Source organism: Nicotiana sylvestris, chromosome 2 (genome assembly GCF_000393655.2).
Source record: "Nicotiana sylvestris chromosome 2, ASM39365v2, whole genome shotgun sequence".
Taxonomy (NCBI): Eukaryota; Viridiplantae; Streptophyta; class Magnoliopsida; order Solanales; family Solanaceae; genus Nicotiana; species Nicotiana sylvestris.
In genome coordinates this window covers 124,780,857-124,852,945 of record NC_091058.1, presented here as the reverse complement: position 1 = coordinate 124,852,945, position 72,089 = coordinate 124,780,857, and the positions used below count along the sequence as shown (strand labels likewise).

Below are 72,089 nucleotides of genomic sequence, written 5' to 3'. Positions count from 1 at the left end.
TCCGGTACATGACTGAGTTATTCTAGGTGAAAAACCTGAGGTTGATTGTTCTAAACCTGGCTTACCCAAACGGACAGTTTGAGCCGAAGTGGGGGCAACGTACTGGGAGCACGAAAGTCTACCCGGCCTAGTTACTTGTCCCAACCCCGTCTTATTTGGTATGACTTTAACAGAAAGGTGGGCCACGCGCACGTGTACACCGTAAATTCAGAAGACTCAGAAAGAAGGGGGTTTCGTAGCAGTTGTATATATTCACAATTCAAATAATATTAAAGAGGTAAAAGAAAAAAAACATTTAGCATGTTAATCATATAAACAGTTGAAAATCATATAGTAAATAAAGCCAATTATCGCAGTTATTTTAAGCTCGAATTCTTTAAACCCTGAACCAGTGGTTCTGGGTTACAGTACACTTATTCCCCAGCAGAGTCGCCAGAGCTGTCGCACCTCCTTTTTACCGCGCCCGCGGGGCGCGTGGGGAGTTTTCTCCAATTGAAGGACAGTCGAAACGGGATTTATTTAATTATTTCAGAGTCGCCACCTGGGAATTTTAAGGCGTCCCAAGTCACCGGTTTTAATCCCTGAATCGAGGAGAATATGACTCTGTTTATTATTCTGCGAACCAGAAATCCTGAGTAAGGAATTCTGTTAATCCGGAAGAAGGTGTTAGGCATTTCCGAATTCCGTGGTTCTAGCACGGTCGCTCAACTGTTTTTATTATTGGCTTAGGTATCTTGATTTTTTACTAAATACGTTTTTATTGCATGATTTTACTACCACTTTTACTTATTGTTTACAATTATATAAACAAATTACGCGTACGTATATTCGTATTATATACCTTTCATAATTACGGGGATCATGTCACGCATACGTGTACACAATATAATTGATCATATCCTTTATTACAAATTCATATGTTCGTGATTTAAAATAGAATTAAGAACGTCACCACCCTTATATTTAAACAGTGAACTGCACATCCCGGGTTATATGAAATTATTTTAACATTTTTGGAGGAATCCTTTTTATTAAATATTCGCTCGAAATTGCGCGTACGCATAATCCGAATTTGTTTTAAAAAATATAGTCAGGGTACGCGAACGCATCCCTAATTGCGCAAAATTTTTGTAATAATATTATGGATTTTCCACAAAATTGTTTATTATATCTACACATTTATATGAAATTCTTGAGAAATTCATATTTAAGGGATGCCTTTAAATTCTTTTAAAAGAATTCACAATTTATTAAATGTTACCCGTCGATTATAATTTCCGAGTATAAATTATATTCATCCCAACTATTCAAATTCAAAGAAAAGAATAAAAATTTGATTTTTAGCAAATACAACATATATATATGCCAAAGAATAAATTGTATATGAAACTAACAAAAATGATTTATGAAGGGAAGACGTATTTTTGAACAATTTTTCATTATTTATTTAGTGCAAATTCTATTTCTAATTACCATTGATATAAAGTATTGCAATTTGTGCATGTACATCTCAACTTATTCTCATATACTTGTTTTTAATCTAATAGGCGAAATTATTTTAATTAATTATGCTTATGATTGAGTTGGGATAGATATATATATATAATCAAACCAATTTGATTCTCAATCTATATGAATTATTGCTAAACATTAACTTTCACATTGTATAAGTTCCTAGGCCCTTTATTATTAAGTGTGAGAACAAGTCTACCTGTCGACTTAATAAAATGATATTGCATACAATATTACTCACCATATTTGACATCGTGAACATAGCAGATTGTACTAACATGTCTTTCAACTGTTGATTATAAACACAACCAATGTTGTGCCAAAAGATAGCAAATTGCAACCAACATCATCTAGCTTTAAACAACAACTAACTAACTAACAAAATAAACTAATAGCGTATTTTTCCTTGATATTTCCATATTATGCTATACCTAGCTAACAACACCAAAAAAATTTAAATAATGGCCAACATTCATGCCCTATTCCCTACCTTGACAATTCAATCATATACTTTAATGAAATTATAGAATAGATAATATTATTACAACACTTATATGAATTTCAAAAGAGAATGATCAACTGAATATTAACATGTCAAGCATACTACTATATTAAACGACATGAAACAAAACTGAAATTTATAATAACAAACTTAGAAAAATGGAAAAATAGAATTGCAATTCAAGCTTCATCGATTTGTCATGCTGAATCTCTTTCCAACATAGAATTTAAAAGATAAGTACCTGGAAATGAAGGTAGAAAAAGTAAATTTCAGCAGTTGCAGCAGTAACAAAATGCTGGTAGAATATCAGTACTTCCAAAGATTTGAGCAATAATACAGAACCCGAGAAACCCAGATTCACAAGAGCAAAGCTTCTTAAAGAATTTCAGATTTTAAAACCAAATAATATCAATACACAGATCCGGACAGATTCCAAAAAGAAAAACAAGGTTTCGGATTTTTCTTTTCTTTTCTATTCTCTGTTTCAGCTTCACTGTGTGTGTGTTCCTTTTTTGTTTCTTTTTCTTTTCAAATTTCTGTTTCTTATTCTATTTCTATCTCTTTCTTTCTTTCGGTTTTTCTCAAATGTATCTCTCTGAAAACTGATCTTTCTTCTCCTCTAAAATCTGTTTTATTCTCTTAAAATCAGATCTTTTCTCTTAATTTCCTTCTGATTTTTCCTTTCTTCAGTTTTAAAATGTGTCCTCCAGATCAGATTTTTTTCTTTCTCTCTTTCCTTTCTGTCTGAAAGCTCTCCCTAAAATCTCTCAATCTCTCCTTATTTTTTCTTCTTTTTCATTTCTGTCCAGCTCCCTATATTTATACAGGGCTGCCCCTTTCTTTTAAGTGCTGCCTGGACCCCTTTCCCTTTTTTTAAAAAATAAGAAAGTTCCATTACAATCTGCTTTTGAATACTTTAAATCCTATTAAGTGCTCTTATCCTGATTTTCAGCAACCCCATTACCCTTTGTTCCCCATTATTATCTTAAACTATAGCCACTAACATTCCACTTTCAGCTCACTATTATTATCAGATTGCCTTCACTGTTTTACCCCAGAAATGCCCCAGATTTCCTACTGTAATTACTGTTATTACTACCTTAAATTCAACATCTAACACTACAGATTTTAAAACCTGTTTAAGCAGCTATAACCAATCCTAGGATTAACCTCCTAATATAATTGTATTTAACCAACTTTTGTAAACTTGAATTCAAAACTAACATCACAACACTATTATACTGAATTCAGCCTAATAATTCAACTGCATTTCAAAATTGGATTAAAATCAAACAAACACAGGAGCATTGTCAATATACTGACAATGCCCTGTTCAGAAAACAATATATACACAACATTTATTTGAATTTACTGATTTGCAAACAAACATGATTTAATTGACGAGTATTAATCAGTTGACTAGTTACAACATTTGTCAATAATCAGTCTAAAAAAATAGAAACAGACTGTTTCAATCAGCATTTTCAGAAACAGGATTTATAACACAACTAATCGACGAACTTAATCGAGTCGATTACACATATTATAAACAATCATAAACAAACAGAAACAATTATACTTCTGATCAAATAGACGAGTATGAGACAGTATAACAGAATTTACTAGAAAATTATGAAAAATTAAACAGACTAATGAAACAAACATAAAATACTTGTAGAATACACATAAGAAACAGAAAAATTACCTCTGAACCTTCAAATTCAACCGGACTGAAATTCAACTTGGGTTCGGGCTTTTTTGAAATCAAACAGACCTTAGTCGAAGTATTTTCAACTGAAAATACTTTGACTAAGGTCGATTAAACCTCAATCTTCTATTTAATTTGGGCAGAATCCAAAAATTGGTGTTTCTAGGGTTCTTGAAGGTTCGATTTCGGACTTAACCATTTCTGGTCAGATTCGAGGGGAACCAACAATGACACAAGGGTGAGGGAAACCTAGGGGTGATTTGGTGTTAATTTAGAACAAATCTGGGTAAGTTCTTGTTTGGTTCGAACCTTCAAAAGAAGATTCGAAGAGTTCTGAGGGGATTCGAACCAAACAAACAATAGATCCATACCTAGGGTGGTTAGGGGAAGCTATGGTGTCGATTTGGGGCTGTTTGGTTTAGATCTGAGTTTGGCTCGAATCTTCAAATGAAGATTCGAGAACCTTCAGGAATATTCGAGCCAAGAGGCTAACATATTAGGATAGAGGGTGTTCAGGGGGTTCTGGGGTGTTAAGGTGGTGACCGGCGGCGTTGATGCCGCCGGGTTTCAGGCAGTGGGGAATAAGGGCGGCTAGGGTTAGGGGATTGGTTTGGGAAGACTATGAACAGGAGAGGAGGGGGGTGTTTAGTTAGGGGGGCCGGGGTAGGGGTTTGGCCTTATATAGGGACGGGGTGGGTTGATTCTGACCGTTAGATCTAGCAGAATGGAAGGCCAGGATTTATCCACTTAACCAAACGGTGTCGTTTGGCTTAAGTTTGGGGGGACGGGTTAAACCGGGTATTGGATCAGGTAAGGATTATGGGTTAGGGTGATGAGATCTCATCCGTTGGTTGGATTTGATCCAACGGTCCATGATAAACTACGACCAAACGCTGTCGTTTTGACTCTTTTGGACTGGACCGGACCTGGGCTGTTTGGATTGGGCTGTGGGGGGGGGGGTAACTTGATTTGGGCCTGCATTTTAATCCAGGTCTGAGTTTCCTTTTACAACTTATATATATTTTCTAATTTTATTTTTAATTATGAAAAATCCTAATAAAAATTATAAAACAATTTTTAACCTTACACAAAATATTAATTACTTTATAACAATTGTTTAACACACAGACCAAACATTAATCACACAGTGAAATATTAAAACTAGAACAGACACATATTTTTGTGATTTTATTTTTTGAATCAATTATTAAATGCATAATTAAATCCTAGATATGCATGCAACATATATTTTTATTTTTATTTTCATTTTGTTATGACAAAGTAAACATTTACGGATATAAGACAAATATTTAACAAACACCATGCAAATTCAAAAATTGCACAGTAAAAGAAATTTATTTTATTTTTGATTTATTTTGGAATAGTTTTCGTAAGGCAAAAATCACGTGCTCACAAAAGCTACCCAAGACTGGTGTCACAATTCCATAGACTGTTTAGGAATACTACAAATAAAAGTCTGAAAGATTTATTACAACATTGTCTGTGAAATATGTAAAAGAAACAGACTAAAAGGATAGGAGAAGACGCCTGCAGGACTACCTCGGAATCTCCGACTGGACTGAAGGCAGCCACCCAAAGCTACGGTATGTATGCTACTGCTCCGGGATCTGCACACAGTGCAAAGTGTAGTATCATCACAACCGACCCTATGTGTTGGTAAGTACCTAGCCTAACCTCGGCGAAGTAGTGACGAGGCTAGGACCAGACTACCAAATAAACTTATGCAGTTAAATCATATACAACCAAAAATAGAAGCAGGAACGTACAGTTAAGGATGCGAGGGGGGAAACATTCTGCGGGGAAACATCAATTTAGAAATCAAACAAGTGCACGGCATCACCCTTCGTCCTTTTACTCTCGTCCTCACCATAAGAATCAATATAAAAAGCACGACATCACCCTTCGTGCTTTTACTCTCATCCTCACCATAAAGTCAATATAATCGACACAGAATTGTACATCGTGCGACACGATATCACCCTTCGTGCTTTACAATCTTCCTCACAAAATCATACACGACATCACCCTTCGTGCTTTAACACTCTTCCTCACCCAAAAAACAAGCACAAACAATTAAGGGAAGGAAATAAGTAAAATTACAATAAAATCCTGACAATGGAACAATAGTTCAACAACCAAATCCCGGCAAGGGAACAATATCAAAGACATAAACATCCCGGCAAGGGAGACAATATAAAAATCCTCTTCTCTTTTTTACATTTACTTCACAACTTGAGCGAATACTCGATAAGGTCCAATTGCCAATTTTACTTCCATAATTCGTTTTACAACTTGAGCCAACACTCCTCAATATTCAATTACCAACACTACTTCCACAAGCTTTGCTCAACGATAGAAATCATCACTAAAGGCATGAACAATACAAATGAAGTCATAATAATCATAATATAAGACTCACGGTCATGCTTGACACCAACGTATAGATACTCGTCACCATGCCTATATGTCGAACTCAACAAATAACACATAGCAAAGAGGACATAACTCCTAATCCCTCAAGCTAAGGTTGGACCAAACACTTACCTCGATGCCACGAACACAATTCAAGTCTCAACTATCGCTTTACCTCTCGATTCCAACACTAATTCGCTCGCATCTAGCCACAAGTTACTTAACTATATTAATAAATGCTAAATGAATCAATTCCAATGCATGAAAATAGGTTTTCTAAAATTTTTCTTAAAAAGTCAAAAATTGCCCCGGATCCACATGGTCAAAACGTGAGGTTCGAACCAAAACCCGATTGCCCATTCCCCTACGAACCCAAATATATAATTTGTTTTGAAATTGGACCTCAAATCGAGGTCCAAATCCCCAAAAATTAACAAACCTAGGTTCTACCCAAAACACCCAATTTCCCCCATAAAAACCTTTGATTTTGAGTTGAAATCATGAGAAAAGATGTTAAAAATTGATGAAACCAAGTTAGAAATGACTTACAATTGATTTGTAAGAGTACTTATCTTTGAAAAATCGCCCAAGAGTGTTTTGGTTTTGATAGGGTTTTTAAAATGAATAATTTTCGGCTAAGTTATGAATTTGCAGGTCGCAAATGTCGCAATTGCGACCAGGGTTCGCAATTGCGAACCTCGCATTTGCGACAAAAGTATACATTTGTGAACTCGCAATTGCGATGAGGGAGTCGCATTTGCGACAAAAGGAATTGCTGAGCCACTTCGCATTTGCGAAGGAAGGATTGCATTTGCGATCAGCCCTGCCCAGACCTTCTCTTGCATTTGCGATGGGTTGGTCGCATTTTCTAGCCATGCTTTGCAAATGCGTAGCCTGCAACATCCTAAGTTAAATTCCACCCCGTGGCCTATCCAAAACTGACCCGAGCCCTCGGGGCTCCAAACCAAACATGCATATCAACCTAAAAACATCATACGTACGTGTTCGTGCAAACAAATCATGAAAATAACATGTAAAACGATGGATTAAACCTCAAACCTTATCATTTTTATCAAGAACACCTAAAGTTCATAACTCTTCAACTGGAAGTCCAAAGCACGTCAAATAGACTTCATTTTTCACCAAATTTCACAGTTATCCTTTAAATACTATAAAACGTTGTACGGGGCTCCAGAACTAAAATACGGGTCCGATACAAATGGTTTCAATCATTAATTCTTTTCTTTATTTCATAGATAATTCAGTAAAATAATTTCTTTCAAAAATTGATTTCTAAGGCTTGGGACCTCGTAATTCATTTCCTGGCATACGCCCAAGTCCCATATTTTACTATAGACTTCCCGGGATCGCCGAAACACGGATCCGGGTCCGTTTGCTCAAAATGTTGACCAAAGTCAACAATAATCAAATTTTTAACTCTAGAAATTTCTATTTCTTATATTTTCACATAAAGGGCTTTCCAGATATAGGTCCAGACAATGCACGCAAATCGAGGTGAGGCAAAAGGAAGTTTTAAGGCCTCAGAACATAGGATTTGTTTCTAAAACGAGTGATGACTTGAAAGGTCATCACATCCTCCACCTCTAAAACAACTGTTCATCGTCGAACAGACATAAGAAGGTTGTACCTGAGTTAAGTAAAAGATGGGGATAACGGCTCCGCATATCGAACTTGGACTTCCAGGTCGATGCCTCTGCAGGCTGACCTCTCCACTGAATACGAACAGAAGGAAAACTCCTCGATTTCAACTGACGAACCTGCTAGTCTAGAATAACTACCAGCACCTCCTAATAGGTCAAGCCCTTGTCCAACTAGACAATGCTAAAATCCAACATGTGGAATGGATCGTCGTGATACTTCCAAAGCATGGACACATGAAACACTGGATACACAGCTGATAAGCTCGGCGGCAACGCAAGTCTATAAGCCACCTCTCCCACTCGATCAAGAATTTCAAACGGGCCAATGAACCTAGGGCTAAGCTTGCCCTTCTTCCTGAATCTCATCATGCCCTTAATAGGCGATACCCGAAACAATACCCGTTCACCGACCATGAAAGCCAAATCACGAACCTTACGATCGACATAACTCTTTTGCTTGGACTGAGCTGTACGAAGCCTATCCTGAATAATCCTGACCTTATCCAAGGCATCCTGCACTAGATCTATACCCAACAACCAAGCCTCTCCCGGCTCGAACTATCCAACTAGCGATCGACACCGCCTACCATATAAAGCCTAATAAGGAGCCATATGAATACTCGACTAGTAGTTGTTGTTGTAGGCAAACTCTTCTAGAGGCAAAAACTGATCCCACGAGCCTCCAAAGTCAATGACAAAAGCTCAGAGCATATCCTCCAAAATCTGAATAGTCCGCTCAGACTACCCGTCTGTCTGAGGATGAAACACTATGCTCAACTCAACCCGTGTGCCCAACTCTCGCTGATTTGCTCTCTAGAAATGTGAGGTAAATTGCATACCTCAGTCCGAAAGGATAGACACAGGAAAACCATGAAGACAAACAATCTCCCGGATATAGATCTCAGTTAACCTCTCGGAAAAATAGGAGACTGCCATAGGAATGAAATGTGCTGACTTGGTCAGCCTATTAACAATAACCCACACTACATCGAACTTCTTTTGAGCCCATGAGAGTCCAATAACGAAGTCCATAGTGATACGCCCCCACTTCCACTCAGGGATCTCAATCTTCTGGAACAAACCACCAGGTCTCTAATGCTTGTACTTAACCTGCTGACAATTCAAACACCGAGCCACATATGCAACAATGTCCTTCTTCATTCTCCTCCACCAATAATGCTATCGCAAATCATGATACATCTTAGAGGTGCCCGGATGAATACAGTACCGGGAACTATGGGCCTCCTCTAAAATCAACTCCCGGAGCCCATACACAATAGGCACACAAACTCGACCCTGTAGCCTTAAAACTCCATCATCTCCTAATATAACCTGCTTGGCACCTCTATGTTGCACCGTGTCTCTAAGGACACACAAATGGGGATCATCATACTGCCGATCTCGGATACGCTCCAATAATGAAGAACGAGTGACTGTGCTAGCTAACACACGGTCGGGCTCAGAAACATCCAACCTCACAAACTGGTTGGCCAAAGCCTGAACATCCAAAGCAAACGGTCTCTCACCTACCGGAATATAAACAAGACTGCCCATGCTGGCTGACTTCCTACTCAAAGCATCGACTACCACATTGGCCTTTCCCAGATGATAAATGATGGTGATATCATTGTCTTTCAACAATTCATACTACCTTGTCTGCCTCAAATTTAGCTCCTTCTGCTTGAACAAATACTGCAGGCTCTTATGATCTGTGAATACCTCACATGACACGCTGTATAGATAATGCCTCCAAATCTTCAACGCGTGGACAATGGTTGCTAACTCCAAATCATGAACAAGATAGTTATTCTCATAAATCTTCAACTGCCGTGAAGCATAGGCAATGACCTTTCCATTTTGCATCAACACCGCACCAAGTCCAATACGAGATGCATCACAATAAACTGTATAAGTCCCTGAACCTGTGGGCAAAACCAACACCAGCGCCATAGTCAAAGTTGTCTTGAGCTTCTGAAAGCTTGCCTCACACTCGTCCGACCACCTGAACTGGGCACCCTTCTAGGTCAACTTGATCATCGGGGCTGCAATAGATAAAAACCCCTCCACAAAGCGACGATAATAGCTTGCCAAGCCCAATATACTCCGGATATCTGTAGCTAATGCTGGTCTAGGCCAGTTCTTGACTACCTCTATTTTCTTCGGATCTACCTAAATACCCTCTACTGATACAACATGACCCAAGAATGCAACTGAACTCAACCAGAACTCAAACTTCGAAAACTTAGCATACAACTAACTATCTCTCAAAGTCTAGAGGACCACTCTCAGATGTTGCTCATGCTCCTCCGACTACAGGAATAGATCAAAATATCCTCAATGAAGACTATCATGAACCAATCCAAGTAAGGCTTAAACACTCGGTTTATCAAATCCATGAAAGCTGCTGGGGCATTTGTCAACCCAAATGACATAACCAAGAACTCATAATGCCCGTACCGAGTGCAAAAAGCTATCTTAGGGACATCGGATGCCCTAATCCTCAACTGATGGTAGCCAAATCTCAAGTCAATCTTCGAAAATCCCTTGGCACCCTGAAGCTGATCAAACAAATCATCAATCCTCGGTAATGGATACTTATTCTTGATTGTAACCTTGTTTAACTGCCGATAATCTATACACATTCTCATCGATCCGTCCTTCTTCTTGACAAACAATGCAGAAATCAATATCCATGTCGGGTGGCATACACGGTAGGTCTAAAAGAAATACCTCAGGAAACTCACGAATAGCAGGCACAGAATCAATAGAAGGAACCTTGACATAAGAATCACGAACATATGCCAAATAAGCCAAACACCTGTTCTCGACCATACGTCGTGCCTTCATTATGCGATAACACTACGGGTAGAATGACTAGGAGTTCCTCTCCACTCTAAACGAGGTACACCAGACAAGGTTAAAGTCACAGTCTTGGCATGACAGTCCAAGATAGAGTGGTAAGGTGATAACTAGTCCATCCCTAATATGAAATCGAAATCAACTATGCCCAGAAGTAACAAATCTACACGAGTCTCAAGACCCACAATCACAACTATACATGAACGATGGACATGATCTAGCATAATAGAATCACCCACCGGTATAGACACATATACAGGAGCACTCAAAGAATCACTAGGCATGACCAGATACAGTTCAAAATAAGATGAAACATAGGAGTATGTAGACCTTGGATCAAATAGAATTGAAGCATCTCTACTACAAACCAGAACAGTACATGTGATAACTGCATCAGAAGCCTCATCCTCAGGCCTGGCTGGAAGGGCATAACATCGTGGCTGGGCCCCCACCACCCTAGACTACATCTCACGGATGGCCTACTACTGGCTGGCCTCCACCTCTAGCGGCCTGACCTCCACCTCTAATACCTCTATATCCACCTCTAGCACCTCTACCTCCACCTCTAGCTGGCTGAGCGGGCTATGGAACACTCGGTGTCTGAATCATGACACGAGAACCCTGATGCTGAGAGCTGCTCGATGCTTGAGGGCAAAATCTAGCTATGTGACCCATATCACCACAAGTATAACAAGCCCTCGACTGCTGAACCTGCTGACCCTGATGACCTAAATGACCATCCCGAAAACTCTGGAACGGCGGTGCACTAATAGGAGCTTGTTGTGCACTGCAGGACTGCTATCAGAATACTGCATATGAGAAACATGGTAACTTGAAGCGCTATGAGAAACCTAAAGTGCTGATTGAAAAGGCGTAGGAGGATGGCCTCTAACACACTAATCCCTACCTCCAGACGAGGTACCACTGAATCTGCCTGAACGACGAGGCCTCTTATTAGATCCCTGACCACTTCCCTGTGATAGAACCATCTCAACTATCCTAGCCACATTGGCCGCCTCCTGAAAAGAAATCTCACTCCCCTTCTCCTTGGCCATCTGAAGTCGAATAGGCTGGATTAGTCCCTCAATTAACCTCCTCACCCTCTCTCTCTCGGTGGGAAATATGATAAGAGCATGACGGGCCAAGTCGATTAATCTGGACTTATACTGAGTAACAAACATAGAACCCTGTAGGAGACGCTCAAACTTCCTCCGATAGATCTCTTTCTGAGTGATAGGGAGAATCTTCTCAAGAAATAGCTGAGTAAACTACTCCCAAGTCAAAGCCGGTGATCCAGCTGGTCTAGCCAAACAATAATCTCTCCACCAAGTCTTGGCGTATCCAGACAAGCAAAAAGTAGCAAAGTCGACCCCAGTGGTCTCCATTATCCCCATGTTCCTAAGAACCTCATTATAGCTGTCTAAATAATCCTGGGGATTCTTAGAAGATGCACCGCTGAAAGTAGTAGTGAAGAGCATGGTGAACCTATCCAATCTCCATAAGGCATCGGCAGACATAGTTGCTCCATCATCGGTCTGAGCTACAACACCCGGCTGAACAACTCCAACTGGTTGAGCTGCTGGAGTCTGAAACTAGGGAGCCATCTGCTTCGGAGTGCGAGTAGCAGGAGTCTGGGCTCCTCCTTTAACTTGAGAGATGGCTGGTGCTATAGGAAGCAAACCTGCCCGGGCGACACTCTCTATAAGGCCCATTAGGCAGACCAAAGCATCCTGGAGTACTAGGGTAGCAATGAACCCCTCTAGGACCTAAGTTGGGCCCACCGGAACTGCTTGGGTCGGAACCTCGTCATCAAACTCAACCTGATGCTCCACCGCTAGTGCTTCTTCTCTGGGCTGAGCTTTGCCCCTACCTCGGCCCCTAGTATGGCCTCATCCTCGCCCTTTACCCCTCGTCAGACTGATCTTGTCTGTGAATTGTGAGACCTATGTAACCTAGAGCTCTGATACCAACTTGTCACGACCCGGATTTTCCACCCTCGGGAGTCATGATGACACCTACTAGTGAAAGCTAGGCAAGCCAACCATTTCAATTATTTACCTTTTTTCCATTTTAGTCCTTTTACAATTAATAACCAACAATTGATAAACAACGCAAATCTAATAAGCGGAAGACTGAAATGTAATAATTTAAGAAAGATGCCAATACCAATCCATACAAAAACTACCCAAGACTGGTGTCATAATTCCACAGACTGTCTAAGAATACTACAAATAAAATTCTGAAAGATTTATTACAACACTATCTCTGAAATATGTAAAAGAAATAGACTAAAAGGATGGGAGAAGACGCCAAGGCCTGCGGACGCCTACAGGACTAACTTGGAATCTCCGACTAGATTGAAGGCAGCCACCCAAAGCTATGGTTCGTATGTTGCTGCTCCTGGATCTGCACAGAGTGAAGAGTGTAGTATCAGCACAACTGACCCCATGTGCTGGTAAGTGCCTAGCCTAACCTCGGTGAAGTAGTGACGAGGCTAGGACCAGACTACCAAATAAACCTGTGCAGTTAAATCATATGCAGTGAAAAATAGAAGCAGGAATGTCAGTTAAGGATGGGAGGGGGAAACATGCTACAGGGAAACATCAATTAAGAATATAAAGACATCAAGTAAATACGAGGCACACCATATCTCAATTATCAACAAGAAAAAAAAATCAAACAAGTGCACGGTATCACCCTTCGTGTTTTACTCTCGTCCTCACCATAAGAATCAAACTGCACGGCATTACCCTTCGTGCTTTTACTCTCATCTTCACCATAAAGTCAATATAATCTGCACGGAATTGTACACCGTGAAGCACATCATCATTCTTCGTGCTTTACACTCTTGCTCACAAAATTATACATGGCATCACCCTTCGTGCTTTAACACTCTCTCACCAAAACAATGCACGACATCACCCTTCATGCTTTAACACTCTTCCTCACCCAAACAACAAGCACAAACAATAAGGGCAAGGAAATAAGTAAAATTACAATAAAATCCCGGTAAGGGAACAATAGTTCAACAACCAAATCCTAGCAAGGGAACAATATCAAAGACATAAGCATTCCGGCAAGGAAGGAAACATAATAATCCTCTTCTCTTTTTCACATTTACTTCACAACTTGAGCCAATGCTCGATAAGGTTAATTTGCCAATTTTACTTCCACAATTCGTTTTACAACTTGAGCCAACGCTCCTCAATATTCAATTACCAACACTATTTCCACAAGCTTTTCTCAACAATATAAATCATCACTAAAGGCATGAACAATAAAAACGAAGTCATAATAATCATAATATAACACTCACGGGCATGCTTGACACCAACATATAGATACTCGTCACCATGCCTATACGTCGTACTCAACAAATAACATATAGCAAATAGGACACAACTCCTAATCCCTCAAGCTAAGGTTAGACCAAACACTTACTTCGATGCCACGAACACAATTTAAGTCTCAACTATCGCTTTACCTCTTAATTCCACCCCCAATTCGCTCGTATCTAGCCACAAGTTACTTAACTATATCAATAAATGCTAAATGAATCAATTCCAATGCATGAAAATAGGTTTTCTAAAGTTTTTCCCAAAAAGTCAAAAATTGCCCCCAGGCCCACATGGTCAAAACCTGAGGTTCGAACCAAAACCCGATTACCCATTCCCCCACGAACCCAAAGATATAATTTTTTTTAAATCGGACCTCAAATCGAGGTCTAAATCCCCAAATTTGAAAAACCTAGGTTCTACCCAAAATACCCAATTTCCCCCATGAAAACCTTTAATTTTGAGTTGAAATCATGGAAAAAGATGTTAAAGATTGATGAAACCAAGTTATAAATGACTTACAATCGATTTGGAAGAGTACTTGTCTTTGAAAAATCGCCCAAGAGTGTTTTGGTTTTGAAAGGGTTTGAAAAATGAAAGCTTTTCAGCTAAGTTATGAATTTGCAGATCGCAGATGTCACATTTGCGACCAGGGTTCGCAATTGCGAACCCTTTAGAAGTCTGCTATTCCCGCATTTGCAATAAAGGTTCCCATTTGCGAACTCGCAATTGCGATGAGGGAGTCGCATTTGCGATAAAGGGAATTACTGGACCACTTCGCATTTGCGAAGGAAGGATCACATTTGGGATGAGCCCTGCCCAGGCCTTCTCTCGCTTTTGTGATGGGTTGGTCGCATTGGGGAAGCCTGCAGGCCTGCAACATACCAGTTAAAAATCTGCAATATCCTAAGTTAAATTCCACCTCGTGGCCTATCCAAGACTCATCCGAGCCCTCGGGACTCCAAACCAAACATGCACACCAACCTAAAAACATCATACGGACTTGCTCGTCCAATCAAATCATGAAAATAACATGTAAAACTATGAATTAAACCTCAAAACTCATCATTTTTATCAAGAACACTTAAAGTTCATAACTCTTCAACCGGAAGTCCAAATCACGTCAAATAGACTTCATTTTCACCAAATTCATAGTTATCCTTTAAATACTATAACAAGTTTGTACCGGGACCTGGAACCAAAATACGGGCCCGATACCAATGGTTTCAATCATTAATTCTTTTCCTTATTTCATAGATTATTCAGCAAAACAATTTCTTTCAAAAATTGATTTCTAAGGCTTGGGACATCAAAATTAATTTCCGGACATATGACCAAGTTCCATATTTTACAGCGGACCTACTCGGATCGTCGGAATACGGATCCGGGTCCGTTTGCCCAAAATGTTTACCAAAGTCAACCATAATCAAATTTTTAACTCTAGAAATTTCTATTTCTCATATTTTCACATAAAAGACATTCCGGATATAGGTCCGGACCATGCACACAAATTTAGGTGAGGTAAAAAGGAGATTTTAAGGCCTCGGAACACAGGATTTGCGTGATGACCTTTTGGGTCATCACAGCCTGCAACAAGAAAGAAATGAAAGTGAATACCATGTTTGTTTTCCTTTTTCTTGTTGTAAATTAAATTTTGGTTTCTTTACATTCCTCTTTGGTATTTTGTTGTTATCCGATACTCCCAGTAGCATGCCTTCCCCTTCCCATCTTTAACTGTAAATATCTGCTTTTATTTTTTGTTGTATATGATTTAACTGCACAAATTTCTTTGGTAGTCTAGTCCTAGCCTCATCACTACTTCGCCGAGGTTAGGCTAGGCACTTACCAGCACATGGCGTCGATTGTGCTGATACTACACTTTGAACTGTGTGCAGATCCCAGTACTAGAGCATACGGATCTTAGCTTTGGGTTGTTGGCTTCAGTCCATTCGGAGATCCGAGGTAGTCCTGCAGGCGTCCGCAGGCCCTGGTATCTCCTTCCATCCTTTCATCCTGTTTTATTTATGTATTTCTGAGACATCATTGTATCTATTTTTCAGACCCTTATTTGTAGTATTCCTAGACCGTCTGTGAAATTGTGACACCAGTTCTAGGTATTCTATGTTTAAGGAATTGTATTGGTAATATTTAAATAGTTATATTTATTCTTCCGCTTATTAAATTCTGCTATTTATATAGGGTTGGTTAATAATTTTTAAAGGATTAAAATGGGAAAAGGTAAACAATTCAAATGGTTGGCTTGCCTAGCTTTCACTAGTAGGCACCATCACGACTCCCGAGGATGCAAAATCCGGGTTGTGACACTAAGATTGCATTGTCTGCTTGATGTGTGTGCACTGCTAAAGAAAATTATTGTTACACTTATGATGAATTTTCATTACAATGGCTACTATTTATGTAAAGAACTATAATTACATGATGTTTATTCACTAGATACTACGAATAAGCAAAAATAAAAATCAAACTACTCAATCATCTTTAACCACAGATCCATCACCAAGTAAGTGGTCTATTTTCCCATCAGAGTGCTCAAAGAAGTGTCACGACCCCAAACACCCCAGTCGTGATGGCGCTTATCGCAGTACTAGGCCAGCTGAAACAACAAGAACAATATAAAGGTCTTTTGTAAATTCATTATTCTAATCAGATATAATCTCAAATCTTTCATTTTAATCTATGTCAAATATGTGAAAAAAGGCAAATACGTAAGTACATCAACCCAGCCCGATCCTGGTGTCAGTAGTCATGAGCCACTAAATATAACTCAACACTGTCTGCTTAATACAAGATAAGTCTGAAATATAAAATACTATGGATAGGAAGGAAAAAGGCAGGGCTGCGAATGTCGTGCAACTACCTTTCAATCTTCGGATAGTACTCTGAAGGCAATGAATAGCTCTCACTCAGAGGCTCTGGCACCTAGATTTGCACAAAAGGTGCAGGGAGTAACGTGAGTACGCCAACTCAGTAAGTAACCAAAGTAGATAAAGGCTGAGTGCAGTGACGAGCATTTAAAATCGTATACATACTTTATCAAAAATTTCAACAGAAATATCAAAGTCAAAATCTGTAGTGTAGTAACCAAATGTCTGGTAAAAATTCCAGTTTCAATGAAAATCCTTTAAAGCATTTGTTCAACATTTTTCAATAGATGCTCAGTTTAGAAGAAAAGTGAAAACAGAAATCTCATAAACAAGCCCCTCGAGCAAAGTATCACTCATAATTATAGCCCCTCGGGAAAGCCTCTCAGTCACTCATGACTCAGCTTTCGTCAATCAGTACTCACACTCAACTCTCCCGCTCAATAGATATCTCATAATTATAATTGTTGTGGCGTGCAACCCGATCTGTAACTATATATAGTCGACTAGCTCACTGGGGGTGAACAGACTCTGGAGGGGCTCTTACAACCCAAGCATTATAGCACTGTGGCGCGTAGCCCGATCCAACATATCGATGCGACGTGCAGCCCGATCCATATATATAAATATCGCTACGGCGTGCAGCCCGTTCTATAAATATATATAATCCTTGCCATCAGGTCCTCAACCTCTCTCCCAGTCATTGACCTCACAACCACTCGGGAATTTCAGTAAAAATAAGGGAACACAACCCAAACAGTTTTCATATATTTGAAAGTAGAGTAATGAAATTGAATCAAACAATAAACAGGTAAAAATCATGACTGAAGATATGCTTTCAAATCAAGACAGTTTGAGGAAAGTAGTAAAATACCCCTAAGGTTCCAAACAATTCGGCACAAGGCCCCAAACATGGCATTCAACCTAAGTTAATAGATTTATTTCTAAAACACATGGATATCATATAAAGTTTATCAAAACATGCAACTCTGCAGTCACCACGAGACGGACCAAGTCACAATCCCTACGGGTGCATGCCCACATGCCCGTCACCTAGCATGTGTGTCACCTTACTTATCAAAACATTACAAAATTCTGGGGTTTCATACCCTCAGGTCTAGATTTATGATTGTTACTTACCTCAAATCGGACGAAAATCTACTTTGCGATGCTCTTGCCTCTCGACTAGGCCTCAAATCGTCTTGATCTATCTAAAATTAGAATCATAACATCAATACAAGCCAAAGTTACAAAGCCCACGCAAATATTATCACACTAAACTCAAGATCTCGGAATTGGTCAAACCAGACCCCCGGGCCCAGGTCTCGGATTCCGATAAAAATCACAACACTAGAATCCTTATCCTCTCACGAGTTTATATATAACACAAACAGTAAAATCAGACCTTAAATGGCCCTTCAAATCCCCAATTTAACTCTAGAATTTCAAGCCATAATTTCCTAAATTTTCACACTTAGTCTCTTAAATTTCCATGTCTAATCAACTGAAATTCACCATATATACAAGTATTAAGTTCAGAAGTCTTACCTCAAGAAGAATCCCCTTGATTTCCTTTTCAAACCCCTCCAAAAGCTCTAATACCGTCTCAAAAATGGTGGAAATGGACAAAAATTCGCGAAGGAATGCTTATATAGTTTCTGCCCAGGCATTTCCGCACCTGCGACCCTAAACTCGCACCTGCGCGACCGCACCTACTGTCCAACAGGTCGCACCTGCAGAAATCACTTATCCGCCCAAAGCCGCTTCTACAGTTCCTGCCCTTCTCAATCTTGGATGCATCTGCGGCTCTTTATTCACTTCTGAGGGCCCGCACCTGCGGTCCCCAATCCGCAAGTGCAGTTATGACAGGAACAACAACTGAAGCTGCTCAATCTCAATTCTAATCTTTCCGACAACCTTCCGAAATCATCCCGAGGCCCCCGGGACCTGAAAAAAAATACGAACAAGTCACATATCATCAATCAAACTTGGAATACTCAAAACAACATCGAAACACCAAATCACCCTCGGATTCATGCCTAAGGAGTTCCAAACTTTCGAATTTTGCAATCGATCCAAACACCTATCAAACCTCATCCGAATGACTTGAAATTTTGCACACACGTCACAAACGACACAACAGACCTACTCAAATTTTCAGAATTCCATTCAGACCCTGATATCAAGATTTTCACCGCCGACCAGAAAATGACAAATTCCAATTTCGCCAATTCAAGCCTAAATCTACCACGGACCTCCAAATTACATTCAGAACATGCTCTTAAGTCCCAAATCGCCTAACGAAGCTATCTGAGCCATAAAAACTAAATTCCAAGATCATTTACTCACAAGTCAACTTCAGATTGACTTTTCCAACTAAAGCTTCCAAATAACAGACTAAGTGTCTCATTTCACTCCAAGACCACCCCGAACATAGAATGCAACACAAAAATATGAAAATAGTTGAACAACATATAAGGAAGTAGAAATGGGGAGAATGGGACTGTGACTCATGAAACGACCGGCCGGGTCGATACAAGAATTCTGCCACATCAAGGTGGGCGATGTCAAATTCATTTTCATAGACAAGATTAGCTTCAGGGCCTTTATTCTTTAGAGATGCTTCATAAAGCTCAAACAAATTTCCTGGTGCATGACAAATATTTTTCCAATACCCTTTTCCATCGCAACGATAATATTAAGTTTCTAAACTATTAGTCTATGGCTTCTCATCTTTCCCTTTCCACTTTTGGTGGTTATTTTTCTTTGGGGGTGATTAACGCCAGGAAAATTTCTTCCTCGTCTACGGCCATGTCCACGACCATAACCACGACCACAAATAGGGCCACGACCTTTTCCACGCTTAGCATAATGAGATTACACCTCATCCACTTCAGGCAATAGTGTAGACCCAGTGGGTTGATTTTCACGATTTTTCATAAGCAAGTAGTTATTTTGTTCAGCCACAAGGAGAAGAGAAATCAACTCAGAGTACTTCTTGAAATCTTTCTCTCTGTACTGCTGTTGCAGGACCATATTGGAGGCATGAAACGTTGTAAATATTTTTTCAAGCATATCATAGTCAGTGATAGTATCTCCACCGAGTTTCAATTTAGAAGCAATTTTGAACATCGTAGAATTATATTCTGAAACAGACTTAAAGTCTTGGAGCCTCAGATGAGCCCAATCATATCATGCTTGTGGAAGAGTGACCAACTTTAAGTTATCATATCTTTCCTTTAAGTCATTTCACAAATAAGTGGATCTTTGACTGTGAGATATTCTATTTTCAACCCTTCATCAAGGTGATGGCGCAAGAAAATCAAGGCCTTAGCATAGACCTGGGTGGATGCTTTATTTTTGTCTTTAATGGTGTCTCCAAGACCCATTGCATCTAAATGTATTTCAGCATCCAACACCCATGTCATATAGTTCATGCTTGAAATTTCAAGGGCAACAAACTTTCTTTTCATAATATCGGTCATAATTAAAAGAGAAGAAAAGTTTTACCTTAGTCTTGTCAAAGAGCTTCTTGAGACGGTAGAGACTCGTGCTGATAACGTGAAATAAAACAATAAAGAAGAATATTGCCAAGAAAGAGAGAAAGAATTCTTATTGCTTTGAGATGAATTACAATGGAATAGAGCCCTCTATTTATAGGAAGAGGGTGACTCAACCACCAAGTAATAAACCCTTAGATCTCTCTAAAATATAGATATTTACCATAAATAAATTTTTATTTATAACAACAGTCACATTTTGAATAGTTGAGGATTAATTTTTGGCCATTTTCCCTTCTATTAAACTACACAAATAACGTAAAAATTAATTTACATGATTAGTGTATATTAAAATATTTTGTCAATAAAAGCATGTTTATGATTTGTGAGCCTTTCGTTGCTTGGTGAGTACAAGAAAATTGCAAGCAAGTGCACAGATAGCCCTTCTCAGGGGTGTTATTTAGAGATAACTTATACTTATTTTGTCCTGAAGTTTTAAACTAAAAATTTTAACTTCAGAATAATTTAGAATATTTTTGTCCTGAATATTTGAACTGAAAAACTAAAATCCAGGACACATTGACTAATTTTTAAATACAGTCCTGTAAAGTGGCTACCTGGTGTCATTTCTACGAAAATTGCCATATCCCAAGACAAAACAGAAATTATTGTGACCGCACTTTCTGAACTAGTAGAGCAAAGTTATCATCATACATTATTTTTCTCTGCAGAGCAGAGTTATTATCACAAACAAAAATCACAACTATTCTCTTTAACCATAAGATGGGAGAATCCTTGTCCACCCTCTCTTTTTATTTATTCAGAAATTCAAACTACCACTCATAGCTGACGAATAGAACAGGAGAAAAGCAAGAACAAAAGGTATCTTCTCCCGCCCGAATATGGTTTATTGAGTTCATATATAACAAGGATCAGAAAGACCGAAGTTGAGTCCCCAGAGCTCAAATCTTCCTTTCATGAGATCATAGTAACCTCCCTTCAATGCCAAAGTCTTATTCACCAAAGCATCGCTCACAAATGGGTACATAAGCAAATTGGCTAGTGATACATTCACAGCTTCCTACGTTTATCCATCCCTATTATTATTTATAAACTATTAGTTGATATTTATAAACAAAAGTAAAAAAGATAATTAGTGTGAGAACACTATTTTACATTCTCACAGTATTTGACTTGCTCTTCAAAAGTTTTATCCCCATATTCAGCTAGCACTTTTGCTTTGGCAGGCAATCCAGTTTTCACCCAATCCTCTATAAAGTCACTGCATCATCACATATAAACATATCTTCAAATTAGTAATATAACATAATTAATTAGTAAGTTAAACATTTTTTTCTTATTCATTATACTGTTAATATGTATAACTTAAATGGTTTACTTAACAATACATACATTGATTTAGAACTATCTTCTGGGAATTCCATGAGAGCCTTAATATCTCCACATGCACTATGGCCAATGACTAAAATGTTTTCTACCTTAAGATGGACAATTGCGTATTCGATTACAGCTCCTACTCCCGAGTATTTAGTCTGTTGCAATCCAAATCCAACTGTCACACCTCCTTTTTTTAAACATTTAGAGTCGCCACTTGGGAGATTTATGGTGTCCCAAGTCACCGGTTTTAAATCCCGAATCGAGGAAAAGATTAACTCTGTATTACAGTCCGCGAACCAGAAATCCGAGTAAGGAATTATGTTATCCTGGGAGAAGGTGTTAGGCATTCCCGAGTTACGTGGTTCTAGCACGATCGCTCAACCGTTATTTTGAGCTCAATTATTTGATTTTAAAAACATTTTTAGACCTAGGTTCATTTTAGCTTTCAAACTGCTTTTACTTAATTTTTAAAGAAGATTAAACGTCGTTTAAAATACGTCTTTGGATCGCGCCACATGAAATGCACCCGCAATCCTAAATATATTTTATTCAACGTTTAAGATTTGATTTGGGTCACATGAAATGCACACCCGAGTTTAGGAAGGTAATATTATTGAAATAACGCGCTTAAAGTAACTACACATTTCAACTTTGCGAGGGCCATGGAAATTCAACTAAATGGCACGCCTCGATTTCTAACGACTAAATTTAATTAAATGAGGGCCATGCATTTTGAAATTTTATTTGGCATGGCATGCCCCAAATTATTCTATTAAAGGTATTTCTAAACTTAGTTTTGAGGGCCATAACTATTGGCATCATTTAATATGACACACCTCAACTAATTAACACGATCTAATTAATTAAAACATTAAAGGAACTTGAATCCTACTTTTAATACTAATGCTCAAACGAATTAGAAGGAAATCTGTCCGGAAGAGAACATGGTCGAATATTCGAAAGAAAATGGCTTGGGCCATCAATAGCACTGAGATGGGAAAGTAAAAGGCAGGCCCAAACAACAACGGGCCCAATATCACAAATAAAACAGAGGTCATGAACGCAATTGGTAGTGCATCCAAAGACACTGGACCAACACTAAAGGCCCAGCTGCAGATTTCAATGCCAAATCAGGCATAAAAACTCAGAATTGTACACATTTTATTGAATGCCAATCATAAAACTATGTTAAGAACATGACCAAACTAACATCTTTGCTTCTTTGATTATTTAAACATAAAGCAACTAAAATTATAATTCTGATCTTGTCTGCACCTCGGACCCACGCTTGCCTTGGACTCACAAGACCACATCACAAGGTAAATGAACTTTGGGCCCAAACGAGCCCAAGCCAGATTTCAAGGCCCACTGCTGGAGGCTTTAAGACTCTATATCGAGTCTCCTCAGAAGCAGAAAACATATGTATAACCTTCCTTCCTAACAATAAACAGTCCTCAACCTGCAAGGCTTGAAATGTATAACTAAACTAGGGAAACTGAGCAGCATGCTCTCCATTCAACAACACTGGCCTCAACAGGCCAAAACAGACCTGACGCATACTTGCCATTACTAAAATTTCTTTGCAGTAGTTCTCTACACACTCATACATAGGATCAGGGACCTTCAAACATTTAAGCTAAGCAAGTGAAAAGGAAACACTTATACAACACCATAAAAGAATCTACAAAGATAATGACAAGAAACTAAATAGCTTATGTGAGCCTATGAGGACCTTGAAGACAAAATATAATAGATTTCGAAGCTGGTAATGTAACAGAGAAGGGCAGCAATCAGTTACTTCGACTCGAATTACATGATTCCAACACAAATAGCCATAACAAGCTTCATTTCCATTCAAGGTTTGAAGGAAATACCTGGAAATAAGATAGAAACCACAAGAGTGAAGAATCAGTATCTAGCAGCGAGCAGCACATCACAGATTTGAGTAACAATCAGTAAAAACCCAGGGTTAACACAGGTTGACACACATCAAACCCCAAAACCTAAATCAATTCACACTTAACCTCAGATGAACCAAAATGCTGCAAAACATTGAAAACTTTGCAGAAATCCAAACAAAAGACCAATGGAACAGTGAAAACTTCAAACAAAACTAAAACCCAAAGCTTTTCCAGCACAAGATCAAGCCATTTACACTTAAAGGTTTCAGAAATTGTTTTGTAATCTAGGAACAACTTAAGATTTTGGGCAGAATTCCAATGGAATAGTGTTTTTTTTTCAAAATTTCAATCGTCCGGTGTATTTCTGATTTTTTAGCTCTCCAAAATCTGACTTGAGCTCTAAGTAACAATGCATTTATAGGCAAGCTACTAGGGCAGCCTCAAAGAGTTCAAAATTGCACTTAAAACCTTCTGAAATTTTCATTTTAGCTTAGAAATCCCTAGTGTAAACCTCAGAATTTCAGAATAGCCCCCACCCCAGCTTCTAGGAAGCTTCCTAGTTCGGTTATATACGATTCCCAAGCCTAGACTACCCAAATTACCCCTTAATGACCCTGTTATTACCCGAAGGAACCGGACAGAGCTTGGGTCGATTCGACCCAATTGAATTTATTCAGGTCCGGCCCAAACTAGTAAATCAAAGATCAGAGGCATAAACCCAAACCCAACCCAAGTCGATTTGATTGAAACAAAATGTTCATAACAGAGACGAGTCTGAACAACAGAAATCAAGTACTGGACTAAGATTAAAGAGATTACCAGATAAAACTAACCTAACTAATCAAGCTAAGTGACCTAACATTTTTTAAAATAGCATGCATAATAGACACTCATAAACGAACACAAAAGACCTAACGGGACAACAAATAATAGAAGAAACGAAGAAGTAGAGGAGGAAAAGAACTGAATAGAAGAAAAGACACATACCCAAGAGGACCCAGACAAAAGGGCCTAAGTGACAGCCTTCAACTCATCGATTCCTACCCTATATGAAGTTAATCCTATGTTCTTAATATCAAGAACACACGAGTAACATCGATTTAGGCCTAAATCTTCTAAACCTCGCTGATTCTGACCTTTGGACTTTTAGGGTTGTTCATTCAAATCTGGATTCGAGGAGCTTCACCAATATTCGTGGAAAATCGACCCGGGATTTGGGAAGAGGGGGTCAGGGTGGTTCTGTGGTGTAATTTTGGGGTCGATTGGACAAGTTAGGGTTTTGGTCATCCTCTTCGATTCAAGATTCGAAGAGTTATGATAAGATTCGAAGAAGGGGTTTTGGAGATTTGGGAAGAGGAGAAGGAGGGGAGTCTATGGCGTTAATTTGGGGTCGATTGGAGTACCATCGCCGGCGGAGATGATTTTCGGCAGGCGGTTCCGGCGGAGGTGATGAGGGTCTGGTGAAGGAGATGAGAGGGGGTAGGGGGACTGTTTGGACAATTATATATCAAGATGAGGTTAGTTCTGGACCGTCAGATCAACTAACCTCGACGGTCGAAATTAAAGGATATCAAAACGACGTCGTTTCGGATGAAGGGGTGACCGGACCGGGTTGAGACGCGGGTTTGGGCAGAGTTTCGGTGCATAACAACTGGGCCTGCATTTGGATTTTAGCCCAACAGATTTTTAAGAGCAAATTCCTTTTCTCTTTTTCTTTTTCTATTATTCCTCTTTTTCTTTTTTTTTCTATAATTAATTGAAATCCCAAATTAACCCCTAAATTGATCTAATCTTTAAAATTAGGCTAATTATCTACTATGATATTTACAGAAATTAATTACTCCTAAATTAAAAGAGGAAATTACTAATTTAAAACTAAAAGGCTAAAAATGCAAAAGTACGCCAATTTTTGTAATTTTTCCATATTTATAAAACAACTAATTTGCTAATTAATCCTAGAATATAGAGTTAAATCCTACATGCAAATGTCACGTATTTTTGTGTTTTCCATTAGTTAAAATAAAATAAACATACACAGTCGAATGCAAACAATTAACAGAAAATGTCACAAAAATCCACAAAATTGCCAACACTGAAGAAATTATTTTGTTTTGAATTTATGGGAGTAATTCATATAGGGCAAAAATCACGTGCTCACAGCTTCCCCTCTTTGCACGGAAACACGAAGAGTTTTCGTGCAAAGATAAGTGAGCGGATACGAGCGATTTTTGCCCGTTTGAATACTCCGTATGAAGAATTTTTGAAAGATTTGACCGCACCCTGCTTCTGAGGTTGCCTACATATCCTTGGATAAAAAGGAATCAGGTTAGTGTAGTTCGGGAAGTTTTGGTAGCTGGGACTACCATGAAGCTGTGATTTCACTGTTGATGTTGCTGCTGCTGCTACTGCTTACTGCATCCCCTTATTACACCATGATAAAATGAAAAGGAGCTAGACTATACTATGGTATATGGATTATAAAATCCTATTTATAACTTCAGCCTTGCTCTAGTGGTTCTTGTTGCCTTGTTGACTTGTATTCTCCCGATGGAATCCCCTTGTTGCCGCTTTGAATTGTATTCTGAGATGTTTTCCGCTTCTCCAGATGGATGCCTGACTGCCAACTACACTTTGATGATGTTTTTCCTTTCTCCGATTGGATGCTTGATTACTGAACTCGAATGTATTCCTTGCTCTCCAAGCGGGCTCCTGACTTCAAACTTGAAATGTATTCCCTGCTTTCCAGGCGGGCTCCTGACTTCTAACTTGAAGTGCATTCCCTACTCTCTAGGTGGGCTCCTAACTTCAAAAATAGACAAAGCAAAGAATTTGAAAGCTAAAACTTGAATTGTACTCCCTTGTTCTCCAGGAGGGCTCCTGACTTCAACTTGAAATGTATCCCTCGCTTTCCAAGCGGGCTCCTGACTTCAATTTGAAATGTATTCTCTTCTCTCCAGGCGGGCTCCAGACTTCAACTTGAAACGTATTCCCTGCTCTCCAGGCGGGCTCATGACTTCAACTTGAAACGTATTCCCTGCTCTCCAAGCGGGCTCCTGATTGCTAAACTTGAATGTATTCCCTGCTCTCCAGGCGGGCTCCTGACTTCTCACTTGAAGTGCATTCCCTGCTCTCCAGGCGGGCTCATGACTTCAAAAATAGACCAAGCAAAGAATTTGAAAGTTAAAACTTGAATTATACTCCCTTGTTATCCAGGCGGGCTTCTGACTTCAACTTGAAAGTATTCTCTGCTCTCCAGGCGGACTCCTGATTTCAAAATAGACAAAACAAATAAAACAAAGAAAATTTTCTGCCCCAGTTTGGTAGCTGGGCACATGGGTGAGTATTAAACTGAATCATTTTACCAATTATTACTAAGAATTTGAAAGTTAAGTCCTATTATCCAAGGAGGTCCTGCCAACTGACAATTATAGATCTAAGCTATATCTTCTAAAGGCATTGCTTCCGCTAAGTCCTGTTATCTAAGAGGGTTTTAAACTACATCCTATTATCCAGGAAGGCCCTAAAAATCAAAATCAAGTCTTGTCCTAAAATGACACTTTTATGACTGAATTATACTACCTTATGACAGGATTTTATGCTACATCTTGTGATCCAATGGAAATCATTAAAACTAAGTCCCACTATTCAGGAGGGTCCTGAAAACTCCTAATTGAATCCTATTTTAAACATGCAGACCAACTTATATTCCTCTGGGGATACATTTGTGCTAAATTATGTGGCTCATGATTGTTTTGAACTTTAAACTAGGTCCCATTATTCAGGAGGGTCCTGAAGCTTACTGTCAAACCTGTTTGATGCTTGCCTTTCCTTACGGAGAGTTCCTCTGAACCAAACGAACTTTTCTGCCCCTGTTTCAATCAAAGAACATTTTGTCAGTTTAAAATGGTGGTTACTTTCTTGCATTCGTGTTGAAGATCCTTCCACTGCATTGTTTTGTTTTGACTGTCTTCCCCGCACTGGCCCTGAACCGCCTGACTTTCTGACTGACTTTCAAACCCCTGACCTTTGATGGCCCAAGTGTTATATACTCATGCTGTTATTTTACACCTCTGACCCCTTTATCTGAACCTTTGCATTTCCATGACAATACCAAATCATTCCACCAATGAAAGTTCTAGTGATTCCTTGTACCCCCATTTACATCATGTTATCCTTTGTATGCTTTGACCACGCTCTGCTTTGCAATTTTGGAAGTTGGTAGTGAACTTTGAAATTACTTCTTATTTGCTTAAATATAACTGACATTGAGGAACGTCTTAAAGAAATAAACCCAAGAGAAATGAAATGCAATGACTTTCAGAGTTAAAGATAAAGAAATCCAAAAGTGGAAGACTATGAAGAGAAAGAAAAGAGACTTATCTGAGTGGAACAGCTGGTACCAATGATCTTGACATGCATTTTGTATTAATCAGCCTAATCTGTCCAAACAATCAACATCGATTTGCCACACTTTTGTTGACCCGGAATTGCCGTAACTTGATTTCTTCACCCAAATCCCGACTTTGTTCATCCTGCGGTGCCTTGAAAGGTTTTTACCAGCAGACCTCTCTCATTCATTCATCTATCAACTCACTTTTACCTTAAGATGCCCGTGAGGGTTTTCACCAATAAGACTCTCTCATTTTCATTTTTCTCTGCTCCCGTCGTCTTACGGTGCCTGCGAGGGTTTTCACCAATAATACTCTCTTATTTTTTATTTCTTTTCCCTGTTTAGACCAGAGTGTTGCCCCTGACATGAATCACCTCTACCTGCTTGGCTTGGCATTTCCCGAAGACTGATCGAAATGTCTTTCTTTGGACCGTAATATGGCTTTTGGATGGGTTTAGAAAGGAAGGGCATAAAAAGCTCAAAACAATTTGATTGGGTTCCAACTTACAACCTTCGGAATCAGATTTCTGATAACCACCACAACTTCTGCCACAGTTTTTTATTTGGGGACTTTTGGATTTTTGCTTTGATGGGAACGAACCGTGAGGCTGCCTACATATTCTTAAAAGGAATTAGGTCAAACGTAGTCATGACATAGGAATTACTTTGTTTGTTGTGATTTTCCTTCTCTTTTTCTTTCTCTTTTTTTTTCTTCTTTTTTTTCTCTCTTTTTCTTTTCTTTTCTTTTCTTTTTCTTTTCTTTCTCTTTTCATTCATTCTTTCTTTTTTATTTTTCCTTTCTACTTCTCTCTCCTTTCTTTACTTATCTTTACGCTTGTATTTCGATATTTTCTATTGATTTCGAAAGAGTGGTATAAAATAAAATAAATGAGGCTCAGAGGGGCAGAGTGGGATAAAGTGTTTAGATAGCAGAACAAAATGCATTCGTCATTTCAATATTCGAGACATGCCAAATACAAATAAGTACAATCAAAGAAAGAAATCATAAATAATATCTCTTCGCAAGAATTGATAGCCATTTCTACACATTTGTCTTCTACATCTGTCAAATACAATGCACCATTGGACAACACTCTAGTCACAACAAACGGCCCTTGCCAATTTGGGGCGAATTTTCCTTTTGCTTCAACCTGATGAGGAAGAATGCGTTTCAATACTAACTGCCCCACTTCAAACTTCCGTGGACGCACCTTCTTGTTGTATGCTCTTTCTATTCTGTGTTGATACAACTGGCCATGACACACTGCTGCCAGTCTCTTCTCATCGATCAAACGCAATTGTTCCAAGCGGGTTTTGACCCACTCCTCATCATCGATCGCAGCCTCCGCGGCAATTCAAAGGGATAGAATTTCCACTTCTACGGGTATCACTGCTTCAGTGCCATATACCAACAAATAAGGAGTCGCCCATACTGAAGTACGGACAGAAGTGCGGTAACCCAGCAATGCAAGCGGCGGCTTTTCATGCCACTTCCTAGAACCTTCCACTATTTTTCGAAGTATTTTCTTTATGTTCTTGTTGGTCACCTCAACTGCTCCGTTTGCCTTAGGGCGGTATGGGGTAGAATTGCGATGTGTAATCTTGAACTGCTGACATACCTCTTTCATCAGATGATTATTGAGATTATCCCCATTGTCTGTAATGATCACCTTCGGTATCCCGAACCGGCAAATGATATTTGAATGCACAAAATCAACCACTACCTTCTTGGTTACATACTTGAATGTTTTAGCCTCTACCCACTTGGTGAAATAATCAATGGCCACCAGAATAAACCTGTGCCTGTTGGACGGTGCTGGCTCGATTGGTCCAATGACATTCATTCCCTAAGCAACAAAAGTCCATGGTGCAGACATTGTATGTAATTCAGATGGTGGAGAATGAATCAAATCTCCATGCACTTGGCGCTGATGACATTTGCGCACGCAACGGATACAATCTCGCTCCATAATGAGCCAATAATAACCTACCCGGAGAATCTTCTTTGCCAGCACATGCCCACTCATGTGGAGTCCACAGACTCCAGAATGTACTTCGGTCATGATAGTCGCGGCATGTCTGGTATCTACACATCTTAATAACCCAAGATCTGGAGTTCTTTTGTACAAAACTCCTCCACTGAAGAAAAATCCACCTGCCAAGCGATGAATTGTTCTCTTTTGATCACCTATGGCTTGTACTGGATATACTCCCCTTTGGATGTATTCCTTGATGTCATAAAACCAAGGCTCCCCATCGAGCTCTTCCTCCACCATGTTACAATAAGCATGCTGATCATAGACCTGAATATGCAACGGGTCAACATAAGCCTTATCCGGATGATGTAACATCGATGCCAGGGTAGACAAAGTATCGGCAACCTCATTGTGGATCATCGGAATATCCCTGAACTCTATTGATTGATACCATTGACAAAGATCATGCAAACATTGCCGGTACGGTATGGGTTTTAAATCCCGTGTTTCCCATTCTCCCTGAATCTGGTGTAGCAGAAGGTCCGAGTCACCCAAGACCAAGACTTCCTGGACACCCATATCCACAACCATCCTCAAACCCAAAATGCATGCCTCGTATTCCGCCATGTTGTTAGTACAGTAGAACCGAAGCTGTGTTGTAATAGGGTAATGATGACCTGTTTCAGAAACAAGTACCGCACTTATTCCAACGCCTTTCATGTTAGCAGCACCATCAAAGAAAAGCTTCCATCCTGGCCTTTCAATCTGTTCCAACTCATCAATGTGCATTACCTCTTCATCAGGGAAGTAGGTCTTCAAAGGTTTGTATTCTTCATCCACAGGATTCTCAGCCAAATGGTCAGCCAATGCTTGTACTTTCATTGCGGTCCTAGTCACATAGATAATGTCAAATTTTGTGAGCAAGATCTGCCACTTTGCAAGACTTCCCATGGGCATAGGCTTCTGGAAGATATACTTCAACGGATCCAAGTGAGAGATGAGGTAAGTAGTATAAGATGACAAATAATGTTTCAGCTTCTGGGCTACCCAAGTTAGGGCGCAACACGTCCTCTTAAGCTGAGTGTACTTAACCTCATAAGATATGAACTTCTTGTTGAGATAATATATGACCTGATTCTTCCTTCCAGTTATGTCATGCTATCCCAACACGCATCCAAATGTGTCCAAGACTGTCAAATACAGAATCAATAGTCTCCCTGGTTCCGGCGGGACCAACACAGGTGGGTTTGAAAAGTACCACTTTATCTTATCAAATTCTTCCTGACATTCATCTGTCCACTTGACTGCAACATCTTTCTTTAACAATTTGAATATAGGCTCACAAGTTGTCGTGAGCTGAGCAATAAATTGGCTGATGTAATTCAATCTTCCCAACAGACTCTTCACCTCAGTCTTGTTCTTTGGAGGTGGTAATTCCTGGATGGCTTTGATTTTTGACCGGTCTAATTCAATACCTCGTCGGCTGACTATGAATCCCAACAACTTTCCATACGGAAAACTGAACGCGCATTTTGCAGGATTAAGCTTGAGATTGTACCTGCGAAGCCTTTGGAAGAACATTCTCAGGTCTCTGACATGGTCAGGCTGCTTTCTAGACTTTACAATCACATCATCCACATAAATCTCGATCTCCCTGTGTATCATATCGTGGAATATAGTCGTCATTGCCCTCGTGTAGGTTACCCCAGCATTTTTCGAACCAAATGGCATGACCCGATAACAGTACGTTCCCTGGGGCATGATGAATGTTGTCTTTTCTGCGTCTTCTTCATCTATTAAGATCTGGTGGTAGCCCGCATAACAATCCACAAAATAACCAATCTCATGTTTGGCACAATTATCGATCAATATATGAATGTTCGGCAATGTGAAGTTATCCTTGGGACTCGCCTTGTTGAGGTCTCGATAATCAACACATACCCTGGTCTTGCCATCCTTCTTCGGCACAGGAACTACATTGGCTAACCATGTGGGATACCGAGTGACCCGAATGACCTTGGCCTCAAACTTTTTGGTGACCTCTTTCTTAATTTTCACACTCATATCAGTTTTAAATTTCCTCAACTTTTTCTTGACAGGGAGGAATGCCGGATCAATGGGCAATTTGTGAACCACCAAGCAGTGCTTAGACCTGGCATGTCATCATAGGACCACGCAAAAACATCTTTATACTCAAACAGTGTTTTAATTATCTCATCTCTGAGCTGTGGTTCAAGATGGACACTTATTTTAATTTCCCGGACATTATCTTGGTCCCCTAAATTGATTACTTCTGTATCACTCAGGTTAGGCTTGGGCTTTTCTTCAAAATGGCTTAATTCTTTACTAATCTCTTCAAAGGCTTCATCTTCATCATATTCCGATTCAACATCACACTCTATTTCTTGAATTACTATTTCAGAATTAGATTGGCTTTTAAGACTGGGCCGAAGATTCTGCATGCATGTCATATCATTGAAGCCAACATAAAAAGAACTATACAAGGAAGAAAGGAAAACAAAAATAAAACTATTAGGAAGAGAGGAAAAGAGAAATTGCATTTCATTGAAATTAAAGATAACGGGGTTTATACATCCAAACGGACGGAACATAGCATCTGAATTACAACCCTGGAATAATCCAGATAAATTGAAAGAAAATCAAATAAAACTACCAAAACTCCCTCCTGGTGGGGAGAGGAGTAGCTTCCCAATTGTTAATCTTTGCACTGGGCCCAACAAATTGCACATCCGCCTTGCTAGAACCCTCTCCAGCTTCCGATACGTTCACATCGGCGAATATCCTCTCGAACCTTTCCATAAAATCTCCATCCACATCAACCACCAAACTGGTACCATCATCACTGGGCACTTTCTGGTACAAGGCCTGACAAACGATCAGGAAAGATGCGGGACTGGCTTTGGAAGGGCCCATGCTCTCTATTTCATTTTTCTGGCTCTTCTCACGTCTGCGACTGTGGGCTTGAACCCCAGACCGAATGTATCCAAGTTTTTAGGAAGAGAAACCGGATGTACGATACCTTGCAGAGATGAACCCAAGCCCTTCCCCGGCACAAAACCATTTTTCAACATTTCAACGGCTACCATGACTGATGCAGCAACTACCCTTGGAGTCGGCACGCACTTCCCTTCAGGAATTTTCTCTACCGATACCGTGTCAAAAACATGATAAACCCACAGCCCCTTGTCATCTTCAAACTCTATGAATGGAACAATGGCATCACTGGGAACACACAAATTGTCTTCGCTATGTATAACAATTTCCTGTCTATCCCATTCAAACTTAACCATTTGATGCAGAGTGGACGGGACCACTTTGGCAACATGAATCCAGGGTCTACCAAACAACATATTGTAAGAAACAGCCACATCGAGCACCTAGAATTCCATAGTAAATTCAACTGGCCCTATTGTAAGCTCGAGCACTATGTCCCCGACCGAATCTTTCCCTCCACCGTCGAATCCCCGAACATAGATATTGTTCTTGTGATTCTTTCATCATCCACTTTCAACTTGTTCAGTGGAAAGAGGGAAAACATTTGCACTGGAACCGTTGTCAACCAGTACCCGAGTAACCATGGAATCTTCACATTTCACCGTCAGATAGAGGGCTCTATTATGCTTGGTACCCTCCACGGGCAACTTATCATCAGAAAAAGTGACTCCGTTTACCTCAATTATCTTGTTAGCTATCTTTTCCAAGTGGTTTATTGAGATTTGTCAGGAATGTGGGCTTCGTTCAAGATCTTCATCAAAGCCCAATGATGCTCGTCTGAATGGATCAATAATGACAAGAGCGAGATCTGAGCCGGTGTCTTCCTTAACTGCTCTACAATGGAATAGTCTTGTACTTTCATCTTTCTCAGAAATTCTTCTTCTTCTTCCTCGGTCACCGCTTTCTTCACGAACACTGGATTATCTTTTGAGGTCTTAGCTTTTCTCAACTCTTCGGGGGCAAAGCATCTCCCCGATCGAGTTAGACCATGGGTCTCACACACTTCTTCTTTAACCTCTTTCCCCTTGTAAGTCACTGTCACTCGTTCATAATTCCATGGGACTGCCTTGCTGTTGACTATCAGTAATTGAGTTACCGGTTTAATAATGACAGGATCTGTGCGGGCGCCCTTCACAATTACCACAGGCTTGTTCGTCACTCCTGGTACAACCACTTTTGCTCTTTCATATTTTCCTGCAACGTCACTTGAGGACCCCTTATTTACCTCCACAGATGGTTCATTATTTGCCCCGTTCAACTTGATCATAAACTTCTCACATGTTGACTTTTCAAACGGCTTTTCTTCACTAGGCCGAATCATCATGACGGTTTGCGAAGGCTTCTTATGCTCCCCTCCCTTATGCACTATCTCAATCATATTAGTCTTATGATGGGCCGACAACGGGTTCTGGTTGATGTTGGGTGCCTCCGGGGCTTGGACCTCAATCCGATTAGTATCAATGATCTCTTGAATAGCTGTTTTCAATTTCCAACATTTCTCTGTGTCATGACCCGGGGTTCCTGAACAATACTCACAACTCACCGAGCGGTCAAGATTTCTGGGAGGGGGATTTGGCAGTTTAGCCTCGATCGGATTCAATATACCCAACTGTCTCAGTCGGTGGAATAGACTAGCATATGATCTCCCAATGGAGTGAAAGTCTTCTGCTTCTGCAACCTCTCATTCTTAAAGGCTTGATTTGGCCAAAAACTTGTTCCAGGGGGATTTCTGTAGACTCTTGGGGGTGGATGGGCATTTTGTGGAGCTAGGTATGTACTTTGTGGAGCTGGTGAACGCCATTGTGCATGAGTAGAAGGTTGGGTATAGGTTTGTGCATGATGGACGGAAAAATGGGGATCTGGCGGTGGGTAGTAGTGTTGCGGTGGGCTATATGAAGTATGGGGGTAAGTTTGGTGGTAGGGTCGAGGTGGGTTGTAGTAACGTGGAAGGTTCCTGGAACTGACCCAAGCTCCCAACTCAATTGTCGCAACGTCCTCTTTCTTCTTTTTCCTGAATACACCTCCAGTACCATTTTGAATGGCCTGGGTGGTCGCTTTGATTGCTGAATAACTCATGATCTTGTTGGACTTGAGTCCCTCCTCAACCATGCCTCCCATTTTTACAACTTCATCAAAGGACTTGCCCACTGCTGACACCAAGTGACCAAAATAAGTGGGTTCCAAAGCCTGCAAGAAATAATCAACCATCTCACTTTCTTTCATCGAAGGGTCAACCCTCGCTGCTTGCTCTCTCCACCGGAATCCATATTCCCTGAAACTCTCACCGGGCTTCTTCTCAATCTTTGTTAATGACAGACGGTTTGGGATAATATCAGGGTTGTACTGAAAATGGCAGGCATAGGCTTGGGCCAAATCGTCCCATGTGTACCACCTGCTGTGATCTTGTCTGGTATACCATTATAATGCCGATCCACTCAGACTTTGGCTGAAATATGCCATCAACAAATCATCTCTTCCACCTGCTCCTCTCATCTTGCTACAAAATCCTCTTAAGTGTGCTACTGGGTCACCATGCCCGTCGTACAGATCAAACTTGGGCATTTTGAACCCTGCTAGTAACTGAACATCTGGGAACAGACATAAATCTTTATAGGCCACACTTACTTGACCTCCCAACCCCCTCATATATCTGAATGATTGTTCTAAGTTTTTGACCTTTCTGATCATCTCTTCATGCTCGAGATTTTTGGGTGGCTTCTCGGTCTCTGCCGAGAGATCAAGATGAGGGGTGTAAGAATATGGTTCTGGAACTTTAAAGGTGGGTTCAGGGGGATAGTACTGGTTTTCATGAGTTTGGAACAGAGGTTCACTCGAAGATCGGTGTAATGCAGCGGATGAAGGTGCCACCAAAACAGGAGTGATTGGTGGAGGAGGGTATGGGACTTGTTTGGGTGGTGGAGCTTGATAAGTATGGGAAGTGGTGCCATAGCATTGTTGGTAGAGGGGAACGGCTGGAGATGAGTTCATAGTGGGAGGCTCCTGAGGTTGGTCCGATGGTGGGATATAAGCAGGGTTGGCGGGATAAACCGGTGGTGGATGCCCCTTTGCCCAGGCTTGGTACATCTCAGCCATCTGTTGCTTTAACTTATACATCTCTTCCTTCATTGCATTAACATCCAGTTCTTCCACCTCTTTTGACGGGTCGACAATACTTGTCTCCGGTTCTTGGTTGGCCATATTCAGCCTGTCTTTTGATCGGGTGTTGTATGAGTGAGTTGCTAGAATGCCAATCAGCTAACCACCTGCCTGGACTCAATACATCAACAACAACCTTGTTGGTGGTTAGGGCTTTAACAAATTAGTAACCGCACATTTGGGGAATGAATGCACCTAAGCAGTTAACCGTTTCTATTATGCATTTGATCGGCTGCTTGCGTCATCCCGACTTTTCCATTTGCAACTTCTTTCTTCTCTTTTTCCATTCTGGCCTTTTCTTTTGTTTTTATCCTCTCATTTCTCTCTTGTTTTTCCATTGCTTCTTCCTCTTATTTTCTCTCTTTTCTTTTCTTCTTCTGTTTTTTCTTCTTCCTTTTTTTTCCTGTTTTGCTCTCTTTTTTTCCTTCTTCTTTCTTTTTTCTCTTTTGGTTATGGTCGAATCCTATGGAGATTGCCTACGTATCATGACCCCGCATTAATCAGACCGAGCGTAGTTTTGGGAGATAAGTACGAAAGTAAATAAAACAATTTTAGGGATTTTCAATTTCTTAAAAAGCAAATGCTTTGATTACAGAGACTCAACACTAACAGACTCCAAGAGAAACTAACAAGCGCTGATGGAAAGATGAAATACAGACTCCAAAAATAAACTATCATACTCCGATGGAAGAAAATGCAGACTCGACAACGAATAACAGACTCCAACAGAAAGAAAATACAGACTCAAATGAATTATTATGAATACATCAATGCTCCTGGTGCCCGCGGGACATCATTCGGTCTCGCCGCAAGCCTATATGCAAGATCCCTTTGAAGTCGGTCCAAGTTACTCATTATCTGCTTAACAAATATCATCAGTACCGCGAAGAAGGTAGTGCGAGTCATATACTCACAGACTTGGCACTTCATAACGATATAATCGGCGATGTTTCTAATTCTCTCTCTTATGACACCTTTTTCTTGTAGCAACCGCCCGATTTCCTGGCCCCTGGCTTCCAAAGTTTGCTCAGCCACTTGATTTTGCTCCTGAAGTTGTTGCAAATCTATTTCTAATTGTGCCAATGCTGTATAACAATGTTCTCTTTCAAACTTGAAGTCTTTCCCCTGTTTGATCATTTTATTTTCCGTGGTGATGGCCCTTTTCTTTAATCCCGCGATCTCATCATCGTACTTTTCTTTCAACTACTTAACCAGGCGTGCTCGTTCATCTGCATTTTTAGCCAACTGTTTTCGAGCCTTGGCTAGTTCACTTTCTGCTTTGTTCAAATTAAAACTATAGTCGCTCACTTTCTTCCTCAAGTTAGCTATGAGTTTCTCTTCTTTGGCACTTCGGGTTGGGTTTTCTGCCGCTATTTTCATTTTCTGAATCTGGGCTCGAAGGGCCTCATTTTCTATGGCTAGATTTTTCTTTTCTCCTTCGTCCGCCGCGGCTTGCAAGATATTTTCAAACTGAAGGTCCCTGACTTGTTTTTCCAATTTGCTTATGGTAGCCCTATACCCGTTTTCTTTGGCCAACCAGTCTCATTGCACTTGTGCTCCGTCAGTGAACTGTTGGACATGGGGTATCTTTGCGGGACTTTCGGGATCATGTTGCACGCGGGATATTTTACCATACCAAGAAATATAACTGGGCTCTACCTCGCCTCTGAATAGATCTCATACTTGAGTATTAGGCCCTAAGAATCTGCACTGATGCCAAATCCGACGCACTTTTTCTTCTAGAAAGGCAGCTTTTGGCTCTAACTCAATGACCTGCCGACTCAAATCTTCATCGTGTGGGATGGTCTGGTATCATCCTAATTGATGTAGGACTCTGTGCGGAGCATAAGCCTGGATACTTCGAAGACCCATCAGCAGCAAAAAAACACCTCGACCGACATATAGATCACTTCATTGATCGAGAGCCACCCGATCATCCATTCGATCTTGTTTGCACTCAAAGATCTCAGATGAACATGCCATGATTCTGTACCATCCGGGAAATCATAACCCTCTACCCACTTTTCATGTTTTCGATGCATTCAAGGCCAGTCATACCACAATTCAAGTATCCGGGACGGTGGCAAAGGTGTTCCTCCATCCATAGTTGTAACAACATATTGCACCAAAGAACTTCCCTCCTTCTCGACAATGGGTCAATGATCGGTAAATTTCCACCAAGATCAACGGCACTATAGTCCCATTTGCCTTTTTCATTATAAAGTTGGCTATCCCTACAAGTCCCAGCTCTATGTTTCCGTCTTTTCTAGGGCAAACAAAAATACCCAGGAACACCGCTATGAAAGCTAATCCTCTCCGAGCTTCCCACTTGTTTTGGTTTCCCGCGTGAGTAAGACCGGTATCTGGCGTTTCAAAGCCACGGGGATTCCCGTAACGTCGATATAGAAAGTAGAAGATACAGAATCCTTTGGCCAAATTTCCATCTCGGATGTCATGACCGATGCTTAACAAGTCCAAAAATTTATAAGGGGTTACTATTCTTGGTGCCACCGGGTATTGACTTCTAAGATTCCCTTCGAAACTGGCATAGCTTGCTATCGCTTCCAGTGTAGGAGTTAACTAGAAATCAGCGAAGTGAAATACATTATGCGCTGGGTCCCAGAATGGTATCAAGGCCTCAATCACGTCTTTTCTTGGCTTAACCTTCAAGAGCCCGATAAGACCACCCAATGCTTTTGTCACAGCCTTTCTTCTATCTTCCCCTAAATCATGCCACCACATATGTAGCTCTAAAGGGATCTCTTCACTGACTAAGAAAGGTTCATTTTGAATGGTGCTCATCCTGCACATTTATTAAGGTGATTTTAATTAAAAGGAAACTATGACTCGTTTTGACTCAAGAAAAATGACCATCCTTTTTTTCCAAATTTTTCACACAAATATCCGGCTTTGCCAATACGGCCTTTCAGCACTTCGAAAACAAAGATTCTAAGGCTGCGTCGGTTAGACAGCCAAAACCTTTAAAAGAGACTAAAAGTGGTTGTTCTTGAAAAACAGCCTTTCGGTGCCGATTTAGGGACATTTGGCTATTTCTGACAAGAATGACATCACCCTAATTATTTTCAAATAAAAGTGAAATGTTCTTTTGTGTTATTTTTTGCAAAAAGGAAGTTGGACCCGATGGGGGTTGCCTACGTATCTCACACCCTCTGAGAATCAAACTGGCATAGTTCGGGAAATTTTTTTAAGAAAATAAACCCAACTTCTTTTTTCTTTTCCACAAAGATTTTTTTTTCCTATTTTTTTTAAAATTCACAAAATTCCCCTCTTTTTTTCAAAATTTCGGCAGAGTTTCAGTATACTTTTAGGGACATTGGTTTTCACCGCAGGTAATTACCTCACACTGCTATTTTCTTTTCCAAATCCTCTCCCTTTTATTCAAAAGCCAGTCAGCATGCAAATCCGAAGCAAATAAATGCACAAGTAGCAAGTAAGATGCATCAGGATGATCTTTTTATTTCGGGTACACCTGCCCTAGAAAGACCCAACCCCTGTGTTGAGTCTCCAAAGTCAAAATGCACATGATGCAAACAAACGTTCCTACTAGGGATCTGACATGAGGTATTGTTATACTAAGTTTTAAAAACCTGGGTTTATTTGTTCTAGACTTGGCTTACCCGAGTGGACAGCTCGAGCCGAGGGGGGCAGCGTACCGAGAATATAGAAGCTTCACCGGCTTTGCAACTTGTCTGAACCTCGTTCTAAATTTGGAATATGACTCTAACAGAAAAGAAGTCACACGAAGTGCACACTTCTTCATGATTTAGAAGACTTAGAGAGAAGAGGGATTTCGCAACAATTTATATACAGTTCACGGAATATCAAAGCGGTAAAAGCAATCAATTAGCACATTAGGCCCAAATCATGTAACAAAATCAAATAATGGATAAATCCAACTATAACAATTACTCTAAGCTCGAATTCTTGAATCCTGAACCAGAGATTCTGGGTTCGTTCCCCAGGAGAGTCGCCAGAGCTGTCACACCTCCTTTTTTACCTACACCCCGTGGAAGGGATGTATAAGGGAGTTTTTCCAATTAAAGGACAAACGAAACGGGATTATTTATTTAAAAATTTAGAGTCACCACTTGGGAGATTTATGGTGTCTCAAGTCATCGGTTTTAAATTCCGAATCGAGGAAAAGATTGACTCTGTATTACAGTCCGCGAACCAGAAATCCGAGTAAGAAATTCTGTAAACCTGGGAGAAGGTGTTAGGCATTCCCGAGTTCTGTGGTTCTAGCACGGTCGCTCAACTGTTATTTTGAGCTCAATTATTTGATTATAAAAACACCTTTATACCTAGGTGCATTTTAACTTTCAAACCGCTTTTATTTAATTTTTAAAGAAGATTAAACTTCGTTTAAAACACGTCTTTGGATCGCGCCACATGAAATGCACACGCAATCCTAAACATATTTTATTTAACGTTTAAGATTTGATTTGGGTCACATGAAATGCACACCCGAGTTTAGGAAGGTAATATTATTGAAATAACGCGCTTAAAGCAACTACGCGTTTCAGCTTTGCGAGGGCCATGGAAATTCAACTAAATGGCACGCCTCGATTTCTAACGACTAAATTTAATTAAATGAGGGCCATGAATTTTGAAATTTTATTTGGCACGGCATCCCCCAAATTATTCTATTAAAGGTATTTCTAAACTTAGTTTTGAGGGCCATAACTATTGGCATCATTTAATATGACACACCTCAACTAATTAACGCGATCTAATTAATTAAAACATTAAAGAAACTTGAATCCTACTTTTAATACTAATGCTCAAACGAATTAGAAGGAAATCTGCCCGGAAGAGAACATGGTCAAATATTCGAAAGAAAATGGCTTGGGCCATCAATAGCACTGAGATGGGAAAGTAAAAGGCAGGCCCAAACAACAACAGGCCCAATATCACAAATAAAACAGAGGTCTTGAACGCAATTGGTAGTGCATCCAAAGACACTAGGCCAACACTAAAGGCCCAACTGCAGATTTCAACGCCAAATCAGGCATAAAAACTCAGAATTGTACACATTTTATTGAATGCCAATCATAAAACTATGTTAAGCACATGACCAAACTAACATCTTTGCTTCTTTGATTATTTAATCATAAAGCAACTAAAATTATAATTCTGATCTTGTCTGCACCTCGGACTCACGCTTGCCTTGGACTCACAAGACCACATCACAAGGTAAATGAACTTTGGGCCCAAACGAGCCCAAGCCAGATTTCAAGGCCCAATGCTGAAGGCTTTAAGACTCGATATCGAGTCTCCTCAGAATCAGATAACATATGTATAACCTTCCTTCCTAACAATAAACAGGCCTCAACCTGCAAGGCTTGAAATGTATAGCTAAACTAGGGAAACTGAGCAGCATGCTCTCCATTCAACAACACTGGTCTCAACAGGCCAAAACAGACCTGAAACATACTTGACATTACTAAAATTTCTTTGCAGTAGTTCTTTACACACTCATACATAGGATCAGGGACCTTCAAACATTTAAGCTAAGGAAGTGAAAGGGAAATATTTATACAACACCATAAAAGAATCTACAAAGATAATGACAAGAAACTAAATAGCTTATGTGAGCCTAGGAGGACCATGAAGACAAAATATAATAGATTTCGAAGCTGGTAATGTAACAGAGAAGGGCAACAATCAGTTTCTTCGACTCGAATTACATGATTCCAACACAAATAGCCATAACAAGCTTCATTTCTATTCAAAGTTTGAAGGAAATACCTGGAAATAAAATAGAAACCACAAGAGTGAAGAATCTGTAGCTAGCAGCGAGCAGCACAACACAGATTTGAGTAACAATCAGCAAAAACCCAAGTTCAACACAGGTTGACACACAGCAAGCCCCAAGACCCAAATCAATTCACACTTAACCTCAGATGAACCAAAATGCTGCAAACCTTTGAAAACTTTGCAGAAATCCAAACAAAAGACCAAAGGAACAGTGAAAACTTCAAACAAAACTAAACCCCAAAGCTTTTCCAGCACAAGATCAAGCCATTTACACTTAAAGGCTTCAGAAATTATTTTGTAATCTAGGAACAGCTTAAGATTTTGGGCAGAATTCCAATGGAATAGTGTTTTTTTTTCTAAATTTCAATCGTCTAGTGTATTTCTGATTTTTTAGCTCTCCAAAATCTGACTTGAGCTCCAAGTAACAATGTCTTTATAGGCAAGCTACTAGGGCAGCCTCAAAGAGTTCAAAATTGCACTTAAAACCTTCTGAAAGTTACATTTTAGCTTAGAAATCCCTAGTGTAAACCTCAGAATTTCATAATAGCCCCCACCCCAGCTTCTAGGAAGCTTCCTAGTTCGGTTATATACGATTCCCAAGCCTAGACTACCCAAATTACCCCTTAATGACCCTGTTATTACCCGAAGGAACCGGCCAAAACATGGGTCGATTCAACCCAATTGAATTTTTACAGGTCTGGCCTAAACCAGTAAATCAAAGATCAGAGGCATAAACCCAAACCCAACCCAAGTCGATTTGATTGAAACAAAATGTTCATAACAGAGACGAGTATGAACAACAGAAATCAAGTACTGGACTAAGATTAAAGAGATTACCAGATAAAACTAACCTAACTAATCAAGCCATGTGACCTAACATTTTTTAAAATAACATGCATAATAGACACCCATAAACGAACACAAAAGACCTAACGGAACAACAAATAATAGAAGAAACGAAGAAGTAGAGGAGGAAAAGAACTGAGGAGAAGAAAAGAAACATACCTAAGAGGACCCGAACAAAAGGGCCTAAGTGACAGCCTTCAACTCATCGATTCCGGCCCAATCCGAAGTTAATCATATGTTCTTAATATCAAGAACACACGAGTAACATCAATTTAGCCCTAAATCTTCTAAACCTCGATGATTCTGACCTTTGGACTTGTAGGGTTATTCATTCAAATCTAGATTCGATGAGCTTCACCAATATTCGAGGGAAATCGACCCGGGATTTGGGAAGAGGGGGTCAGGGTGGTTCTGTGGTGTGATTTTGGGGCCGATTGGACGAGTTAGGGTTTTGGTCATCCTCTTCGATTCAAGATTCGAAGAGTTCTGATAAGATTCGATGAAGGGGTTTTGGAGATTTGGGAAGAGGGGAAGGAGGGGAGTCTATGGCGTTAATTTGGTGTCGATTGGAGTACCGCCGCCGGTGGAGACGATTTTCGGCAGGCGGTTCCGGCGGAGGTGATGAGGGTCTGGTAAAGGAGATGAGAGGGGGTAGGGGGGTTGTTTGGACAATTATATATCAAGATGAGGTTAGTTCTGGACCGTCAGATCAACTAACCTCGACGGTTGAGATTAAAGGATATCAAAACGACGTCGTTTCGGATGAAGGGGTGACCAGACTAGGTTGAGACCCAGGTTTGGGCCAGGTTTCAGTGCATAACAATTGGGCCGGTGGTTGGATTTTAGCCCAACAGATATTTAATAGCAAATTCCTTTTCTCTTTTTCTTTTTCTATTATTCCTCTTTTCTTTTTTCTATAATTAATTGAAATCCCAAATTAACCCCTAACTTGATCTAATCTTTAAAATTAGGCTAATTATCTACTATGATATTTACAGAAATTAATTACTCCTAAATTAAAAGTGAAAATTACTAATTTAAAGCTAAAAGGCTAAAAATGCAAAAGTAAGCCAATTTTTGTAATTTTTTCATTTTTTAAAACAACTAATTTGCTAATTAATCCTAGAATATAGAGTTAAATACTACATACAAATGCCACATATTTTTGTGTTTTTCATTAGTTAAAATAAAATAAACATGCACAGCCGAATGCAAACAATTAACAGAAAATATCACAAAAATCCACAAAATTGCCAACACTGAAGAAATTATTTTGTTTTGAATTTATGGGAGTAATTCATATAGGGCAAAAATCACGTGCTCACACCAACAAAGAAGTAAAGTAAATTAACAATATAACTACAGAATAGAAAGAAGGAGCTAATGCATAGAAATTAAATTGATAAATGACCTTGTCATAAGAGGGACCATGTTGGCGATGTTTCGAAGCATAAAAGCTTCACCGAGCTAAAAATTCAGCACATGAGATGGGCTCACTCGTGAATCGGAGCAAGCAAACACCAGAAACTGTTACATGGTTGGATACATGATTTTTAACTATGGAAAATTAAATTATGAAGTATAAAAAAGAAAAGAAATCTTCCTACTGGTTGAGCTAATTCAGTGCCTGAGAAGTCACAACTCGTACATTGTGTGACTAGCTAGTTATATTTTACCAACCAATAAATTTTTTTGCTGTGATAACTAATGCAAAGATACTAAAAGGCATTCTGGTACACAAGGCATCCCTCATTTACGCAGGGTCCGTAGAAAGCCTGTACCCGAAGGGTGTGATATAGATAATCAGATATGTGTGAATAAAGTCTCACATTGAAAGTAGAAAAGGAAAAAGATTCTACTTATAAAGAGGTGGATACTCTTAATGGTATGAGGTATTTTGAGGAAAAACATGCGGACTTGGTCCAAAGCAGACAATATTACACTATGTTAAGAGTATCTTTGGTAAAGGCGGATCTAGGATTTAATGTTTATGGGTTCCTGCAACGACTTCGAGTAAATTTCCAATAGTAACTGGGTTCAAATTTAAATATTTGTAGATATTTAATGAATTTTTAGAACACTTTTACACTGTTTGGACAAAAGCTACTGGGTTCACGGGAACCCATATATGACATGCTAGATCCGCCCCTGATCTTTGGGCTATTTTATTCCAATACCCCTAATCTATAGGTCACACAACGATAACTTTACGCTTACTCTAAGGCATAAAAAATAACAAAAGTAATAAGATCTTTTACCTTGGGTTCCTGTCCTTTCTTGAGTTTCTCAAATAATTCTGGATTTTTGCTGATACATGTAAGAAATTAGTTTAATTAGGCTGTGTCATTTCAAGGTTATTTTGTTTAATTATCATTGTGTGAATATTAATGACACACTTTTAACATGTTAGGGAAAAGAAAAAGAAGGGAACATAGGGGCTTTACTCATATATCCCTGTTTTGAAATAATAAAAGCCACTTTGGAAACATATCTTTGTTAAGATACACTCGGATCATAAGCCTATCCTTGTTAAGCTCAATAATATTACTCACCACTGTGAATAGAATTTTAGACTTGAAAATATTTGGTGTACTCATCCTAATTTGGGTAATATAGTTGCAAACCAATGGAAGAATAAAGATCTAATGGGGGCAACCAATTCCTTCACTACCTTTATTATGAAATGGGGAAATGACCACTTTGAAAACATATTTAGCGAAAAGAAATTGCTTCTAGCCAGAATAAATGGCATACAAAAATCCCCTTATCTTTCCTCTAGTTTTTTCCTTCAAAGTTTAGAAAAATATCTAATTAGAAATTATAATAACATTCTCAAATTAGAGGAAGACTATTGGAAGCTTAGATCTAGAATCACCTGGCTAAACGAAAGGGATGCAAATACTAGATTTTTTCAAATAAGTGCATCTAACCGGAGAAGAAAAAACCATATTAGCTTTTTTAAGAATAGTGAAGGAGTATGGATTAACAATCACCTTGACATTATTAACCATACCCTTGATCACTTCTCTAAGTTATTTTTCACTAGTCACACCCTTACAGATATGACTCACTTACTTCATAGCACAACTAGTTTCCATACAATAGATCTATCTGTTTTGGACAGACCCTTAATAGATGAAGAAATTAATAGTGTTATATTTTCCTTCAAACCTTTTAAATCTCCCGGACCGGATGGTTTGCATCCTTTTTTTTACCAAAAATATTGGAAGATAATAGGAGATTCAATGAATGTTTTTTGTCACAACGTTTTTAAGGATAATGCTATTCCTCCAGAAATAAACTCTACTTACATTTGCCTTATCCCCATATTTCCTAATGCTAACAACCTCAATAATTTTCGTCCTATAAGCCTATGTAATACTATTTACAAGATAATCACCAAAATTATTGCAAATAGGCTAAAACCTTTTCTAAACAATCTCATCAGTCCTATTCAATCTAGCTTCATAAAACATAGGAGAGCTAGAGACAATGCTATAATAATCCAAGAGCTCATTCACTCTTTCAGAAAAGCAAAAGGAAACAATGGGACAATGTTAATAAAAATTGACCTTGAGAAGGCATTTGATAAACTTGAATGGTCCTTCATATACATGACTCTTTTTTTCTTCAAGTTTCCTCCTAATATTTCTAAACTTATTATGTCATGTGTAGTGACTTCATCCACTTCTATTTTAGTAAATGGAACAAAAACTATATTTTTTCAACCTAGTAGAGGGATTAGGCAAGGGGACCCTATGTCCCCCTATATTTTCATTCTATGCATGGAGCTGTTATCAAACTATATAAATCACCTAGTAGATATAAGAAGTTGGAACCCTATCTCCCTTAGTAAAGACTGCCCCCAACTATCTCATTTATTTTTTGCAGATGATTTGGTTCTAATAGGCAAAGCAAATAATAATACAACCTCTTCTATAAAATATGTTCTTAGTCAATTTTGTGCCATCTCTGGGCAGACAATAAACGTTAAAAAATCTAGGATAATATTTTCAGAAAATTGTGATACGACAACTAGATCTAATATCTCTAAATCCCTTGGCATTAAGGAATGCAATTCTGTTGAGAAATATCTATGTTTTCCCATCATTAGCAAAAACCCCAGTCACAAAGACTACCAATTTATCATTGATACCATGAGGAGTAAGCTCTCATGATGGAAATGTGACAAACTTAACCTAGCCGGTAGATGCACCCTAATTACATCTACTCTAGCAAGTCTACCTGCTTACTACATGCAATATACTATGCTTCCCCCCAAAACCCTTAAGACTATTGACCAAATTCAAAGAAATTTCCTTTGGGGCTCAACCGAAAATAGGAAAAAACTACATCTAGTTAATTAGGGTATTGTTACTTCACCTAAATAGGAAGGGGGGCTGGGACTAAGGAAAGATCGGTCAAAAAACATAACCCTACTAGCAAGTCTAGCATGGAGATTAGCAAACAATACCACTAATCTTTGGGCTTCAACACTTCTTAAAAAATACTCTCATAAGCCAAAAGATAAGGGCTCCTTCATTTGGAAAAGTGTGATAAGGGGATGGGAACTATGCCAAAACGGTCTATCTTGGACTATTCATAATTCTTCAACCCTCAACTTATGGGATAATAATTGGATAACCAACTCCAAAGCCCTTAAAAGCTATGTCATTGTCCCTTTAACTAAAGAGGAATCCTCCCTTAGGGTATGTAATATTAGAACTAGGAATAATTGGGATTTGGGTAATATTTTCTTAGATATCCCTAAGGAAATTATATCTAAAATCCAATCAACTTTAATCACAATGACACCAAATCTGATTTTTTATCCTGGGATAGTAACTCAAATGGTCTATTTACGACCAAGTCTTGTTACGAACTTTTGGAAGGGAAAGTTCACCCTGAAATCAAAAGTGACTGGATCTAGGAATTGCACTGTCCTAATAAAATTAAGCACTTTTTGTGGCTATGCAACCTCAATAGATTGCCACGTAGAAAATACCTTTCCCATATTGGCATAAACATAGATGAAATATGTACTATTTGTCGTAAAGAACCTGAATCTCTTAAGCATATTTTTCTCGTATACCCAAATGCTAAAACCTTTTAGGATAATCTGGGAACTGACACTTCCAATTCTCATCTTTCAAGCCAAACATGGCTTCATTCTCTACAATTAAAAAGTCCCATGATTCCCAATAAGTTAATCAATTGGAACACTTTGTTTCCCTTTATTATCTAGAATATTTGGATTACTAGGAATAGTAACAATATTAATAATACTACCATTCGCTCATACCTCAGTAAGATCATTGATCAATAAGTCGAATACGTGTTACTTACAAATAGGGAGTCTAATTGGGATAGGAAAGTCATTCTCACCATCAGTTGGACGAAACCTTGTAGGGGATGATATAAACTAAACAGATGGTGCCTATAATAAGGAAAAATGTATAGGAGGCATTGGAGGGATCATAAGGAATGAGAAAGGGGACTGGCTAATTTGTTTTACTTCAAAGATAAGTGTAAAAAATCCAGTTCAAGCGGAACTCATGGCTCTCTATGAAGGACATTGTATTGCAAATAACAGGAAACTCTATTCGTAGGAAATAGAGACTGATGCTACACAGGTAATCACTTTTATTCGTGATGGATGCAAAACTTATGATTCTATTATAAATTGTTGCAGGTTACTTCTGGCACAAATGGGCACTGTGGAAATGCATCACCTCTTCAAGCAGGGGAATGAGGTAGCTCACAAATTGGCAAAACATGGAATGACCAGCTTAGTCTCAAATAAATTAGCATTTTGGTTGTATCCACCACCTTTTGTCTTGGCCAGGATGCTAGCAGACAAGTGTGGTGAAGTTTGTGAAAAAATAAATTCCGTTAAGTGTTGTAGAACTCTAGCTGCTATGGGTAATTCGCATGCCATGCATGGGTTACCATCTATCCTTGATCATCATGATCAAAGCTACTCTTATAATGCTTAGTACTTATGTTTAATAAATAAGTATCTTTATGTTCAAAAAAAGAAATAATAAAAGCCAGTCTTGATCCTTTGAACAGGGTCGAAGGAATTGCAGCTTGTCGTATGTAACTCAGATGTGATTTCATCAATTCTTTCTGCTACAACCGGTTTCAGTTCTTCCTTCTCACTTCAATTGCATGGTTTCAAAATCCAACACCCATAATTATTAATGCTATTGGTTTATTAAATTGCTACTTAAGCAAAAAATGTATATTCGTATGCAAGTGCTATTATGTACCACACTATTACTCCTTTAGTACTTATTACTTTATAATGAATATAGAATTTATATAAACATATATGTTACAATATAGTTCAACTACGTAAATATATTTATTATCATTTCTGGAATAATCATTCAAATATAAAATGAATTTTCAATAACTTTTATAAAAAACTGTTTTAGCAGCTAGATATTTGAAAATATTTTTGTTGAAGAAGTTTTAAAACACAACTTTGAACAAGTACTTAGGTTAAAAGGAACAACTTTGGTTCTTTCTCTAAATATTTAAAAATAAAAGTATCTTACGATTCCTTTTTAAAGCATATATGAGTTAATGTTGTACATACGATGGTCCAAACCTGAGGATGTTCTGGAGTGAAACAATGGCCTTCTCGTAACTTCCCTTTGCCATGTCTTCTCTCTCTGCAATTCCCCATTTTTAATCAGAATTTAGCAAACATACTTTTCTCTCTCTCTACATATGGTGAAATCAAAAGGTAGAGATATATATAGACATTAAAATAGTTGGTGAGTGGCGTATCTAAAATATGTGCAAAATAAAAATAAAAATTAGAGGTCAGTTTAGATTTCAGAAATGGCAAAAGAGGAACTATGATAATCCATAAGTTGTATATGTTTAGCACGAAGAAAGTTACAAGCCAAGAAAGATGTTATGAATAGAACAAAGTCCTACATAATACGAATTGTGTGGTAGCCATCACAGGTGCAGGATTGGCTAGTGTACGACGTTGTTTAATTTTATGTATTCACTAATTTTTCATACGATAACTCAAATAACCTATTCACATAACATAAAAAGGCTAAAAGATGGCCCTATTACTCGTTTGGCAAGAACTTTAATTTACTCCATTGACATGTCCATTTAATTTGGTTGATTTTGAAGTTTATTTAGAGCTACCACATGCACATGACGAAATTGAAGAGTACACTTAAGAAGAAAATCACTTCTTTTTCTCTCGTTTTTATTCTCTAGGTTCTTCGTGTGTATTCCAGACAACAACTATCTTAATTTCGGAGATTAATGATAACACGGTAAAAGGTGAATTAATGATAAGACAGTCACGTATGCTAGCAGTGTATTGTTAATAAGGTTTACTTGGCTAGATAAAAAGACATTAAAATCATCTAAATAGGTTACATGCACCAACAATATAATTATGTATGTATTTAAATTTTTGCATAGAACTGATTATACTCGAAAGAAATAGGTTGTAAAGTCTAATCGCCTCTAATTTCAATCAGATTATATTTTCTCAATGTAAATTTTTTTATACTATATCATGTCGACTAAAGAATATCTATAGGTAAGCTTAAAATGTGAAATTTGTAATCTTAAAAATAAAATAAGCTAGTATGCTATAACATGTAAAAATGACTTGATGATGTAAAAATTCAACAATATACACAATGTAAACTCTAATATAAGCTATATATACCGATCACGACAGAACGAAAGAAGGTGAATTAAGAAATGGTGAGAAGGTATATATATATATATATACACACCAAAGTGGGGTGATGATGGGAGGAAGCTGAAGAGTTATTAAGTCTCGCAAAAACAGAAGGGAGTAGAAATGCGGGTGGGAAATTTGGGTTTCTTTAGCCTGCAATTTATACTTTCAATTAGCTAGTAACTAGTAAAACTAGTTGCCGTGTCTCTATCATCTTTCTTTGTGTTTGGTATATGATTTTTTTTTTTTTTTTTGGTATATGATTGAATACTATATAGAACCATAACTTTCATAGCAAATTTAAAAATATTTATTGAAAACGATTTCTGGGCAAATAAGAATTTCAATCCATTCGATCTAGTCTTCTAGATGCCATAACTCGCCTTAGTCATTTTATTTGTGAAACATGCGCTGGGTCTGACCTTTTAGTGATCACCATATCTCAATTAGCTACTAATGTAAGTGTATTTAAGATTTATTTGAAGTGTAATATTTTTTGATATATTAGTGAATTTAAATATGTGTTAGTACGTTAGTTGCCAATTTACCGGATAACCAATGAATATAATTACTTAAGCACTGACCTCATTATACAAATAATTTTCATACCATTAGTGTATGAACTTTAAATTCATTGCAAGTTTTAAGCCTAGCCGATTAAGTCAAGTTACTTAATTTGGTCTGCGTGGAGAAACAGGCACCCTCATCTTTTTTTCTTTTTTCTTTTTGGGTTTCTTTTTTCTTTTTGGGTCTGCCTAATATATATATATATATATATATATATATATATATATATATAAACAACAACAACAACACCACCATACCCAGTATATTCCCAACAGGTGAGGTTTAGGATGGGTAATCTGTACGCAAACCGTACTTGTGTGTCGTTATATATATCTGTGTCGTTACAAAAGAATGGACATGTTCATTCTTCATCTCGGTTGGAAGATAAGGTCTTATGTAGTTATGTTACTCTCCTTATAATTCTCTTTTTGTGTTAACAAAATAATGTTCTACCTAGAAATTCAAATTTAAAACTAAATAAGTGGTTCTCAAGGAAATGTTGTGAGTATTAAGTAGTATTAGAAGTATAAAAGTCTCTAATATTAAAGTAGCATGAAAGAGATAATACAAATAAAAATTTTAACATATAACCTATGGCTTAGCTTTTCCTAACACCTAAAACATCTAGTTTGTAATTCTCTCTCTTTTTTCCTTTTTTCTTTTTAATAATCAAAGCCACCTTAATGGTGGAGGTAGGCCGACCCTACCATAATAAAAGTAATTAGTATATTTAATAGCAAAAATTTAGGAATGACAATAGGGCGGGGTGGGGCGATTGCGGGGCAGAGTGGGTTTTGTTTTTTATGCGGGGCGGGGTGGGTTTACAGTTCTTATGCGGGTGCGGGCGGCGAGGGCGGGTTAAATCATATTTAAATATTTTTTCAGCTGGGTGGGTTGCGGGTTTAATGTGGGACAACTTTGAATTTTAGTTTTTCTAAAACAAAGCAATTATTTCAACTACAATTTTACATTCTTTTAATTTGAATAAAAAAGCTGACTTGAATTGAATTTATCCATTTCATCATAAAATCAATCTTAATTCCTAACTTGGCATCTTAGAATAACTTGGTCTTTTATGAGCTGGACCTTTTTTTTTTGGCGCAATTAATTAAAAGAGAATATGAAAATGTGGATGGACCAAAATTAAGCCGAAGTGGGTCTACTGAAGAATTTAAGATACAGTTTGGAATTTCCAGATCATGATTAGATTTATTTTAGTACCCTGGATTAGAATTTAGAAATGATCCCGTTCTTACTTTATTTATTTTGCATTTTGTCTTAGTTTTATAAAAAAAATTAGGAGTTTGCTTGAATCGTAGTTATCACTTTTTTACTGTATAGATTAACAGTTTACACTTAAATTTGTGTATGTTTTCTAATATGCATATCCATTTTTCTGCACAGCACTTTGAAAAAAATCTTTTACCATAATATTTCTCATATTCTTTTGCATTTATTCATTCCATCTTTTACTTATTTATTTGTAAGCTTTCTTCAAACTGGTATAAGCCTTTTAGCCATTAATTAATTGAAGAACATCGACATGACATTGACTGTGGTTAGCCTTTTAGCCTTGTGTCTTAATGTACTGTCATTTTGGCTAAAAAAATTAAGGAAAAATTAAAAAAAAATTAAGTGGGGCAGGGCGAGGCGGGTCTAAGCGGGGCGGGGCTGGTTGAAATTTTTGTGGGTTTTGCCAAACCCGCCCCGCCCCATTGTCATCCCTGAGCAAAAGACATGTACGAGAGGAATGTGTAACCTAGCCTTTTCAATCTCTACCGCTTCTGATCTTATGGACATCTGATATCCTCCTACGTACATCCTATGGACATCTAATATCCTCCTACGTACATCCTATGGACATCTACTGTGTATTTAATAAAAGCCAAACATCCGTTTTCCATAATCCTGGCTACCCAAACGTGTCAACAGCTGCTGAAATTGATCGACAACAAGATAGGAAAATCTGAAAACGAGAACAGATAAATGGAGAATGGCAGATGAGAGACAAGCTATTGCTACTATTAGTTTTGTGTCGGTAGAAGCAGTTGCGGAGTCAGAATTTTCGTTAAATGGTGTCAAAATATATAAAAGTAAATATACCAGAAAATTAAAGGGAGTCAATACATAGTATATATACATATAATTTATTTTTTTACCTACCTATACAGTGCCTTTTTTCCGCGAACCCCTTCCTATAAGGTGGCTCCGCCACTGAGTAGAAGGATCACATTCTGACGCGGTTCACATCTGGTTGAAATCTTCTTGAAATTTTCAGGAGTTATAGTATTATTTGTGATAATTGTTTAGTTGTTTACCATGTACTACTACAGAAGTAGATCTAGGATTTTAAACAGATGGGTGCACCACTAACAACGAGCTTGAGACAAGTCATGGAGGCCGGCAAGATGCTAAATATGTAATTCCATCAATTGCGAAGCTAAGATGAGATACGGAGTTAGACAAGAGATATTGAAGGATAATGATTTTTCACGATCCGGATTTTTCACCCTCGAGAGTCGTGATGACGCCTACTAGTGAAAGCTAGGCAAACCAATTAGTCCAATTATTTAACAATTTTCATTTTTAATCCATTAACAATTCCAAAACAACATAACAAAAGCAGCGGAAATAATAATAACAAAAACAGTGCGGAAGACGAAATTTGATAATTTAGATTAATACAAACTGCGGAAGTCTAAGTATAACTCTACCCAGAATTTGGTGTCACAATGTTACGGACCATCTATGAATACTACAAATAAAGTCTGAATAGAAATACACGAATCTGTCTCTGCATAAGTAAAAACAAAAGGAAATGATAGGGTGTATTTGTTCGTGAACGAATTGGGACCACATCTGATAAATGAGTGCACGACAGCCTCCTTGGTGGAGGGCATGGATATTTCCCGCATTCAGGCTTATGCCCAGACCCTAGAGGATCGTAAGCGACAACAGAGGGAAGATAGGGAGCAGGATAGGGGCCAGCATAAGAGGGCGAGATTTGCAAGGTATTCTAATGACTTCAGAGGCAGCGTCAGGCCCCAGTCTTTGAGGAGTTCGGCGCCACCTGTAGCTAGTGCTCCCCCAGAGTTTCAGAGGCCTTAATATGATCGATTTACCCATTCTGGTCTAGGTCAGAGTTCGTAGGCATCAGGCTCGCAACATCACAGGGATACTAGTCAGACGAGACCCACAACACCACGTTGTGATCATTGCGGCAAGGCCTACTTTGGACTGTGCCGTCGAGGTTCTGATGCATGTTATTCTTGCGGATAGCCTGTCCATATGATGCGGGGTTGTCCTAACAGGGGAGGTGATGGTATGGCTCAGCCGACTGGATCTGTGTCTGCTTCTTGGCTTAGCCGACTGGATCTGTGTCTTCTTCTTCCTTATCAGTTCGACCCTTAGCAAGGGGTTTTCAGCAGTTGACAGGTCGTGGTAGAGGCAGAGGTGCAGTGCCGAGTTTGAGGGGTGGTCAAAATCGAACCTATGCTCTAATAGGTTGACAGGATCTCGAGTCATCTCCAGATGTTGTTACAGGTATTTTATCTGTGTTTTCTTATGATGTATATGCGCTGATTGATCCGGGATCTACATTATCATATGTTACACCCTTTGTGGCTAATAAGTTTGGCATTGAACCTGAATTGATAAGTAAACCCCTTGCGGTATCTACTCCGATAGGAGATTCTGTGATTACTAGAAGGGTATATAGAGGTTGCACTATGATGTTTTGTAGTCGTCAAACCTCGGCAAATTTATTTGAGTTAGAAATGGTTGATTTTGATGTGACAATGGGAATGGACTGGTTGGCCTCATGCTATGCAAATGTTGACTGCCGTATGAAGATGGTTAGGTTTCAATTTCCTAGTGAACCCATCATTGAATGGAAAGGGAATATTGCTACACCAAAAGGTATGTTTATTTCCTATCTTAAGGCAAGGAAAATGATCTCAAAAGGTTATATTTATCATTTCGTTCGCGTTAGGGATGCGGAGGTGAAACTGCCTACTTTACAATCAATCCCCGTGGTCAACGAATTCCCAGATGTTTTCCCAGATGAACTCCCAGGCCTTCCTCCTGAAAGGGAGATTGAGTTTAGCATTGATGTGCTGCCCGACACTCAACCGATCTCTATCCCTCCATATAGAATGGCCCCAACAGAGTTGCGAGAGTTGAAGGTGCAGTTGAAGGACTTGCTGGATAAGGGCTTCATTAGGCCTAGCACTTCACCTTGGGGTGCACTAGTCCTATTCGTGCGGAAGAAAGACGGGTCGTTACGGATGTGTATTGACTATCGATAGTTGAATAAGTCTACTATAAAGAACAAGTATCCACTTCCAAGAATTGATGACCTGTTTGACCAACTCCAGGGTGCCAAGTATTTCTACAAGATTGATTTACGTTCAGAGTATCATCAGGTGAGGGTTAAGGAGAAGGATATTCCAAAGACGGCCTTCCGGACAAGATACAAGCACTTTGAGTTCTTGGTGATGTCGTTCGGGCTAACAAATGCCCCAACAACTTTTATGGATCTCATGAATACTATCTTGATGTGTTCGCGATTGTATTCATTGATGACATTCTAGTATATTCTCGTTCGGAGGCGGAACATGCGGGCCACTTGCGGATAGTATTACAGACGCTTCTGAATCGTAAGTTATATGCTAAGCTCTCCAAATGTAAATTTGGTTGAACTCAGTAGCGTTACTTGGCCATGTGATATCTGACGAGGGTATTAGTGTCGACACTCAGAAGATCGATGCAGTAAAGAATTGGCCGAGACCTACAACACCATCAGAAGTCCGCAACTTCCTAGGGCTAGCAGGATATTATAGGCGGTTTGTGGAAGGGTTTTCCTCTATATCATCACCATTGACTAAGTTAACATAGAAAGCTACAAAGTTCCAGTGGTCTGACACTTGTGAACGTAGTTTTCAGGAGCTGAAGAATCGATTGACATCCGCACCAGTGCTCACTCTTCCTGAAAGAACAGAAGGTTATGTGGTATATTGTGATGCCTCAGGTATAGGTTTGGGGGGCGTATTGATGTAGCGTGGGAAGGTGATTGCTTATGCATCAAGACAATTGAAGAAGCATGAAAAGAATTATCCAACCCATGATTTGGAATTGGCTGCAGTAATATATGCTTTGAAGATATGGCGGCACTACTTATACGGCGTCCATGTTGACATCTACACAGATCACAAGAGTTTACAATACATCTTCAAGCAGAAAGAGTTGAATTTGAGGCAGCGTAGGTGGCTTGAATTATTGAAAGACTACGACGTCGAGATATTGTATCATCCCGGTAAAGCCAATGTTGTGGCAGACGCTCTCAGCCGTAAATCAATGGGAAGCTTAGTACATATTGAGGCAGGTAGATGGGGGTTGATTAAAGAGCTTCATCAGCTAGCCAATATGAGAATCAGATTGTTAGACTCTGATGACGGAGGTGTTACTGTACAGAATACATCAGAATCATCTTTGGTAGCCGAGGTAAAAGCACGACAATATGAAGATCCTATCTTAGTACGATTAAGAGAAAGCATTCAACAGTGTAAAAGTATGGCTTTTGGGATCGGAAAAGATGGGGCACTGAGATACCAGAGCCGATTGTGTGTGCCTAATGTGGCAGGGTTGCGAGAGAAGATTATGAATGAGATTCATCAATCCCGATATTCCATCCATCCCGGCTCGACAAAGATGTATCATGATGTCAAGGAGCAGTATTGGTGGGATAATATGAAGAAGTCTATTGCAGAATTTGTAGCCCAGTGTCCCAATTGTCAACAAGTAAAGATAGAACATCAGAAACCCGGTGGATTGCTTCAAAATATAGAGATTCCGACCTGGAAGTGGGAGGTGATTAATATGGACTTCATTATTGGATTACCTCGCTCTTATCATAAGTTTGACTCCATCTGGGTGATAATTGATCGACTTACAAAATGTGCCCATTTTCTGCCAGTGAAGACAACTTACACGGCTGAAGATTATGCGAAGTTGTATATCAAGGAGATTGTTAGGCTTCATGGTGTGCCCATATCTATTATATCAGACCGAGGAGCTCAATTTACGGCTAACTTTTGGAGGTCTTTCCAGAAGGGTTTAGGCACACAAGTAAATCTCAGCACTGCATTTCATCCGCAGACTGACGGACAGGCTGAACGTACCATTCAGACACTGGAAGATATGCTACGAGCATGTGTTCTAGATTTTAAGGGGAATTGGGATGATCATCTTCCACTCATAGAATTCGCCTATAACAATAGCTACCATTCCAGTATTAAAATGGCCCCATACGAGGCACTATACGGGAGAAGATGTAGATCACCAGTTGGATGGTTCGAAGTCGGTGAAACAGAATTATATGGGCCAAATTTGATTCACCAATCTATTGAGAAGGTGAAAGTGATACAGCAGCGATTGAGGACGGCACAAAGCAGGCAAAAATCTTATTCCGATGTCTGACGTCGTGATCTGGAGTTTGAGGTTGGTGATTGGGTTTTCCTGAGGATCTCACCAATGAAGGGTATTATGCGTTTTGGGAAGAAAGGTAAGCTGAGTATAAGGTATATCGAGCCGTATAAAATTCTTCGACGGATTGGACAGGTTGCTTATGAGTTAGAATTGCCATCCGAATTGGAATTTGTCCACCCAGTATTCCATGTATCTATGTTGAGGAAATGTATTAGAGACCCTTCTCGAGTCGTCCCTCTAAAAGATGTACAGGTTACAGAGGACCTATCATATGAAGAAGTTCCAGTGGCTATATTAGATCGACAAGTCCGCAAGCTGAGAACAAAAGATGTAGATTCCATCAAAGTATTGTGGAAGAACAAGAATATGGAAGAAATAACATGGGATGCAGAAGAGGAGATGAAGTCTAAATACCCGTACCTATTCCAGAATGAAGATAACAAAGATGCTGGTGGAACACATGATACATTAGAAGGTGAAATGGCTCTATGAGGTAAGCAATAACTTGAGAATACTCTTCCTTAATACAAAATGGCATTATGCAGATAATGTACATGTCCATAATGCTTTGCATACTCTTGTAAGGCCATACGTTGAGTTAACCGCTTTCAAGTTTGTCCTCTATTTATGGGAGAAACTTGACCGGAATCCACGATGATTTAAACTCATCGTGAACCCTTACATTCGAGGACGAATGTTCCTAAGGGGGAAGGGTGTTACAACCCATATCCACACGCGTTAGTTCATGCCATATATTATTTAACATAAATTCAAGAAGGAATTACCTTTGAGATGATAAGAAGTTAATCCTATTGGTCTTAAGTGATACAAGGGTGTATAAGGGTGATTAACAAGTATTAGAAGTTAAACGAATCAAGGATGTGGTAACTCGTATTTTCAGGTAAACCTAGAGGTTCTTAATACATTCAAGGTCATGTATTAAGGTGTTTGAATCATATAATATCCGTATCATAAGTCTTGAAGTCAAACGAGTTATGAAACAAAAGTCGAAAAACGTTGTCGCAACTTAGGTTCATAATTTTACTTAAACATTGGGTTAAATGTTTCTATGCTTTTCTCCTAATTTACAAGGCATTACGGGGTGATCTACCCACCAAATTAAATATCTATGAGTCTAGTTTCCAACACATTAAACCATTTGTCAATACAATCTTGGAGTATAGAGATATTCATATTTTTACACGCCTGCGCAGATTGGTAGATGACAAGTAGGTGCATCACCTACTTGCCAAAATGATAGGACAAAATTAAAAGACCTAAGTCAGCCAATAGAGGAATTTTAAGGGGTTATGAACTAAGTTATTTCATCCATATTTCAGACCCTCAAAACCAAAGTTAACCCTTGCAACACCTCCCCAAAAATCCCACACAAACCCTAATCGATTTTCCCTCTCTTTCAAGTTCTATTTGAAGGTAAAACCTAGAGTTTGAAGAACCAAGGGAAGGGATGAGTTATCCAACAAGTAAGGTAAGTTACTGCAATCTTTCATACATTTTTCTCTGCTGTGAATTCATGGTAATTCGTTCTATACATGTAAGGACTCACGGGACGGTGATCGGAAGCCGTGAGTTCGAGTTATTCACTTGTAGCGGACTGTTTTGTGGACTGTTTTGTGTTTCTATTGGGCTGCGTGTTTTACTACTATTTTGTGGAGTTTTGGAGGTGGAAGGGTGTGGAGGAACACCATATATATGTAAGGTTGTGGGCTGATAGTGATTCGTAACATTTCTGGGTCGTTTGACACGACTACGGTGGTCGTCGTATGTATGATGTAATTAGGTTGTGCGTGGACTATTTTGGGAGGCTCAATATGTTTATTATTGATGTTTTTTGGGCTGTTTGGTGATTGTTTGGAATGGTGTGAAGTCATATATATAGGAGAGGTGCTGTCCGTTTCAACGTAAAATAGGTTGTGGTCGATACATAATAGTTATGACGCTTAAATGATAACGATAGTATCGTTTCTCTTATTGTAGACTAAGGAGTTGTGAAAATTGCATAGCTTGTGATTGGGGAAGTATATACAAGGTATGTGAGGCTATCCCTTTTCTTCTTTTGCACGACTCCGATTGTACATAATGTAATGAACGAGCTTCCAAAGATACTCTACTCTTAGAAGCTAGCAGTACTTACATTGCTTTCCCTCTTATGGAACGATTGATGTTAATGTTGCTTCTCTTATTCTTATGTTATCAATGTTGTTGGTACTTCCTGATTCTTATAAGGTTCGTAATGAAGAGTTGGTCCTAATAATGTGTACAGAGGATACCGACCTTACGTCACTCCGAAAGGTTTAGAATGTGATTCCATGAGTCGAGCATGCATTATGTATATATATGTATCTATTTTATTCTACCGAGCCGCGCTATAGTCGGCCCGGTATGTCACATATTGTGCAACCACTGATCATTTGGGTTTTATCGAGCTCCACGTGGCCGGGTACTACCGAGCCTTATGATGGCCGAGTACGTTTTTACCAAGCCTATTATGGCTGGGTACGATATGATGATGATGATGCCCATAGAGGCGTATGTTTTAAAAGTTTATGTATACATACATATGTATCATGCATTTCATGTCAGTAGCCCTCAGAGGTACTCAAATGTTCCAGGTTGTATATTCTCTATCCCTGCTTACATTACTGTTCGTATTTATGGTTCCCTGCCTTACATACTCAATACTTTATTTGTACTGACGTCCTTTTGTTTGTGGACACTGCATGTCGTGCTGCAGGCCCTAATAGACAGGCAGGTGCAGCTCCCCCACCACAGTAGGCTGTCCAGTTCAGCGGTGATTGGCGAGATCCCTTCTCCGGACTTGCCTTGGTCTTGGTATGCATTTTTGTTATAGACATTATGGGTATGTCGGGGCCCTGTTCCGGCTATGTTGCAGCACTTATGTTCATTTAGAGGCTCATAGACAAGTGTCGACTCATGTATAGTTTGGTATGCCTTGTCGGCTGGTTTTTGTTGTATAGTCTTTCATGGTAGCGTGGTAGCTCATACCTTATATGTAGTTTCTTGATTGTCTGGTCATCCCCTGCTATGTATGTTCATGCCGTCATATTTTATTGCTGGTTGTCCATGATCCAGGTCTACCATTTATATTGATCTCGTCAGCCCTAAAAGATAATAATGAAGGTTAGATGAAATGTACGTTGGTGCTCGGCAAGTATGGTCGGGTGCTAGTCATGGCCCTCCAGTTTGGGTCGTGACAAACTTGGTATCAGAGCAAGTCTGTCCTAGGGATTGTCTATGAGCCATGTCTAGTAGAGTCTTGATTATGGATGTGTAGCGCGCCACATTTATAATCAGGAGGCTACATACGATACGGCGGAATAGAAATGGGCTGAGTGCCTGGTTCCAAATCAATGCAGAAGTTGATATCCCTGTCGGGTGGCATACCCGGCAGGTCTGAAGGGAACACCTTAGGAAACTCACGAACAACACGCACAAAATCCATATAAGGGACCTCGACAGTAAAATCACGAACATATGCCAAATAGGCTAAACATCCCTTCTCAACCATATGCCGAGCCTTCATATATGAGATAACACTATGGGTAGAATGGCCAGGAGTCCTTCTCCACTCAAAATGAGGAAACCCCGACAAGGCCAAGGTCACAGTCATGGCATGATAGTCTAAGATAGTGTGGTAAGGTGATAACTATTCCTTTCCCAATATGACATCAAAATCAACTATATCCAACAGTAACAAATCTACTCGGGTCTCCAAATCCCTAATCACAACTATACAGGTATGATGAACACGATCTACCATAATAGAATCACCCACAGGTGCAGACACATTTATAAGAGCACTCAAAGAATCACTAGGCATGATCAAATACGGTGCAAAATAAGATGGCACATAGGAGTATGTAGACCCTGGATCAAATAGTAATGAAGCATCCTTACTACAAACCAGAACGGTACCTATGATAACTGCATCAGAGTCCTCAGCCTCAGGCCTGGCTGGAAGAGCATAACATCGGGCCTAGGACCCATCACTCTCAACTACATCTCTAGGATGGCTTCCTGTTGGCTGGCCTCCACCTCTAGTGGCCTGAGCTCCACCTCTAATACCTCTACCTCAACCTCTAGCACCTCTACCTCCATTTCTATCTGGCTGAGCGGGTTATGGAACACTCGGTTCCTGAACCATTGCACGGGAACCCTATGTTGAGAGCTGCTCAATGTTCGAGGGAAAAATCTAGCAATATGCCTCGTATCGCCACAAGTATAACAAGCCCTCGGCTGCTGAGACTGCTGACCCTGACGGCCTGAATAACCACTTTGAAAACTCTAGAGCAGAGGTGCACTGATAGGAGCTGGTGGTGCACTATAGAGCAACTGATCGAAATATTGCATATGAGAACCACGGCCACCTGGAGCTCCATGAGAAGCCTGAAGTGCTGAGTGAAACGGCCTGGGAGGATGGCCCTTACCAAAATAATCCCTGCCTCCAGACGAGGCACCACTGAACCTACCAGAATGACTAGGTCTCTTGTTAGTCCCCTGACCAGTGATATAACCATCTCAACCCTCCTGGCTACATTGGCCGCATCCTGAAAAGAAATCTCACTCCCCGTCTCCTTAGCCATCTGTAATCGACTAGGCTAAACGAGTCCCTCAATGAACCTCCTCACTCTCTCTCTCTCAGTGGGAAGTATAAAAAGAGCATGAAAGCCAAGTCAATAAATCTGGTCTCGTACTGAGTAATGATAACTAGGGATTTTGCTACATTTTATACTCCTTCTTGCTTAAGTTTTTATTAGAAATGTATACAAAATAGTCCCAAAGGCTCAGAAGTTGTTCTTGATTGCAGGTTTGATCAACAAGGTGACAAGATGTTAAAAATCAGCTCAAAAGGAGTGAAACTTACACAATTATCAAGACAAGACAAATCTCAGACAATAAAAGGCCAGTGCGGCTGCACACCATTCTATACGGTCCGCACAAGTGAGGTTCAGAGAGTATGATATTCAGGCAAAAAGGGCAATGCGGTCGCACTAGGTCTTGTGCGGTCTGCACTGGGATCAATGCGGCCGCACTCGATTTAGTGCGGTCCGTAGTAAGAAGGATCAGAGAGTTGCCAGTTCCGAGTTTCAAGCCAATGCGGTCCGTGCTCCATTTCACGCAGACCGCACTAGAAGCCTTCGCGGTCGCACTCTATTCTATGTGGTCCGCATTGCCTAAGTTCAGAGAGATGGATTTTTATGTCAAGATCCTTAGTGCGGCCACACGTGATTTAGTGCGGTCCGCACTATCCCAGCAGGGGTATTTTTGTCCAGATTTTTCAGCTTAGTATAAATAGCTCCTTTTTCCATTTTTAGGTCATCAAATAGTTTTCTCTTGAGAGTTGCGCTTGTAACTTCATAGTTTTAGCTGTTTTGAGTAATTTTAGCTACATTTCTATATTGAATCTTCTTGTTTTATTTAGTAATTAATTAATATAAGTTTTTCTTCATCTATTTCTTGCTTTTCTTTTTTAATTATGAATAGCTAAACCCATAAGTTAGGGTTGTGGCTCAACCCTAGTGTGGGTAATTGATGGGTCTTGTGTTTTAGGGCTAGATTGACTATGGGTGTTTGATATTTAGGCTAATTTCATGTTTAATTGCTGAATTAGTGGTTGTAAACACTAGTTTGTGTTTAGTTGACTTGAGCTCTTCTTGAGAAAGAGAGCTTGAGTCTCTGAAATTGGTCCAACAAGGAATTGGGGTGTACTCAAGAGATTGATAGACCCAATTAAAGGGTTAAATCTCGAGAGAGTAATACCCTACTTGAACCTTGATTGCTTCTGCAAATTTACATACCCAATTGGTCTTGAGACAGTTAATTCGGGCAAAATCACTTGAACCACCGAGAGGTGTAGAGTGGGTATAATCATGCAACGGTTATATCGTAATCCCCAAATATGTCAATCATGCCTTAGAATCAAGTATCTGTCAATTGACCACCTAGACGAAAGTCACTACCCTAGTGCCTTTTAAACTATTTGAACAACCTGCAACATTTTACTCTTAGCTTATTCCAGTTTAATTTACCATTGTAGTTTGATAAAAGTAGAAGTAAAACAAAAACCCAAAAATGTTTAGAAGTGTAATTTGGAACACATACCCAACTCTAAATTAGATAGATACCCGACTCCAACATCTAGCTCTCTGTGGAAATCGATCCCGACCCTAAATCGGGTAAAAGCTTCTTCGGCCCTCTCTTGCTACTCAATAGTAGTGCAGGGTAGGGTTCGATCACTTTTTGGCGCCGTTGCTGGGGAAATAGTGGTTTTGGCTATCTATTTAAATAATTTTGTGTATTGTTGTTCTTTCCTTCTTTGTTACCAATTTGTTTGTGTCACGACTCAGGTACCAAATGGCATCGAACAACGCAAATAACCCTCTTGGAAATGTGATTGCGGGGGAGGAGGTAGATGATGTCGGAGATGATGAGGTGCCTCTTGTACCTCAAGGACAACGTAGAGGCCGCCAGGCTAATGCTAATGTTAATGACAATATTCCAGACCCTCCTCCGCCACCTCAAAGAGTGGCTCCTAGAGTGCTTCCGAACCAAGGCTATGCAAGTTCTATTGTCCCACCCTGAATCCAAGCGGGCAATTTTAAAATGACCAATGTGATGTTGACCTTACTAGAGCAACGAGGGTACTTCATGGGCACTGCAAATCAAAATGCTTACAAACATCTCAAGGGGTTCGTGGATACATGTTGGGGGAGCAAGCAAACTAATGTGTCTGAGGATGCTCTTAGGTTGAGACTCTTCCCATTCTCACTTAGAGGGAAGGCATTGGATTGGCTCGAGCGACTTCCCAACCATTCCATCACTACTTGGGATGAGTTGGTGGATAAGTTCATTGCAAAAGTTTTCTCACTGGGTATATGGCTGCATTGAATGATAAGATCTTGGCATTTAAGCAAGAGCCCACGGAACCTTTGTATGAGATTTGAGAGCGTTATGGAAAAATGGTGAAGGAATGCCCCAACAATGATATGACTGAGGCGTTGATCCAACAAACCTTCTACCGGGGCATTAATACAACAAACCAATGCATAGTGAACCAACTTGCTTGAGGCAATTTCATGAAGCTATCATGTGATGAGGCTTGTGACATTCTTGACGAGATGGCTGACACTTCTTCCGCTTGCCAAAGTAGAGCCAATGTACCCCAGGGTGACCCCACGATTATCCATTTGCACAAGGAATTACATGATCATGGGCAGGCTATAGCTCAGTTGACAACTACAATGAACCAACTATCAAAGGCATAGTTGCAACAAGTTTAAAATCCGTGCCAAGTGAATGCCATGGAGGGTGTTAACATGCTTGTCAACAAAAGAAGACAAAGAGGGCAGCAAAACCAAGGGAAGTCGGAGAAATTTGATAATGATTGTGGTGGATTTCAAAATGATGGTTGTGATGAACAAAGTGAAGAGGTGCAATACGTGAATAATTATCAAGGCCAAAAAGGCAATTCTTCCAACCAACAACAATGGATATCCCAAGGCAATTGGGTCAATCAACAACAAGACAATGGTAATTGGGGGAACAACAACCAAAACAACAACTGGGGAATTAGAACAACAATCAAAGCAACCAAGGAAATTGGAATGGTAATAACAACAATTGGGGTGGTAATAACAATCAAGGTGGATGGAACAATGGAAACCAAGGAAACCGGGGGCAAGGCTTTCAAAGGCCCCCAATGTACCAACAACCGAACAATCCACCCCCATTTCCATCTCAAGGTCCCAATTCTTCTAGCAATGATATGGGTAGAATTGAAATGATGTTCGAACAGATAATGAAGAAAAATGCGGACTCGAATGCTCAGTTGGCTTCCCACAATACCTCTATCAGGAACTTGGAGGTGCAGTTAGGTCAAATCTCACAGTCTTTAAATACTCGCCCTAAGGGTGCGCTATCAAGTGATACGGTAGTGAACCTGAAGGATGAGAACAATCATGTTATGGCAGTAATAACAAGAAGTAGGAGAGGCGGTGATGTGCATGCCTCCAAACAAAAGCAAATTGTGGATGATGATGTTGAGTTGCAAGAAGATGAAGTTCCTTTGGTGGTTGAAAATATGATTGATGAAAATGTAAATGAAGAAGTGAATATTGATATTAAAGATGTCGAGGTGGAAACTCAAAATGATATGAACCCGTCTAGGGAACACATAATAGACATGCCGGAGCCGGTTGTGCCTAAATCCAAGGCTCCTTTGCCAAGGCCACCTCCGCCTTATCCTCAAAGGCTCGCGAAGCAGAAAAATGAAAATCAGTTTAAAAATTTTATTGACATGATGAATAGCTTATCCATCAATGTGCCTTTGGTGGAGGCTCTTGAACAAATGTCGGGTTGTGCTAATTTCATGAAGGACTTGGTAACAAAGAAGCGGTCTATGTATTATGAAACTATAAAGATGACTCACCAAGTTAGTGCAATAGTGCATTCAATGGCCCCGAAGCTTGAAGATCCTGGTGCTTTCACCATTCCTTGAACCATTGGGAGTGTGGATTTTTCTAAAGCTCTATGTGATTTGTGGGCTAGTATCAATTTGATACCCTATTCCGTTTTCAAGACTTTGGGTATTGGGCAGCCAAGGCCGACTTCCATGAATTGCAAATGGCAGATAGAACGATGAAGAGACCATTGGGTATTATTGATGATTTTCTTGTCCGGGTGGACAAATATATTTTGCTAGCTGACTTTGTGATCTTGGACTGCAAGGTGAACTATGAAGTTCCTATCATATTGGGAAGACTTTTCCTAGCTACGGGGAAGGCCTTAGTTGATGTGGAAGCAAGGGAACTCACCTTCCGGGTGGGTGATGAAAAGGTGGTATTTCATGTGTTCAAATTAATGAAGAAGCCCACCAATACCGAGGTGTGCTCTTTTGTGGACCTCATCACAGCAGTGATAATTGATGACACTAGTGCAATGATCAATGTGGAGGACCCATTGGAAGCCGTAATGTTGAATCTTGATGTCAATGAGGATGCAAGCCGAGTGTAGTGCGTGAATGCTTTACATGGAATGGGCTCTTACTCTTATAAGCCTAGGAAATTATCTTTGGATCTCGAGAAAAGAGAGACTCCACCAACAAAACCTACAATTAAGGAGCCTCCGGTGTTGGAGTTGAAACTGCTGCCTCCACACCTCAGGTATGAGTTCTTAGGCTCAAATTCTACTTTGCTAGTTATCATTTCTTCTTTCCTTACTAACATGTAGGTTGATGCAATTGGATGGACTTTAGCTGATATTCGGGGAATAAGCCCTGCAATCTGTATGCACAAGATTATTCTGGAAGATAATGCAAAGCCCTCCTTGGAGCATCAAAGGAGGTTGAACGAGGCAGTGCAAAAAGTTGTGAAAAAGGAGGTGATCAAGCGGTTGGATGTCGGGGTTGTGTACCCCATCTCTGATAGCTCTTGGACTTCATCGGTGCAATGTGTACTGACGAAGGGTGGCATGACCGTGGTTATAAATTCACAAAATGAGTTGATTTCTACAAGAACTGTTACCGATTGGAGGGTATGTATGGACTACCGCAAGTTGAGTAAAGTAATCCGCAAGGATCACTTTCCTTTGCCTTTTCTTGATCAGATGTTGGATCGACTTGCTAGGCGTGCCTTCTACTGTTTCTTGGATGGGTATTCTGGGTACAACCAATTCTTGATTGCTCTGGAAGATCAAGATAAAACCACATTTGCTTGTCCATATGGCACTTTTGCCTTTTCTAGGATGCCTTTTGGGTTGTGTAATGCACCGTCTACATTTCAGCGGTGTATGATGACCATTTTCACCAATATGGTGGAAGACATTTTGGAGGTATTCATGGACGACTTTAGTGTTGTGAGGGATTCATTTGATGAGTGCTTGAAGAATCATGATAGTGTTTTGGCCCGTTGTGAAAAAACCAATCTTGTCCTCAATTTGGAGAAATGCCACTTTATGGTGGAAGAAGGAATAGTTCTTGGGCATAAAATTTTGAAGCATGGTATTGAGGTAGATAAAGCAAAGATTGATGTAATTTCAAGGCTCCCTCCCCCTACATCCGCCAAGGGAGTTCGAAGTTTTCTCTGGCATGCGGGGTTCTACCGAAGATTTATCAAAGACTTTTCGAAGGTAGTGAATCCCTTGTGCAAGTTGTTGGAAAAAGATACTAAATTCGTATTTGATGAAAAGTGTATGCAAGCCTTTTAACTTCTCAAGCATAAGTTGACCACCTCTACTATCATTACTGCGCCTAATTGGAGCTTACCCTTTGAGCTCATGTGTGATGCGAGCAATGCTGCGGTTAGGGCAGTTTTGGGTCAAAGAGTGAACAAAATGTTTCATCCGGTGTTCTATGCGAGAAAGACAATGAATGATGCTCAAGTGAACTACACGGTGATTAGAAAAAACTTTTGGCTATTGTATTCGCAATGGAAAAATTCCGGCCGTATCTTATGGGTGCTAAGGTTATTATTCATACCGACCATGCCACACTCTGGTACTTGATGACGAAGAAGGATTCCAAAGCTAGACTGATACGATGGGTCTTGTTACTTCAAGAGTTTGATTTGGAGATTGTGGACCGAAAGGGTAGTGAGAACCAAGTGGCGGACCACTTGACCCGCTTGGAGGAGGAGGGGAGGCCTCGTGACGGCCTAGAGATCAATGATTCATTTTCCTACGAACAAATCCTTTTGGTGTCGATGAATGATATGCCATGGTTTGCCGATGTTGCTAATTTCCTTATGACTGGTATAATCCCGTGTGAGTTCTCTTCTAACCAAATGAAGAAGCTCAAGCGGGATAGTTTGGATTTCTATTGGGATGAGTCATACTTGTTCAAGATCTGCACGGATGGTGTGATCCGAAGGTGTGTCCCGGAGGAAGAGCAATTGAGTATCTTGGAGGCTTGTCATTCCTCTCCCTAAGGTGGCCATCATGACGGGGTGAGGACGGTTTCTAAAGTTCTTAGCTGTGGGTTTTATTGGCCAACTTTGTTCAAAGATGTCGGTGATTTTGTGAAGAGATGCGACGAATGCCAAAGAGCCGGGGGAATTTTGAAGAAAGATGAGATGCCTCTCAATACCATCCTTGAAGTTGATATTTTTGATGTATGGGGCATTGATTTTATGGGCCCGTTTGTTAGCTTGTGTGGGAACACATACATTCTTATGGCGGTGGACTATGTTTCATAGCGGGTTGAAGCCATGGCGTTGCCCAACAATGAGGCCCGGAGTGTTGTTGCATTTCTCAAGAAGAGCATTTTTGCAAGGTTTGGCACTCCTCGTGCAATCATAAGTGATGGGGGGTCTCATTTTTGCAATAGAGCTTTTGACACTTTGCTTTCAAAGTATGGTGTCAATCACAAAGTTTCTACTCCCTATCATCCTCAAGCAAGTGGTCAAGTTGAAGTCTCTAACAGGGAAATCAAAAGCATACTGTCAAAGACGGTCAATGAAAATAGGACCGATTGGTCAAAGAAGTTGGATGACACTCTATGGGCTTATAGGACTGCTTACAAGACTCCGATTGGTATGTCTCCGTATCGGTTGGTGTTTAGAAAAGCTTGCCAACTACCGGTTGAGTTAGAGCACAAGGCCATGTGGGCTTTGAGGAAGCTAAATCTTGAATAGGATGTTGCAGCTAATCTTCGTGTGGAGTAGCTTAATGAACTTGATGAATTCCGATTCCATGCCTACTCCAGTTCGTCCTTGTACAAGGACAAGATAAAGTACCTTCATGATAAATTAGCAAGGAGTTCAAAGTGGGCGATTTGGTTCTCTTGTTCAACTCCCGGTTACGTCTGTATTCGGGAAAACTTAATTCAAAATGGAGTGGACCTTTTGAAGTGGTGTGTGTGACCCCGTCTGGTGCTCTTTATTTAAAGAACAAAAATGGTGAATTTTTTAGAGTGAATGGGCATAGGGTCAAGCACTACTTGGGAAAAATTGATGACAGCCTCGTTGTGGCACTTCTTCATCTCAAATGTTGTGATAGTAACCTGCGTCGTACCGCGATGTTAAATCAGACGCTTTTTGGGAGGCAACCCATGTGTTTTTCTTCTTGTTTTTATTTGATTTTCATTTTAGTATAGGATTGATTTTTGGATTAACTGGTTGTGAGATACTACAGGATTGTGTTGATGCAGTGCAGGACATAGTGGAAAAAATATTTAGGTCTCTAAAGTTGTCAATGTAGATGCACTACATTCAGTGCAGACCGCACTGGTGGAGGGTGAAATGTCGACCTCTCTAAAGTATGCCACTGCATCCGCACTACATTTTGTGCGGTCCATGGTGGACCACTGCGGCCGCATGACATTTTGTGCGGACCGTGGTGGACCACTACGGCCTCATGACATTTTGTGCGGACTGTAGTGAGTTGCCTTCTCAAACTTAAATCAAGCTGTGTGGTGCGGACTGCACATTAGTTGGTAAGACTGGGCCCTAGGTCCTTTTCTATAAGTAGGGCTTGAGGTCCTCCGGCTACACTTTTCGAATTCTTGACTTTCAAAAATAGTAAATCACTGTTCATCTGCTCATTTACTCGAAATTAACTGCTTGGAATCATTAATCTTCATTTCATGTCACATCTGGTAACTTAACTTCTTTTTGATTGCTTTAATTTTGTTATTTTCCTTTACGTTTTGTTTTTCTTGTCTTTTATTTTGTTCCTCCCATAGTTTCTTCAATTGGTTAGGTTAGGGTAGTTAAATTCTTGATTAATGTTGACTTAGATAGTTAACAACACTGGGAAAATACGGAGGGACCTTACTTAGGTGAAAAATAGGACTTAAAATCAAAATTCATGTAACCCTAAGTTAGTGTTGCCTCTGGGCACTCAGTGCGGACCGCAGTCGATTCTGTGCGGTCTGTGGTGCTCTTGTGCGATCCGTAGTAACATTATGTGTGGACCACATTGCTGAAAGTAATGATGTATTGTGGTTCGGACCCGGGCCAAACTTGCCTAAACGGGCCGGGACAAATGGGCCTGGGCTTGAGGCGGGCCGGGCTGAGGCGGTCCCGGGCCAAACGGTCCCAATGTGTGGAACCGGTCCACGACGGTCCTAAGCCCACATGGTCCCGGGCTAAATGGGTTGGGCCCGCGGGCCTAAACGGGCCTAACGAGCTTTTTCCTTTTCGGGATATTTTTTTAAATTTTTTTTTTATAAGGCACATTCTTGTAAACTATATATGTATATACTAGTATAAATTGCTTATAGTGTATTATGTGTATATATAATTATATATTGCCTTATATATATGTATGTATATATATATAGTTTATATGTATTAGAGATATATATAGTGCCTTATATATATGTGTATGTATGTATATATATATATATATATATGTATATAGGCTAATATATATATATACACACACACACACACACATACACACACACATATATATTTACACCAGGATCAGGGTAGGCGGGCGGTAGTCCGCACGACCATCCAGATCTAGCTGTTTCAGTACCTTTGAAGGTTGGCGGTAGTCCGCACGACCAGTAAAGATTCAAAATATACGGGAATTTTATTATAGTTTTAATGACTGTATGGAAGGATCTATCCTTTTACCCAAGCAAGGGGCCTGTCTAGGTACGATACATACTCTTATTGATACCATGTGTCTAGAAGTTCTAACTGTGAAAGGGATAGCCCTTTTGACAACTTTAGCGGGCTTTAATGTCACAGATGGCTAGACGTAGCGACTAAGGCAAAGCCAATAAGAGTAGTATCAGAGTCGACTGTACCACAATCTTGGAACCAAGCCAAGAAACTATATTAAAATTCCTTTATATTTTGAAAGAGTCTGGATTCTTCATGGTTAATATGCAAGAGAAATTAGTTCTTCAACATAGATATGAATCCGCTTAGCCGGTCATAGTCACGACAGTGGAGAGAAACAAAGTAATTTAAATACTATACAATAAAATAAAATAAACAAATACCTTTAAGGACGGGACGCAAGGCCCTGAAGATGATGAACTGAATTTCGAAACTTTTATTTCCATCAACTGATTTACAAAATTAAGAAGCTAAGAAGCTTAAAAGACTTTACAAGAGAGAGAGAGAGGGGGGAATTTTCTGATGCCTCCCCGAATGAGAGAGGGCTCCTACTTATAGGAAGAGAAAAAAAACATAAGGAATCTATGTACAGTACAGTGGGTCCCATATGTGGGTCCCTTATACAGTGTATTTACTGTGTATACAGTGTATCTATTGTGTATACAGTGTTTCTACTGTTGTAGTGGGGTCCTGTTATGGAGTCCTTGGCGGCTTCACTATTTTTCACTATTTCTTTCTTCTACTTTGTCCATCATTTGTAGGAAATCTTCCACTTCTTTAATTATTTTTTCCGACAATATCCTTTCTGTCATCATAGGTTGAGAATCTTCCTCTACATCACTGTT

General features: G+C 39.6%; 1 pseudogene; it reads right to left on the bottom strand.

Moving 5' to 3' along the window:
• Positions 1-21,308: 21,308 nt before the first annotated feature.
• On the bottom strand, positions 21,309-49,662 carry LOC104213849 (carbonic anhydrase, chloroplastic-like; annotated as a pseudogene).
• Between the last annotated feature and the right edge of the window lie 22,427 nt (positions 49,663-72,089).